The following is a 72,089-nucleotide window of genomic DNA, read 5'->3' as shown; positions in this document are numbered from 1 at the left end:
GAGAAGATTTGTTGCTGGACCAGCTGTTAAGGGCTCAGGTTATTGCCTCCTCAGCTTTGCGTACAGAGGACATTCTGTTAAAAAAATTACCATCTCAGCTTATATGAACCGATAGAGGACTGATGATGATGAATGAGTCTATCACTATCATTTTGACCATCCCCAAGAATCTCTGGGGATCTGCTGCTCATTTCTAGGGATTTTCTTGCTTACTTCCAACAGGTTGCACTTACTTAAAAAAAAAAGCAAATACAGGGCTGGCCCAAAACGTTTTTTAGGGAAAAAATGGTGCCCCCCACTCCCATTCCACATACAGAAGCTGACTGGACTGGCAGTTGAATATTACTTCAACATTCCAACTCTTACTTCAACAATGTCCTTCACTGCACTTGAGGGCAACACGCTAGCTTAGGAGGCACAGGGCAGCCACATGACACACAGTTTTGTTCTCCTACATCTTGTTGTTGCTTGCTCCTTGCCTCCCAGGATCTGATGCCTGAGGTATCCGCCTCATTCAGCCTAATGGTAGGGCTGGCTCTGATTTAGTTTGCCAACAAAAGTCTGTGGGGCTCTTTCATCCAAAGGAAACTAAACTTGGCAGTGCAGCTCACAAAACCTGTCACCTCTCAAAGAAGTGAGGAATGCACAACATCCAAATTATTTTACTGAAAGTCATTGTACATGGGGGCTGCCCTTAAAGCCAGTTCGGAAATGATGCTCAGTACAAAATACAACTGCTAGGTTACTCACAGGGACTGGACATGTGAAATGTATCTCACTCATCTTAAGACAGCTGCACTGGCTCTCAGTCCATTCCTGAGCTCAATTCAAGAAACTGTTTTTGACCTTAATGGCTTGGGACCAGGTTATCTTAAGGACTGCTGCCTTTCATGCAAACCTGCCTGGTTCCTAAGCTCTTCCTCAGAGGACCTCCTTTAGATGTATCCCCCACACATCTTCAGAAGTGAGGGGTAACCTGTAATAGGGTCTTTTCAGCTGTGGTACCCAACTTGGGTGGCACCCAACTCCCTCCCCAGGGAGGTTCTGTAATGCCAAGTTTCATGACTTTTCAGTGCCAGGTTAATAACATTTTATTTGCCCAGGATTTTTAAGATGATGATGATTTAAATTTATGCATTGCTTACCACTGCAAAAAGCAGAATCAAAGCAACTTACACACTCACAATGACAGAAATCCATAATTAACATAAGAAAAAAACAGGTCGATATAAACCATCAGTAACACAATACTACAAATAAGAATAAACACCATAAAACCATAAGTAAAAACAATGCAGTTCTAAAAGCGTTCATCCACAATACACAAATCTCCCCACCACCTCTTCACAGCCTAGAATAAACATCACAAAAGCAGCCCACAACTGTTGGGCCATAACCAATGTCCAAATGACTGGGGCAATAATAAAATGTCTGTTTTGTGGAGTGTCTGCTCTGCATAGAGTCTTGTGTGGCACAGAGTGGTAGGCGGCAGTATTGCAACCGAAACTCTCCCCACAACCTGAGTTCGATCCCAGCAGAAGCCAGGTCTCAGGTAGCCGGCTCAAGTTGACTCAGCCTTCCATCCTTCTGAGGTCAGTAAAATGAGTACCCATCTTGCTGGGGGAACAGTAGTCATGACTGGGAAAGGCGATGGCAAACCACCCTGCTACAGTCTGCCATGAAAACGCCAGCGTAAGCGGAGTCCCTCTAGGGGTCAGTAATGACCCGGTGCTTGCACAGGAGGAACCTTTCTTTCTTTTTTCCTGCTCTGCATACCGCTTAACAGAAATGTGGGCCCCAAGAAAGTAAGAAAGCATAAATGAGTAGGATGGCCATTTATGCATCAACAAAAAAGGCAAGCCAATGTATATGGATAGATGCAAATTTATACATAATTACTGAAATTTCAATCCAAATAGAATACATCTCACCACAGCACAGAAGACTGTGACCTGTGTGTCTACTCTGCCTGCTGTCCCAAGTGCTAACTGTTGACAGACAACTTCAAGGCCCCGCTCTCCCTTCTTATCTTTATCTTTAACTTGAACTGGCCAGCCCTTCAAGTAGAAATCTTCTGTAAAGTAGGACACATTGCCACCCTCAATCAAGAACGGGGTTCTCAGGTGGTACAGCAGCAAACACTTTCCCCCACAAATTGTTTACATTAGGACTCAGCCAAAAGAGGACAATTGTCAGAGGGCACAAGGGTCCATTAAGAGTGAAGACCACACTGCTCTAGAAATCACTGCTGCCCTCACTCTCAAATGGCTTTCTCAAAAAGAAGACTTAAGTTTTAAAGAGATGCTAAAGAAACATTCATCCTCACCCAGACCACTACATTTGTCCCTGAAATCAAAATAGACAAACATTTGGTGGAGCCCTTTTTTTCTCTTCTTTTTTTTTTACAAAGGCACTCCAGTTGGAGAGGAATGAGTAGCACTCAAAAAAATTGTGTTCCTTTGGGTGGATTTGACACTTCTGCCTTAGATGCCAGTGTTGAATTGTCAAATGATAGAGGCCCCTTTCATCATATCCCCCAGCAGTACATGCTACGCTCTGTGCCACTCTGAACTATTTCACTTATGGTACGTATATATACTGCTGGTGGTAACCTTATAGTGTTGCTTTCATTGGTGTGAGAGCTGGGGCAATCTTTCATTGCAGCTAAAATTACAGAAGGAAACTGGTTCAAGTATTAGAAAATGTGGGAACTACCAGGATTGATAACCACATTCTCTATGAACTGCTGAACTATGGCCAGCCCAGATCTAAAGCTCGTGTAACACAGTAGCTAAGAAGAATCTGAACTATGAATCAAGCCATCCCCTAGTTTGACTCTTGTGTCTATCATAAATTGACTAAGTGACTTCAGATAAACAATGCAGCCTTGGTTTCCCATCTGGAATATAAGAATAATGCTGACCTAGTTTACAAGGTTATTGTAAGGCGGAGGCCCTTAAGATTTTGTCAGACTACAACATCCATCATTCTTGACCATTGGCCATGCTGGCTGGGGCTGATGGAAGTTGGAGTCCTACAACATGTAAGGATTATGACAAGATCATCCCCAACCCATAGTTCAGCAATTGGTTTATCAGGGCCAAACAAAATGCCACAAAATATTATGCAAGCTTTTGAGTTCACCAGAATTCTTCCTCAAGCTAGGGGGTAAAAACAAACAAGCCAGGGGATGGGGGAACGACATAAAAGTTGAAAAATTAGGCCAGATGTTGTGGCCATAAGGTTTGCAGGGCCCCATCTACATGGCACCACTTTCACTACCCATTTCAGCTTCGAAGTAGCTTCTGGTGGTATACACTCGCAGTTTACTGCATGCTTCCCTAACAGACTGCTGTGCCCTTTTTTTGCCATTATACTTAAATATGCAGCTGTGCAGTCCCATGAGTGTGGGGGTACAACACTTCAGTGGCTGTTTTGTATTTTAGGGGCTCTGCTGTATCTTTCTGTCCCTCATTAGGTAAAAAGTGAGTGTTTTGTGCTCCTTCATTTCCACACCATCTGTTTGTCAGTTCCCCAGCCTGAGATTCTCACGATGGTTCACACTCACAAGTGTGAGTGGTATGTGCCTACCCATCACTCCAAAACGGTGGCTGGAGCGATGTTGGTCCTCCCCCAAGACCATCCCCCTGGCCCTTGGGCACTGAGTCCAAAAGCAACCATTGCGAAGCTATGAATGTGTGTGATTAAAATGTGTGAAAGTATGATTAAATAAATGAAACTGCCTTTCCATGCCTCTGTAACTGCACAGCTGTGAAGGGACGGGGGGGAGTAAAGGGGCATCACAGCGTGATGCAAGCACTACACACGCCTACAGCATGCCCACCGCAAAATGCGAAGTCAGTTTGGGGAAGGAACAGACAGTTTGCAACCGCGGGAAACTCGCAGCAAACCAAAAACATCACAGCAAAATGCCTCCTTGGAAATCCGCATTTTCCAGGAGAAAACCACGGATGGCTGCGAAGTGGCGACTGTGTCGTCTAATCAAAAGGACCTCGACTCGCACCTGCCCTGGAGTAAAAGGCTCGTGTAGATGTCCCCCAGGTTAAGCCCAGTCTCAAAATGGAGATCGCAGACTGAATGAATTAGTTACTGGTAGATGCTGCAGATCACACCTGGTGTTCTGAGACAAAGAAGCAATGGATCACCCCCATTTCTGAAAACATACAGGCTGGCTGTAACTCAAATCTGTCTATTGCTCTGCAAAACACTTTAAAGTGTGTGTTTGTGTGTATGTGTGTGTGTGTGTGTGTGTATGAGAGAGAGAGAGAGAGAGAGAGAGAGAGAGAGAGAGAGATGGGCTGCAGCTCAATAAAATCAATTTTAATCATATGAGTTATAGTGATTGATGAACCTATCAGTTAAATGTGCATACACTGGCATATGGATAAAAACAATATTTCTGAAGCTGGAAGTATACTGTGACGTTCCTGTCTCCAGGTTATTCTCCCTTCTGTTTCTGCGTGCCGAAAAATAGCCCCAGGATGTCTGCCTCAGTTTGGCCAGTTGTCCTCACTGAATTCCAAAGCTTCAGCCCTTTTAGCTTGTGTCAAGGAGGCACCCACTAGGTTAACTGGTTTCCTTTAACTGATATAGGAGAACTAACAGGAAAACAGATTTTTCTAATTTGGCAGTGTTAACAAATCAAGCTGACACGGGGAATTATATAAATAATAAAACAAATAATATTTTATTATTTACAAGGAAGTTTATAAAGGTTATTATTTAATCATCTTATACATATTCCTAACCCTAACCCTACCCCTCCTAAACCCATCGCCCAAACCAATCTCACTAGACGTACATTAACTGGATGCCTAAATATTATCTGACTGTGCAACTGCCAAGTCTCTCTGTTTTAAACCCTAGAATTCCACTCACTCACAGGGCCCTCCACCTTTCCCTCACACACCAATGTTCTATTAGCCCTAACTTACCTGGATAACATTCTACAACTCAAACGCAGACATTTACATTACCATGCATATGTTTCATATACTTTCTTTGTTCTTAGATGATGTACCCAGCTGTTAACCCAGCCATCATCTTAGAAGAGACTTCCCCTCCTATGGGAAAGGGAAGGGGGGAATGCCTAGTTGAAGATGGTGCTTGCCATCTTAAAGGGAAGGGTCATGGCTCCATGGTTGAGCACATGTCGTTCATGCAGGAGGTCCCAGGTTCAATCCTCAGCATCTCCAGGCAGAGCTAGGAAAGACTCCTGTCTGAAACCCTAGATAGTCGCTGCCTGTCAATGTAGATGATAAGTGTTATAATTAACCTTGGCTCTTGCAGGGGAAAGGAAGACACATAGCTGTTTAGAAAGTGCATGCTCTGTGTGTATGAAGTCCCAGATTCACACCCTAGTTTGATCGAAAGGGTCTCAGAAACCAAGACTGGGAAAGATCCCTACCTGAAGCCCTGGTGTGACACTGTCAATCAAGAGAGATGAGCCACTGAACTCACTCCTTAGAGCTATTTCACACATTACATAGGGTCACCATGTATCCTCTTTTACAGAGGACAGTCCTCTTTTTGAAAGGCTGCCAGAGGACCATCCTGTGTTTGAAGGTGTGCTCTGTTTGAAGAGCTGTCCTGTGTAATACCAGCATAAAGATAAAGAACCATAAGAACTGCTGCCCATCACCTGAACAATACACTGCACAGGCAGATACACAGGTCGCCTGGTCACAGTCTTCCATGCTGTGGTGAAATGTAATGCATTTCTATTTAAATAATAAAATAATAGTAAATGTTTCTACATTTCCATCTAGACTAGGGGTGGGTAACATGCGGCCACTGCAGACCCCCATTGCAGCCCCTGCCAACCCCCAAAATTCAGGAGAACACCCCCATTTTTTTAAATTACAAACAAAATGGAGTCCATAACTGCTACAGAGTACAAAAAGGGTAAAATTAGCTTGTTTATAGGTTAATTTGACCTTTTGGTGCTCCATAGCAGCTCTGGATGCCATTTTGTTTCAATTTTAAAAAAATTACCCCCCCATTTTAGGAACCCTCAAAGGGGCCCCCTGGAGGGTGAAAATGGCCCCTGGACCTCCCAAAGTTGCCCACCCCTTCTACATGCTATATATTAGCATGTACAAATTGCTGCCCTCTTTTGTCATTTTTTGGTGACGCATTTCCTCTTATTTGGTGATTCATAAGTGGCCACCTTCCTAGGTATAGACCCTAAACTTTAAAGTGTGGATGCTATAGGTGTTTGCAAATATACGTACCATAGAGCTTACCGATGATGATGGTGGTGATGATGTATAACTTGGCATTAGTGTACAGCCTTACAGTGTTACACAATTAACATAACATAGGCAGGTCCCTGCTCTCAGGGATCTTACAATATAAAATTGAAAAAGAGAATCAACAGTGGGAAAGAGAAAGAAGCAAGGGCAGGGAAAGATGTGGACAAGTACTGGCTGATTTAATATGAGATATCATGGCAGTGGCCACCGGTGCCCATTGGGGTGGTGGGGCTGAATCCAGGGCAGATGCTCAATATTCTGCTGCAATTGCAGGAGTATCAGAGAGGACCACATGTGGCACTTGGAAGCAATGGACCAAATCTCTGCCACAAGTGGGTGGGGCACAAGCAGGGGGTTATGGCCCCCTTTGCCCCAAATATAGAGCTGTATCTGCATCATGCGCCATTTTGTATACATGGAAATCGCATGCAGGTGGCTGACACTGTATTTTAACAGCAAACAGAAATGGATATTAGTCCAGTGATACCTTGAAAATTAACAAATGTAATGAAAATTAACAAATGAGCTTTGGTCAAGAAAAGCCCCAGTTCATCAGAAGCATTCTAGCCTCAAGTAAAACTGTCATCTCATAATGGAGAAAGAATGGCCACATACTATGTATGATCGAACAATTTCTGTATTCACAAGAGGTTTGTCCAGGATCCAAAGAACCACTTTAGTTTAGACACAAAGGCTTGGGGCCTGTTTCCATGAGTGATTTACTCTGAACTGGCTGCGTATGGAGAGTGTTAGGGATACATGACATCATGGCCATCCAGCAGCCACCTCAGAGCTTATCGTGGAAAAACTGGATTTTCTGAGTCTGCTTAAAGTGGAATTCTTTTCCTTAAGTTGGGTTCTCCCTGGTATAGTTGCTCTGTGCTCCAACCCCCGCATTGACCTTGGGTATCCTAGCCCTGCCCAGGGGTGTGCCTTTCACCATGAACTGGTCAAGGGGTGTTTCCTGTGTGTTTCCCGTCCCTGCACAAACCAATTAGTGTCTACTGAGAAGTGACTCCCATGGTGATAAATGAGGCTTGCCCTCTGAATGCCCACAGAACTTACAGAGATCCCCTTCAGTGAACATGGCACAGTTTAAAGCCCAATACCCTAAGTGCTATAAAGCGCAATCTCGAGGTTCCGATTCTCCTTTGTCTGGTTTATTGCCTTAGGAAGAAACTACTTCCACCCTTTGTTATAGAGATCCTGCTGGTCAAAATGGGGGCTGGTTTCTGTCTTTGTGTTCTTCCCCACCCCCACCCCGTCTTTCCCAGCACAAGCATATGTGGGTCTACTTGGAAGTAACTCCCATTGTACACAATGAGTCTTGCTACTGAAATGCAGGTAAATCTGAACTTTCAGGGGAAAGGAAAAAGGGGGGGAAGCCTCTCTTATTGGTTGAGCAGCCCCTGCCAGTCAGATGATGTTCACTCCAACCCCCACCCCCACCAGGAAGTATGTTCTGTGAAGCAATTTTTACTGCTGTGGAGAACCTGCTTGTGGACCCCTGCAGGGGCCAAAGCATAGCAAAGCTGATTCCTTTTTTAAAAAATCCAATACTCTTCCATTAGCTTCTCCTTCCATTGACATGGAAACACGGCCTGGGGTTTGCCCAGTGGTTTCTGACTTTTATCCCCATTGAATAGTTACTTGTATCATACACACCCACACAGACACAGACACAGACAGATACACGGAAGGAATCTTTATCCTTTATACGCCCTCCATCCCCATAATTATGCTCTTATTCCATAGAGGAACTCACGAGTTTTCTTGATAATCCACTGGAGTCCATGTTCTGTCCATGTCTAGAATGATCAAAGGTTCTGTTTGTTCTTGCTAGTCCATTGGGCTTGGTACATGCTGTACCAGGCTTCAGAACTGTGCCAAGATGAGTCCGTTGAAGGTCACTGTGACCTGCAGTCCCAACTGGTGAAGATCGTATGTCCCTGTTCATAAAAATAGAGGTGTTATTCCAAATTGCCCTGGCCCACTTCCAAGCTTCGCAATTACACATATTCTTCTCTCTACTTAAAACCACCTGGCCACATCCAATGGGTTTGCTTTCTTTCCCACTTCCCCTCCTACAAACAGGGTGTGCAGTGTGGCTGCCAGTTGCTAAACAGCTGCCACGTTTCGCAGCCATGTGAAATGAGATCCCAAGGATCGTTTCAGCATAAGGGCAAGCCAGAGGAGTACAAGGAGCCTTTGGATTGAAACAGAGACTGCAGGCAACATGCAGTCCCTGTGGCATCTTTTTGCAGTTTGCAGATTCTGATTAGGATAAATTTATAACTGAAGAGTTGCCTGGACCACACAGTAAGTCCAAGGAGCTTTGCCGCCAGCCATAGGGCAAGACAATGATCATGGCCCTTTCATACATCCAGATGGATTTTCAACCTATGGTGAGCACAATCAACTATGAATGTCCTAAATTCGCAGTTTTGAGTTTGAGAAACGTTTTGAAAGCCCTGTTATTTACAAAATTCTGTGCAAAACACCATATTGCATGTGTGTGAGGTAGATACACAACATCTTGAAAGATGCCCCGATATTGTTATAGTTCAGTGCCTAACAGAAACTAGACAAGAATGTTCCTACTGGTCAGCATTGTCACTGGACTGAGAAGGGGTAAGGCCTGGTGGCTCACATATGTGGCAGAATGAGGTGAGGGAAATAACATGGCCTCAGGAAGATCTGGCATCAGCTGCCTGGTGGGGTCCAACATTGCTGCCTACCCATGACACTGCTAGGATGGCCGCTTATTCATTGTAGGTATCCTCTTTCATATGCATCCTCTTTCATAGAGGACAGTCCTCTGTTTGAAGGGCTACCAGAGGACCATCCTCTTTTTAAAGGCATCCTGTATTGAAAGGGCTGTCCTGTCCAAGTCCATTTTAAAGATAATGAGCCATGAGAGCTGTCCCTTTTCAGCATGTAACTCGTTTGCTTAAGGAACTGCACTGGCTGCCTATTTGCTACTGGACCAGGTTTAAGGTTTTGCTACTAGTCTGAACAACCTGGGACCAGGATACTTAAGAGAGAGCCTTGTTCCTTATCAACCTGCCCAGTCACTGAGATCATCAGATGGGTTGCTTCTGGTGGTTCAGCGTGAACCTATGCTCTGATTGAAGTCCACCCACAGTAGAGCCTTCAGTGTGATGGCTCCCTTTCTGTGGAACTCCGTGTCTCTGGAGGTTAGGCAGGCTTCAAGATTGTGCTGTTTTGGACACCTGCTGAAGACATCTTTATTTCAAAAAGTGTTCCTTGATTGACCAACCATGATTTTTATTGTATTCTGTTTTTAAAAAAACTTTTAATATGTTGCTTTATTCTTAATGTGCTTTAATACAATGTTTTTATTCTTGTTATGCTTTATTGTTTACCACTCTGGAATCTGTTTAGATGTGCAGTGGTATACAAACATTGTAAATAAATAAATAAATAAATAAATAAATAAATAAATAAATATAAACTTTTGCCCATCAATAGTTAGCACATGAACAGCAGACTGGACAGGTAGGCACAAAGGTCTTCCACACTATGCTGAGATGTCCTGTTGTTGTTGTTCAGTCGTTAAGTCGTGTCCAACTCTTCGTGACCCCATGAACCATGGCACGCCAGGCCTTCCTGTCCTCTGCTCTCTCCCAGAGTGTGCTCAAGTTCATATCCATTGCATCGGTTATGCTATCTAGCCATCTCATCCTCTCCCGTCCCCTTCTCCTGTTGGCTTCAATCTTTCCCAGCATCAGGGTCCATTCCAGTGACTTTTCTCTTTGCATTAGGTGGCCAAAATATTTGAGCTCAGCTTCAGTATCTGTCCTTCCAATGAGCACTAAGGGTTGATTTCCTTTAGGATGGACTGATTTGACCTCCTTGCAGTCCAGGGGACTCATAAGAGTCTTCTCCAGCACCACAGTTCAAAAGCATCAATTCTTCAGCGCTCAGCCTTCCTTATAGTCCAGCTCTCACAGCCATACGTTGCTACTGGGAAAACCATAGGTTTGATTAGACGGACCTTTGTCGGCAAGGTGATGTCTCTGCTTCTTACTATGCTGTCTAGGTTTGCCATAGCTTTCCTCCCAAGGAGCAAGCATCTTTTATTTTCAAGGCTGCAGTCACCATCTGCGGTGATCTTGGAGCCCAAGAAAATAAAATCTGTCACTGCTTCTATTTCTTCCCCTTCTATATGCCAGGAAGTGATGGGGCCAGATGCCATGATCTTCGTTTTTTTAATGTTGAGTTTCAAACCAGCTTTTGCACTCTCCACTTTCACCCTCAACAAAAGGCTCTTTAGATCCTCTTCACTTTCTGCCATTAGGGTGGTATTGTCTGCGTATCTGAGGTTGTTGATAATTCTCCCGGCAATCTTAATTCCGACCTGTGATTCATCCAACCCAGCATTTCTCATGATGTACTCTGCATATAAATTAAATAGGTAGGGCGACAATTTACAGCCTTGTCGTACTCCTTTCCCAATTTTGAACCAATCAGTTGTTCCATGTCCGGTTCTTACTGTTGCTTCTTGACCCTCGTACAGGTTTCTCAGGAGACAGGTAAGGTGGTCTGGTACTCCCATCTCTTTAAGAATTTGCCACAGTTTGTTGTGATCCACACAATCAAGGGCTTTAGCGTAGTCAATGAAGCAGACGTTCTATTTAAATTGTCATAATTATGTTTAAACTTTCATCTATACATATAAATTAGAATATGCAGATGTTATGGAAATCAGTGTCATCTTTTGTCTTCTTGTTGGGGGTGTTGCATATCCTCTTTTGGGGGGGGATACTTAATTGGCCACATATTGCCAAAAAAGTGGACAAAATAAGGCACTAATTTGCATAGAATTTGCATACACACACACACACACACACATAGATATATATATATATATATATTCAAAATTAGAATGTAAATAGAAATACAATACACCTCACCATGGTGGGAGAACGTTTGACTGGGTGATTTGTGTGCTTCTTCAGTCCAGGTGGTGACAGTGGATGAGCAGCTGCAACATCTCTGCTGCTTTTCCTTCTTAGGGTTATTTATCTTGAACAGCGGTGAGCAACTTGTGGCCCTTCAGATGTTTTTGACCTACAACTCCCATCAGCCCTAGCCAGCCTAGCCAATGGGAGGGATGATGAGAGCTCTAGGCCCAAACACCTGATGGACCACAAATTGCTCAGCCAGGATATTAAATTCACTCCAAAGAGCCTTCAGTTTGTCTCCTCTTCTTCCTGGTTAGCTTTACCAGCTCTTTTACTAACTGTAGGAAGCAGGATACTTTGGGGCTGTAAAGGAATCTACCCACCTCAGCCAGCTTGTCTGCACACCAAGGAACTTTTTTGTGGAGCAAATGTACATTTTAAAATACTCAGCATACTGTATCTAAAATATATTAAAATCTACAATGTAGCAGGACATGTTCTTCATATGTAATTCAAAACACCATTTTAAACAAACAGAAATGCCTTGCTGCTTTCTCGTTTCTTTTAAAGGGCTTGCTTGGTCCAGGTTTCACCAAGTGTGCTGGCTGGGACAAAAAGCAAACAGCCTGAAAGACTTACTGATTTATGGCACAATAAAAATCAGGCACCAACAAGGGATGGTAGGAACAGAGGAATGTGACTGTGCGTGTCTCAGGTGCACCATTCTTTTTTGGCATGCCCACTTTTCTTGTCAATGGGACTGAGAGGCTTAAATTCTTTTCTTTTCTTTTGTCCAGGTATGGGGCTTCCAGTAATAAAAGGACCACAGTGAAAGCAAGCGAGACATTAGAGCAGGGGGGGCTGGTGGCTCCGATGTCAGTGGGATGGTAAAATATACTGCGGGTTTCAGTCAAAACCAGTCAGAACTCTAGAGGAGCTATCTGGTTCTGATTGGTTCAGACTGAAACCCAGAGCAGATTCACTGCCCCACTGACATTGGAGCCACAAGCCTCCACTGCACTAGAGTAGCCTTCCTCAAGCTGGTGCCCTCCAGATGTTTTGGACTAGGGCTGTGCACTGCTTCAGCCTGAGGCCTGAAGCCCAAGTCGAAGCGGGCCACTTCAGGCCACTTCCGAGGTGAAGCAGAGGGGACATGACGTGTCCAGAAACAGGTCAGGGGCTCTCCCAGCCACACCGGTGCATACAGCTCCTTGCCTGAGCCATCACAAGGAGGAGTCGCCATCTTCACCACTGCCACCGCCATCACTGCTACCTCTGTCGCCACCATTGCCTCTGGCCGCTGCTGCCACCACCACTGCCTCCACCTCTGCTGTCATGGCCACCGTCATGGCCGCTGCTGCCAGCTCCTGAGCCCTGGACACGCATTGGCTCTTGTTGCAGGGAGTTGCCATTTTTAAAATGGCAACTTCCTGTAAATACAGGAAATTGCCATTTTAAAATTGGTGATTCCCTGCAGCAAGAGCCAGTGCACATTCAGGGATCAGGAGCTGGTGGCAACAGCGGTGACGGCGGTGGCGGTGATGGAGGCAGCGACAGCAACAGTGGCTGTGGCGGCAGCGATGACAACAGCGACTCCTCATGATGGCTGTCGGCGCATGTCCTGAGGGCCCAGGTAAGGGTTTGGGATCTTGCGCAGCACGGCAGGGGTGTCAGGGGGGGCTGAAACAGGATTCTGCCATCCAAATCCTGCTTCAAGTTTGGGGCCGAGGTGGATCGGAGGACCCCAAATCAGCCTGAAGCAAATCGGGCCTGCCCCAGAAGCACTGAAGTGGCTTCCGAGTCAGTTTGGGAGGTCCATGCACAGCCCTGTTTTGGACATCAACTGCCATCATCCCCAGTCAGCATAGCCACTAGTCAGGAGTGTTGGGAGTTGTAGTCCAAAACATCTGTAGTGTACCAGGTTGGGGGAAGCTGCTCTAGAGTTTAACAGTGCAGTCCTATAGATGTCTACACAGACATAAGCACCATTGAGTTCAGTGGGACTTCGTCCCAGATAACTGAGTAGAGAACTGCAGCCTGAGCTGATCTTTGGCATCTCAACTGCGGTATGTTGCAGTCTTAGTGCAACTCAATATTTGACAAGGAAGCAAGAAAGGAAATTACTCTCGGGGTCATCCCTGAGGGAGAACAGCCACTGTGGCTACTACATGACCCCTTTGCCACCGGATCTCCCAGTCCCACCTCAACATTCACACACCAAATAATTACAGCATGCTACCTTATCACCAGCACTGACTGGGTCTGGATTTGCACAGTGTCAATAGCGCTTAGTAGCGTGATGGGTTTCCTTAGAGACCCATCGCATTAGCAAGTGCTAATGACATTGTGCAAGCGTTGGCTTCCACCAGCACAGTGTAAATAGTGCTAGAATAGTTGGATTCTTCCCATAATATTTGAGTGAGTACTGGTTGTATGTTTTGCTTCCAGTGATCCTATGCCAATAACCCAATCTGCCTATCTGATTCTGTACATATTGAACTATCTTTCTTTTAAAGGCAAATCTTCAATTTTCCTCTTTTGCTGTAACCTCCAGTTTCCCCATTTACATCCTCTGGTGTCACCCCATTTACTCCTCCTCTCAAAGTTTATCAAAGATATACTTCAACCTGCAATGAGAGCCTGTGTAGTGTAGTGGTCAGGGCAACTGTCCCAACCTGATGCCCTCCAGACATTTTGGACTTTGATGCCTATCAGTCCCAGCCAGCATGTCTAATGATCAGGAATCTAGGAATTCTAGTCCAAAACTTTTGGAGGGCACCAGGTTGGTGAAGGTTGGATTAGAGTGTTGAACTTGGACTGGGAAGTTCCCATTCAGCCATGAACCTCACTATCAGTAGAAGCTGGTGGCTCCAATGTCAATGGAACAGTGGATCTGCCCTGGGTTTCAGTCAGAACCAGTCAAAACTCTAAAGGAGCAAGCCAAGGTGCTGAACTCATTTTGGGGATAGGGTTCAGCACCTTGGATAGCTCCTTTAGAGCTCTAGCTGAACCCCAGAGCAGATTCGCCGCCCATGACATGTAAGCCAGCCTCCACTGCTTACTAGGTAACCTTGGATCAATTGCTCTGCATGGTTCCAAACAAGCCTGGTGGGCAGGAGTTTCCAGGTACACAATATTTTCCCCAGTGGGGATAAAAACAACTGAGCTGCCCTCATTCTCACCTATCTCACCGACGTGGTGTGTAGATAAAACTGAATGAGGGGGAAAAAATCCTGAGCCCCTTGGAAGCTCATGAGATAAAAATGAGACAGAGAGACATCTTAGCTGCAGACCAACTTTGATGGTTTATGGTGAGGTCTTTTGAAAACTTTCTTGCAAACAAAGAAAAGTCTTATGAATTTCTTTTTTGCAAAAGATTTTGAAAAAGCCTGATCATTAACCATCAAAGTTATGATCTGGAGGTAAGACATCTGCCTATCTCATTTTTATCCCACTCTTCTTCCAAGGAGCTCAGGATTTTCTCACTCCAATTTTTCATCTTTGGTCAATTTAAATCAACTTTGGTCAGCTTACGGTGCAATCCTATACAGTGCAATCCTAGAAGTAAGTGCCACTGAATTCAGTGAGGATTACTCCCAGGTAAGTGGATTAGGTCACAGTCAAAATAGTCTTTAAATTAAGGAAATATCCATGTATTGTACATAGAACAAAGGATTTTCACTTGTATTATTTCCCTGGGGCATTCTGTACTAACTAAAAACCTAAATGCTTTTCACCGCATATTATGTGTTTACTTTTATAGCATACTAACTTTTCATTTTCATGCTGTTTGTCGGTCCTGTTTCACAGATGCAAGATTTATTTACTCTGTTAAGGTAAGACCTCCAATGATCTTGTTATGCCCCCCCCTCTCTCTCTCTCTCTCTCTCTCGCCCCCCCCCCTTTTGTGCTTCTTTTCCACACCCATAGGATGCTGTGCTCTTTAGGACTGCCTGATGGCTGCTGACCTTCTATGTATTTATGATACCAACTCTTGTCTCTAAAATCCTAAATGTGATCATTGAAAAGCACTGAGATAAATAAAACACCCCTCAGATATTATCTGAAGTCATTAGGGCTGTTCTCAGAGTGAAGAAATCAGAACTAAAACAGAATATGTTGTCCAAATTTTTCTGCTTTTATCCCATGCAGGGAAATAAGAGCCCTCTTGAAATATTGATTTCTGATTTGGGAACAAGCGATAGTTCTTGGCGATAATGGGACATCTGTAGTGAAACTGATAAACCTCAGCAAACAGTCATTGGTAGATTTGGCTGGGGCATTTCCTCTTAATCACAGCTGAACATTGTCCATTGCATGGGAAGAACAGCACAATTTTATAAAGCCACCGGGTGCTGCCTTTCCTTGATTTTTTTTTTAATTGATCTTCCATTTCAGAACAAAATATTATTAGATTTTTACTTAAAAGATTGTCCAGCCACATTTTAGTTGAATCAACCAAGACAGAGCAGAAAAATACAGAACCAAAAAAAATGAAAACAATAAATATCAAAGTTCAGTTGAACGACACAAACAATAAAGCAGGAAAAGAAAAAACTAAAGAGCTACAGGTAGGGTCCAACTGTGCCCCAGTGCTAGCACTAATGTTGTTGCAATAGTGTAAACCATCATTTGCACAACTTAACTTACGCTTGCTAGGGCAATGGGGAAACATGGTGATTAGCTGCACAGTTGGTTCTTACCCCAAAGCTTCAATAGAATCAGAGCCACCTGCCAAATGTCTCCTGGGAAAGCATTCCACAACTCGGAAATCACCATGGAAAAGGCCCTGTCTCTGGTCGCCACCCACTGTAGTTCTAAATGTAGTGGCAGCAGGAGCAGGGCCTGTGTGTAGTAGTTAATTAGCTCTCCACCTATCTCTAGCTGCACCCAACTTGGTATGACTGGGCCTAGGGATGTTGGAGAAATCTGCAACGGAACCAAGTGAATTTGGATTTTATGAATCCAACCAGCAGATTCCGCAGCACACCGGCTTTTCCCCTGTGGGGCAGATTCACTGAACATGTGGCCCATTTTTCTAAGTTTCCTGATTTTGCACAAATTTCCTCATAGAAATATATGCAAAAAATATATAAATGGCCCAAAATACGCATTTCCCGACAACTAAAGCATGAAAATGCACATGGGGGGGAATTGCACATTTTTACGCGTGTGAATTTGCACAAATTCAGGAACTAAAAATACTCTGACTCCGTGGCTGGGCGGATGACAGAATGAAAGGTGCCTGACAATCTGTGAAACACAAAGGAATGGATTTTACATAATCCGTACATCCCTGACTAGACCTTCTATCTTCTCTGTCTTAGGGGATACACTCAGCTCCAAGCCTACAACATTGTGACCATTATCTCAGTCCCTAAGTTCTCATCTCATGATATCTAGTAGGACCTCAAGCAATCAGACTTGGCTCCAGACAGTTTTAGATGTGAAGCTGAGAAATGCAAATTGTGCCTCCTCCTGATGGTAAATCATCATAATCAATCAAGAAAAGTTACAGCTTGCCATCCTTCTCTACTACTCGGGGAAACTGCGTCATTCTGCCTAACTGTGTAGCAGAGATGGGGAACCTGTGGCCCTCAAGATGCTGTTGGACCACAACAATCATCAACCCCTGCTGCTACCATGACAAATGTTCAGGCTGGTATGACGGGAGATGTAGTCGAATCCATAACAGATTCCAATGAATTCAGATTTCTGTGAATCCAGCCAGTGGATTCTGCAGCGGACCGGCTTTTTCCAAGTTGTGCAGATTCTGTGGACTTGTGGACCAGTGTTGTTTTTTACTTTGGAGGGATTTGTGCTCTTGCACTAATATGCATTAGTGTTAATGTGCCAATGCACACCTGAGCAAACATGCAGCTACGTGAATGTGCATCAGCATAAATGTGCATGTGTGTGACAAATATCATACATCCCTTAAACAAATCCAGTTCCATCAATCAGCAGATGATGGAACAAAAGATACCTGACAATCCACAAAACACAGACGGAATGGATTTTTTAAAATCCATACATCCGTAGTCACAGATTCCCCACACCTGCTGTATAACGAAATAAGTCTGCCCTGAGTAAGTGTCAGTAAATTTCTACCCACTTGATGTCCCTTGATGTTCAGGGGTATGGGGGCCCTTTCTAGAGAAGCTGTTTGGAAACCCAGTACTTTGTCCCCGGCAAGACCTTGAAATTTCGCACATTCCTCTTCCCATGGTGTAGCAACCACCACCTCTCTACTGGGCTAATTGAGACAACATAAGTGTTCTTTCCTATAGTGTTACCAACTGACCAAAAGTAAAGTGGCCTGATCTGCTCCTTTGCCTTTAACTGCAGCTTAATCTGCAGAAATCAGTAGGTCAAGCTGTTCAGGGCATGGAGATAAACATGATCACCCACAAACATTGACAAATCAAGCTGCTGTTAAGAGGCACAACAGCAGAGTCTGGTTCTAGAGTTGGCAACCCCAAACCTTCCTTTCATCTAGGTTGCTCCTCAGTCTGGAATAAGGAAAGGTGTACTTAACTTTTTTTCTTTCTTTCTTTCTTTTTTTTTTGCCAGTACCATTCTCACCTCCCGTCCTTGGGTTTATGCTCAGGGACAGAGAATGTTTCTCAGAAAGCCCGAAATGGCTGGCTGAGAACTGTAGCATCGCTATTCCCCACCCCAACTATGAATTTTCTGTCTGCTATTTAGCTACACAGCCAGCTCACTGTGAGGAAGGAAAGACAACAATGTGTCCAACATGCTCCTTTCAGGATGGTATTCTGCTGAAGCACCAGAAAGGCTGAAACAGTGTGGAGGTGAAGGGGGAGTGGACAAATATAAATCATCTTTGAGCAGAAAGTGTGGAGCTCACCCCACTCCTCTCCAGCATTGGCATCTATGCTATTTTGGATTCCATTAGGAAAGAGTGGAAAGGTTAAACGTCATTCATTCGACACAGCTGACCAGAACTCAAGTATTTATTTATAGGAACTTGTATCCCAGGAGGAAAAAGGAAAGAGAGGGAGAGACACCTCATGCACTCACAGTATATCATGTTTGCTAGGAGGCAGCAGCAGCAGCAGTAGCAGTGGACAGCATTCATGGTGAATCTGATAAGTGATAAGCATCTAGTTCTGAGCATTTGGTAGACAGAGTATGAAATTGATATGGACACCTCTTTCCTGCTAGCAGGGTGGGTACTGTTTCAAGACATACTTCTCCTATGTACAATAACTGATGCTAACAAAAAAAGATGTTATCAGCCTTGCCCCAAGCTGTGCAGACGAGATGATAGATTTTCAGAAGCTTGGAGGTGTTGCTGTAGAGTTATCACACATGTTGATTTTTGTTCATGGTCTACCATCCTGATATGGTCTACTGTCAATCCAATTTTCCAGATTTTTTTTTTTAAACTAACCTGGGAAAATTGAAACAAGCTCCCAGAAATGTAACGATTGCTGCTGCAATATATATTGGTGAGACAGTTACAGGCACCTGTTGAGTAGTATCGGTGATGGATAGGACTGTTTCTGCTTTTCCTCAATACCTGGGGAATATTTGGAACTGTTTTGAAATATTTTTCTTTATTTTTTGTTTAGTATCTGTAAAAGGAAGTGTCCATCTCCACATATGAAGGCATGTAGCCCTTTAAAAAAAGTGATGGGAGTGTTTACTTTAGAATGGAAATTAACTAAAACACAATGTGCATCTAATCTGGTTTTGTCAATTTCACTATTCCATTTCCTTGTATGGGAGTAGGATGGGGTGGGGAAATCTTTTTTCCCTAAAGGTGAACTGGGTGGGGGTGCGTGCATATCTGCACCATTCTCTCATACACGCACACACTCACACACACCAGTCTCATTCATACAGGCACACACTCCCATGTAGTATTCTCTCTCATACACACACACACACACTCGCATGCACTATTCTCTATCATACACACACATGCTCACTATTCTCTCTCTCACACACACACTCACACACCATTCTCTCTCATACACACACACTCACTCACACACACCATTCTCTCTCATACACACCATTCTCTCTCTCTCTCTCTCTCTGTCACACACACACACACACACACACACCATTCTCTCTCATACACACACTCGCACAAACACCATTTTCTCCCATTCTCACGCACGCACTCCCACACACAATTCTCTTTCATGCACACAAACACTCACATGCACATTCTCTCTCATACACACACAAACATTCTAACATACACACACCTCATTGTCACACAAGTTGTAGACCAAAAATGCTGCAAACTGCCCATGGAGGAGGAGAATCATTTCTTTCTGTATGGGAGGATCACTTGGATCCCTTTCTTGCCACATAGCACAGAAATGTGGCAAGCTCCCCCTCCCCTGCTTCTGTGCTGTAATCTCCCATCAGGTGAGCAGCATGGGGAGAAGGCCTGCAAGAAGGGGATGTTTAAACTCCGCTCCTTCAGGTCCACACATGTAGGACTCAGCTGATCTGAGATTACAGCTCAATGGAGGAGAAAAGGTGGCTGAGGAGAGCAGGTGGCACTTAGAATAGGCTAGCAGGCCAGATGGGAAGGCCCTGAGGACCACATCTGGCCCATGGGCCAGAAGCCCCCCCCCCCCGGACTTGGAGGAGCTTCCAAAATCAGGAAAGCACATCAAACATTGTTTTCCTTCCTGCAATGAAGCTCCCTCCCCTCTAAACAACCAGTGCTGGAACAGGAATTGTGGAATGGTATCAGGACGAATAATATGAAGCTTTTAAATAAATAGCAGCACCTGTGATCCAAACAATGACCAGTAACAAAGCTCTCCTCTTCCACACACGCATTTCTCTTTACTGACATGCCTTTTGCTGAATGAGTGTTCCTCCCCCTTACAAATCAAGTGCAACAGCATTCATCAGAATCTGTGCAACAGCCAGGTACGGCCGCCTCCTCTTCACTTCAGTGGCTGGCATGCTGTGCCTGCCCCCCATTCTGTTCCACCTCCACCAGTGTTTCTAAATGGAAGGACAATAGCAACATGCCTATCTCCTCACCAAAACAGCTGGATTATCTCCCAACAGCAGGAGTGGAATATGCCTAATACAATGAAGCATTTGTGGGAGCATTGTAAATGTTAGCAAAACACTCTTGGGGTATAAACACTTAGCCCCTTCTTTTCACATGTAATTGTTGTGCCGGGAATACAGTCACCCTTCTGTATGAGGACTGCCATTCTGAACTTTCCAAAAATTAATGCTAACCACAGGGAAAGCAAACACAGAATACATTTCTTCATTACCCCATGTCCCTCTCTAACCCATCACTAGCACAGCAGCACCCACAATTCAAGGTTGCCCAGGCAACAGGTTGATCCTGACAGTACTGAGCAAGGGACACATTTTTGTTGGCTGAAGAGGCTTCGCTTTACATTTCAAAATTAGCAAAGACTCCAACGGCCTCTTAAAGGGGCATGAAGCTGACATGCCCCTGATGAAGCAGGGTCTTGCTATGCACGCTCACAGCACAATAGAGTTCCCTCTGGTTCAATCCAGCTTTAAGGATACTGGTTCCCACTGTGAGGACTTCCTCCAATAGATCCAAGAGGCAACCCTAATGAGCAACTTCTAGTTGAGCGACTCATTATTGCGGGTATTGTTGCTGTTTTTAAGAAATCTCACTTTCATTATAAAATGCTTTTTGAGACCCCCACCTCAATAAACCTGAATATTGCTCTAAGGCAGGGGTGTTGAATGTCTTTTAGCCAGAGGGCCGAATTCCATTTTGGAGAGGTTTTGGAGAGAGGGGCACATGCCAATAGTGGGTGTGGCCAAAGGCAAAAGGGGTGGGGCAAAAATGCCAGCATAATTTTAGCTTCAAGCTCTCACTGCCAGTGACTAAGCCTTAGGAGAAGCATTTCAATCTTTTTGATTGGGGAAAAAAACTCCCCAGAAGCTCGGAAACCACCAAATGATACATGGTTGGAGGAAAGGGAATGAGGCATGGGAAAAGTGCATGGCCATTGGAATGCTGAAGGGCCGGACTGGGGCCCCGGACCTGCAATTCTCCACCCCTGTTCTCAGGGAAAACAAGTGGTGCACCACCACCCCTCCTCAGGGTTCAAATTAAATTATTATTATTATCATCATCATCACCATCAGCAGCAGCAGCATCTTCAACTAAAAGCCACCTACTGAGACCGCAGCTCAGATATAAGCAGCTGTGGATAGCAGTAAAGTTTGTTGAAAAGCACTAGTAATTTCACATAAATCTTATTAGTGGCCACAACTCTTCATTGTAGGCAGTGCATGATCCACCAAGAGGGTTGATTCAAGTCAAGTGAAGCACATTAACAGCACAATCAGCTGTTAATGGCACAGGAGCCCTGTCCTCTTTTGCATCTGGCCAGCCACCAATGTATGCACCTCTCTAGCCTGTTTGAATGCACAAATAAAAGGATAAGGTGTGCAGCTGCAAGCTCTGGTTAGTTTAATTGTCATTCTTTTTTTTATTGAGATAGCATCATTGATATACATGGTGTGCTCCAGAGTAAAAGAAGCACCAATGGCCAGAAAGTACAGGTAGCTACCTCTATTAGTCCATCAGGTGGGGGAAGGAAGTCAAATGTAATAGTAGAATAATTCCCTGATTTGGAGGACCAATGAAAACGTCACAAAGAAACTCACTTCATTGGTCCTCCTCTTTGAGGATTATGCTACTATTGGTTAAGCAAACAGGCAGGTTCCTCCCTCAAGGAATGTAGGAGCTAAATTCAGCAGAAGGGGAAACAATATGGGGGAGATGGATGAAAGGCAGATGCAAGTTATACCTGCTTAGGCTGCAATCCTAGATGCTTACCTGGGACTAAGTCCCATAGAACTCAATAGGGCTTACTTCTGAACAGACAAGTATAGTATTGCACTGTTAGGCATGCAGCCCAACCCAGAGCATGTTTTTGTTGTGGTTCAGTCGTTCAGTCGTGTCCGACTCTTCATGACCCCATGGACCACAGCACGCCAGGCCTTCCTGTCCTGCGCTCTCTCCCGGACCGTGCTCAAGTTCATATTCATTGCATTGGTGATGCTATCTAGCCATCTCATCCTCTGCCGTCCCCTTCTCCTTTTGCCTTCAGTCTTTCCCAGCATCAGGGTCTTTTCCAGAGAGTTTTCTCTTCGCATTAGGTGGCCAAAATATTTCAGCTTCAGCTTTGGTATCTGTCCTTCCAATGAGCACTCAGGGTTGATTTCCTTTAGGATGGACTGATTTGACCTCCTTGCAGTCCAGGGGACTTGTAAGAGTCTTCTCCAGCACCACAGTTCAAAAGCATCAATTCTTCGGCGCTCAGCCTTCCTTATAGTCCAGCTCTCACAGCCATACGTTGTTCCTGGGAAAACCATAGCTTTGATTAGACGGACCTTTGTTGGCAAGGTGATGTCTCTGCTTCTTACTATGCTGTCTAGGTTGGCCATAGCTTTCCTCCCAAAGAGCAAGCATCTTTTAATTTCATGGCTACAGTCACCGTCTGCGGTGATCTTGGAGCCCAAGAAAGTAAAATCTGTCACAGCTTCCATTTCTTCCCCTTCTATATGCCAGGAAGTGATGGGGCCAGATGCCATGATCTTCGTTTTTTTAATGTTGAGTTTCAAACCAGCTTTTGCACTCTCCTCTTTCACCCTCAACAAGAGGCTCTTTAGATCCTCTTCGCTTTCTGCCATTAGGGTGGTATCGTCTGCATATCGGAGGTTGTTGATAATTGTCCCAGCAATCTTAATTCTGACCTGTGATTCATCCATCCCGGTGTTTCTCATGATGTACTCTGCATATAAATTAAATAAGCGGGGTGACAATATACAGCCTTGTCGTACTCCTTTCCCAATTTTGAACCGTTCGGTTGTTCCATGTCCGGTTCTTACTGTTGCTTCTTGACCCTCGTACAGGTTTCTCAGGAGACAGGTAAGGTGGTCTGGTACTCCCATCACTTTAAGAATTTGCCACAGTTTGTTGTGATCCACACAATCAAAGGCTTTAGCGTAGTCAATGAAGAGCATGTTTACTATGAAGTAAATTCACAGTATTTGAAGGGCTGTCTATTACAAGTCCCATTTAAATATCAAGAACCATCAGAAGGGAGAGCAGCAGGGGCCTTGAAGTTCCCATCCACAATGAGCCTCTGGACAGCAGGACTGAGCAGGCACATAGGTCACCTGGTCACAGTCTTCTCCACTATGGTCACATGTATTGTACTTCTAGTTAAATTACAGTAATAATGTTTACATTATTGGAAATAATTACAATAATGATTTGCAATAATTATTGGCAAATGCAAAATTTACACAAATCCATGTCCTCTTTTTTGAGGATGTGCAAGTGGCCACCCTGCCAACATGAAATTTAGTTGCACTGTAGCTATATTTCATGTTGTCCATGTAATTCAGAATCCAGCAGTACTGGCATTACTTGTGCAGTGGACAGAAGTCCCAGACCTTGGGAATTAAGGGCCCAATCCTATGCATGCTTAGTCAGAAAAAAAAGTCCTACAACTGGCATGGCTGGCTGGAGAATGCTGGGAATTGTAGGATTTTTTTCTGTCTAAACATGCATAGGATTGGGCCCTAAAACTCTTAAGTTCTACTTATAATTCTAAGGCAATGCCTAAGCGGCCACTCTTTCTGTGAGCTTCCAGAGGCATCTGGCTAGCACAACTGGAAACAGGATGCTGGGCTACATGGACCTTTATCCTGATCCAGCAGAACAGTTATATCCTTATGGAAAGGACTTCTCAGGTGGAAGACTGACTTCCAGTGAGGCTTCAGCACCAACAATTAAACTGAGAAATTAAACACATGTTGAGGGTTGCTTATTTTGTGAAAAGTGATCTTCTAATCATCCCCTTACATCAGAAGTGTTGAACTGCAGGCCCTTCTGCTAAAATAGGATGGCATTGGGGGTATTTTGGTTCTTCCCCCTTTGACCTTTGGCCCTGTCCACCAGTTTCTCCATAACTGAATTTTCTCCACTGCTAAAAGGGGTTCGACAACCCTGCCTTACATGGTCCTTCTCCTGGCACAGGAAATTTGTGTGTTTTTTTAAGTTTATAGGCAGGGGCATCTAAGAGTCAAAGGCCATGTAAAAGGCAACAAAAGGCAACTGTTCATAAACCCTGCTCCTTAACTTGCTAGAAGGGAAGGGAGCCCATCTGTCTAGTTTGCTATGTGCCAAATTATCATTGTGTGCTTTTCACGTATGTATCATGAAGGTGTTAATAGAGCCAACATCCCTTGCCCATCCTGCAGGATGCAAAAGTCATCTAAAAATACATTCAGCTTTGGGGGCCCAGCAAATGGTTGAAGCTAAGCAAGTGGGGCCCTGGTCAGTCTCCCTGCCAAAAGAGAAGTATAATATAAAAAATGAAATAAATAAAACAAAAGCCAGCTTTACATCCCATAATACAAATATTGGTAAGGAGAATTCTTAGTCCTTACATGATACTGAAGGGTTGCCAGTGCATTAAGTTCTCTTCTCACGTATTGAATGCTCATGGGGCTGGAGGGATCCGTTTGAAAAAATTCTGTGTGCTGGGGGCACAATCCACTGAGGACTTCTCCTATGCCAGCCACTGGGAAGATTCCACTATAATATTCTTGTTCGTATGCGCATTGTGGAAATAGCCCAGAGTTATCCTACAATTTGTCATTTGGTTAACTCTGGGTTGTTTAATCCCTAAGCAACCCAGAGTATGCAGGTTCAGACATCACGATAACAACCTACAAACAGGATGATTGCAGGTTGTTAATTGAAAAATGGAAGTGAGGAGCATGCTGGAGGCAGTGCGCTCGCTCACTCACTCCAGGTCATGCCTGGCAACTCATGGGTTAATTAACCCATAATTGCACATAACGTGCAAACCAGGTCACTAAGTGGGCTGTTCTGACACATGAAAGCTTATACCATAATAAATGTGTGTTCTTTAAGGTTCAACTAGATTCCATGTTTTTGCTACAACAGACTAGCACAGGTATTCCTCTGGAAGTTGGGACCTTGTATGTGTATCACAGGTTGATTGATCCCATCCAACTTCCTCCCTCCCTCTCGAAACGAGACTTCCATAACACATCACAAGCTGCTTTTAAAATTCCTCTGATTATTATTGGCGTGGGGGGGGGGGAATGGGCAGGGGAGGCCTGCTGCATGTTTAGAGCTGTTTGCATTTCTCTGGATCTTAGATTTTATCTCTAATAGGTGTTGAAACTCCAGTACATTTAATGCAAGGATGAAGAGGTCAATTGGCTTGGAGTATATAAGCTTGCAACACAAAGGTACACTGGAATGTAAAGACAGGGCTATGTTTGAAGTGCAAACAGTCTTGAGTGCCCAGCTGGTTAAAGAAGAACTTGTCACTTTGGCTCCACCGACCTCAAGTTATCAAAACTTGTGCAAATCTGATTATGCAATCTTCAGGTAGGCTGGTTAAAGCAAATACTGGTTATGTAATAGCTAGTGTCAGACAGAGGGCTGACTATAGGCTACGTGCTACATGTTGAAGAGCGGGTGCATGCTGTGACCCAGTGAACAGCACAGACATCCCAGTAAAGCCCCAGTGAGATCTAAGGAGTGACTAAGCTGTGTAATGAAATTCACTCGCCGTGATGGAGGCTCACACACCAGTCCTGCTTCTTGTTTTGCAGCAAATTCTGTGAGCTGCTTTTAACCAGAACGGTTGAAAACAAGGTTTGCAAGGTTGGAAAAAAAATCTCCCTGGAAAATGCTTGCTTAGATGTTTTTGCACCCCAACACTGATTAAACCCATATTTGCCTGCAGGAGCAGCAAAGGCCAGAGGTCAATCCAAGCAGAAGGGTCAGCAACTGGTGGCCCCTGGCCAAATCTAGCCTCCTGCATAGAACCATTTGACTGACAAAAAGTGTGGGTGATTGACAGAAAGTCATTTTTAGTGGGTGGGACAGAGGTCCTTCATCCTCTGTCAAAGTGGCTCTCCAACAAAGCTCGTTGTTAACAAGAGTTATTCCAACCCCCATCCATGGTATTAGGGATTTCTACGGACACCAGGAGGAGTCACAGAACTCATCCAATCCCAACAGTCTTCACACATGTAGCTCTTCAGTACACTTAAGGCAGAATCCAAGGCTGCCCTTGTGTGTGCGGCCAGCCCTGCCGCTTCTGGTCCGCAAGAGGCCCCTGCCGCTTGTGGGATGGTGATATAACACTTCTGGAGGCAAGCCCCAAAACAAGCGGAAACACTCATTTCCAGAAGGGGGCAGGTCAGCCAAACTCCCATGAGAGAGTTCCACCAGCCTGACCCCTTCTAGAAAAGAGTGTTTCTGCTTGTTTGGGGGCTTGCCTCCGGAAGTGCTAAAATGTTGCTAAATTGACCAGAAGTGGCAGGGCCAGCCGCAGACAGACCAGAATTGGTGGCCAGCTCTGCTAGCAGATGGGCAGCACTGGATTCTGCCCAGCTACCCACCACAGCTACTCAGTGGTGCAGCTAATCTTAGACCCCAGATGTCATGGTCTTACAGGGTGCCGCAGTAGACGGCCACATGTATTATATCATTTGTGAAGCACACAGCTCCCGTTCCTTTTCTCTTCCCCCATCCACCACCATTCCATGCTTTACAGCTGTGTCTACATTCCTGATATGTGAGGACAAAACAAACAAGAAACTGGTTGCCAACCCATATACGTATATATATAAAGAAACACTCTCAGCATGTACAATTTCTCATTTTAAACTAATCAAAATCATAGCACCATCATGACTATGCTACACACATGGCCAAACTACACATTATGCCAAGCACACTTTTTTTAAAAGGGTGTTAAAGCTGGCCACAATTATTTTGAAAGAAACACAGCTGTGTGGGGCCCCAGTTGAGATTGGACTTCCAATCTAGCTGGGGCCCTCATACCAATTTCCTGTCAAAACACATGCCCCCGCCCCTGCCCTCAGCTACTATTTGCCCTTAAGGTGCTGTTTGCAAAATGTTGGTGTGAAAGTAGTGCAGGGCCTCCAAACTGTGATCTAGAATGGGACCCACACGCAATGGGCTTTTCTACATGAGGCATTTATCATGCACCTGTCATTTTCTACTCATGGTTGTCTACAGGTTCTTTAGACAATACCATGACCCTCAAGTTTCACTTCTGTGTCTGAAGAGCACTTTGGGTGAGTTTTTTTTTAGAGCCAGGAAAATGTGGCATTTTATTGTGAAAGCAAAAGAAAGCACAATTTCCTCTTGTGTATGAGCTATTCTGCTATACCACAGTGCCACCTGGAGTTTATCTAGCAGAAAAGCAGGAAAGGACATACTTCTCACATAGCGCTTAGATCTCAATTCTGCAACGAAGCTGGAAGTAGATACAGCAGATTAACAGCTGCGTAGAAAAGCTCTACAGAAAAAGCAACTCAGGAGCGGACAGCTTGTAGGGAATTGGCTTTTGTATATATGGATCATAAAAACTGAGTACACATTAGCAAAGACTTTACCAATCAGAGCACCCTCAATCAAAGCGTAATATCAATGCCAGTGCCTATTACTGGAATAATGTGCTGAGATGCTGCTGTTAAGATGCAGAAGAGTGGCTAAGGCTGAAATCCTATACACACTTACATGGGAGTACAAGTGAGCTCGAGGGGAGTGGGGGCTTACATCTAAGTAGATATGTATAACGCTGCATGGTAAGCCTTAAAAGTCTGCAGAGGTGTAAGTGCTACCGATCTGAGTAAACGTAGACTGCAAGCATGCTCTGAAGATCAGACCATTGAGTGTTCCAAAGTACAGGCATCCTTTAATTTCAGAGACAAAGCTACCACGCACTTCCTGCCCAAAATCCTGACTTATCTGGCCTTTGAAATATTTGTCACATGGGACATCTGGTTCTGAAAGAAAACAGGCAGGCAAAACAAGATACTGTAAGTTATATATACATAATCGTAGAACATTTCAGAACAACACTGTTATTTTGTTTTCCTTGTAAAAAGTGGCAAGTTATGGACTAGTTAGAAACAGCCTGGTGTTTCTCTACCTTGATTTCCTTTCAAGGCAGAGGTCCAGGGCCCCACACAGAAGAATGGGGAGGGGGGTGTCCCCAAATGCAGCAGGGCTGGCTTATCGCATCTTGAAGTATGAAGTAATGCACAGATTTCCATCTAACGAGGAGAGAAGACATAAGACAATTAAAGGCACAACCCTATGCATGTTTAGACAGAAAAAAGTCGTACAGCTCCCAGCATTCCCCAGCCAATGGTGGGAGTTGCAGAACTTTTTTCTTTCTAAACATGAATAGGAATGTGCCCTAAATCCATAATCTAAAATTACTTAACTGAACTGCTGGATGATAGGTGGATCATTTCTTTTGAGCTAAACTATGTAGTCTTTATGGCCCTTCATGTTGAGCAGAATCAGTGGCTAGCCTTTCAAAGCCTTTCTTTCTTTCTTTCTTTCTTTCTTTCATTACATTTATATCTCACCTTTTTATCCACCTGCAAGGAACCCAAGGCAGCTTACATGATCCTCCTCTCCATTTTATCCCCACAACAGCCCTTTGAGGTAGGTTAGGCTGAGAGTCAGTGATTGGCCCAAAGTCACCCCAGGAGCTTCAAGGCAGAGTAGGGACTGGAATTCAGGCCTCCCCAGTCCCAGTCCAACTCTCTAACCACTACACCACCCTGGCGCTCAGTGAACATGGATCGGGGCCATATTTACCTGGGGGAAAGATACAACACTGCTGAGCATAAGGAGCTGGTTATACAGTATCCAGGATCATGGTGTGTGCTTGTATCTTAGCACTGACATTGTACATGAAGGATTGTGCCTAGGGAGGTGCTCTACTCTGTAGCCCTTGTGGTTCACCACACGGAGCAGTTGTTCACAGAGCTGCGGGTTCCTTCTAGCTTCTAGCCCCACTGCAATGTTTTCTTTTACCCCAGGTGAATGAGGAGTTCAACACATTACATATAATGAGATGGTAGAAATCTGGGCTGTTCCACTTTGGAATGCAGGTGTATGGCACTTTTAATACTTTTCCATGTAAAACAAAAGCTCCCTGGATGCTATAAAACTAACACATCAAGAAGAGAGGCTTATGGGGGTTGGACTCAATGGTCTTATAGGCCCCTTCCAACTCTACTATTCTATGTTTCTATGATGGTAGCTATCTCTGTGATGTGCTAGGTTACTATATGTAGGTGGGGTTTTTTTCCAAAAATATGACTCCTGGTCTAACTTCAGAAATGGTGCAATTGATCCAGAATCCTACCACCTCCATCTACCTATTGCTTCGTTCTGTGTAATGTGTAGATTGGCTCTAAATGGCACCCATTTGCTTGTATGGATGAAAGTAAAGAGGTGCACTTGGGGGTCAATTGGAATGGAAGTTAATCATGATCCGGTGGATCCACAGTTGGCTACAGAATCGGACTCAAAGAGTGCTTATCAATGGGACCTTCTCAAACTGGGGAGAGGTAACGAGTGGGGTACCGCAGGGCTCAGTCCTGGGCCCAGTGCTCTTCAACATTTGTATTAATGTCTTGGAGGAGGAGGTGCAGGCAATGCTGATCCAATTTGCAGATGACACAAAATTGGGCGGGATAGCTAATACTTTGAAGACAGAAACAAAAATTCAAAGTGATAGACTGGATAGACTGGAGCACCGGGCAGAAAACAACAGAATGACATTTAATAGGGATAAATGCCAAGTTCTGCACCTAGGAAAAAGAAACCAAATGCACAGTTACAAGATGGGGGTTACGTGGCTCAACAACACTACAAGTGAGAATGATCTTGCAATTGTTGTCGATCACAAGCTGAATATGAGCCAACAATGTGATGTGGCTGCAAAAAAGGCCAATGCCATTTTGGGCTGCATTCATAGAAGCATAGCTTCCAAACTCCAGGAAGTACTAGTTCCCCTCTACTCAGCACTGGTTAGGCCTCATCTGGAGTACTGTGTCCAGTTCTGGGTACCACACTTGAAGGATGCAGACAAACTGGAGAGGGTTCAGAGGAAGGCAACAAAGATGATCAGGGGACTGGAAACAAAGCCCTATGAAGAGAGACTGAAAGAACTGGGCATGATTAGCCTTGAGAAGAGAAGACTGAGGGGAGATATGATAGCACTCTTCAAGTACTTGAAAGGTTGTCACAGAGAGGAAGCCAGGATCTCTTCTCGATCATCCCAGAGTGCAGGACACAGAATAATGGGCTCAAGTGACAGGAAGCCAGATTCTGGCTGAACATCGGGAAAAACTTCCTGACTATTAGAGCAATACGACAATGGAACCAATTACCTAGGGAGGTGGTGGGCTCTCCCACACCAGAAGCATTCAAGAAGAGGCTGGACAGCCATCTGTCAGGGATCCTCTGACTTGGATTCCTGCATTGAGCAGGGGGTTGGACTCGATGGCCTTGTAGGCCCCTTCCAACCCTACTATTCTATGATTCTATGATCCAGTATCTGGGACTGAAGGACTGGTTCCCCCCTTCTCAGCTGTGTTCCAGACTTGTCCCATAGAATTCAATGGTGATCACGGAGAAGCAAGCCAGCTTCTCTCTACCTGCATATCTCCTCCACAAGTTCCATTTCTTGGCATGCTTCTTAAGGCCAAAGTAGATGACAAGGGAAGTCATGTTTGCATTTCACATATCTGTTGTTTTTTAAGCAGCAGGGTGGGGTGGGGGGTTCAGAGGGAATCATGCAGGGACAGGGGAGTTAACCCTTACCTCCCACACTGTTGTCCCAATGAAAAGAAACTTCAGTTAATAGCTAATAGCAGCTCGAGGTTGGGGGGGATTTGTGTCTGAGCTCTGGCATGGGAGGAAAGGGTTAATCCCTCCTCTTTGTTTGTCATGACCTCAGTCCTGGTTGGATCCATCCATGATTACTATTTCTTAGGGTGGAAAACACAGAACAGATACATGAGATGTAATCACACTTTTCACATACCGTCTAGTTTGGCCCTTAGAGTGTGAAGGAAACCTGTGATCTTACTTTCACATACACACATGCACGAATGGAAGCCGATGGTCTGAAAGCAATCTTTTTAAAAAGATCCCCTTAAACAACCTTTGCAAAAGTATGGAGGGAGGGCAGAACCACCTCTAAGATTTTTTTCCCCCTTACTTGATTAAAGCCTGGTTTTGTTTCTGCTGGAAAGCTGAGTTACATAGGAGGCTTTGCAAGGGGGAAGCAGGATTAATGAGACATCCCTGACTGTGCTGAAAGGCTGACACCATTTGTACTATTATTACAAGCCTTATTAAAGTTCAGCATTCAACCAACATTCCACTGTTCAGTACTTCAGCTGGGAAAAGAGAAACAATTATATATTCTGCCTGGGCTGGACTAGAATGGACATTGTTTTCTCAGGCTTCTGAGTTCTGTACTGTTTAGATCAAACTGCCCACCATGCTCTTTCATATTCTTAGGTATTACCCAATTACCATCAAGTTATTGACGAGATCTGCCAGAGAGCACTGTTGTTGAACTGCCTGACGTTCAACAACAACCTCTCCATTCGTATATTTTTAAGATGGCTTATCCTATTTAGGAATCATAATAAAATAAGTTAGGAAGGTAATAAGCAAACACACACATGGCCAGATTTATCCCAGGTAGTTATGGGTGTGAAAGACTGATATCATTATCAGGGGTCCTTTGATGGCAACCCTTTCCCTAGCAAAAGGTGACTGCAGATCGCCATTTTCCATAATACGCATGGAACCACTTAGATGTGCATGTAATCCACAGGCTGCATGTGCCCCCCGCCCAGTGTTCCCTACTGCCACCAATGAATTTGCCATGGCAGCAGCAAAAATTGCACCAATTTCATAGTGAAACGATGCGCGGTTCTGAGTGTTACATTTGCATTTGGTAGCTGTTCATTGGAACTCCCAATATGAGGTCCAAAGAGGTGTCCATGCAAGTGAAGGAAGCCATCATTAGGCTGAGGAAACAAAATAAACCCATCAGAGAGATCACAGTGGGAGTGGCCAACACAACAGTTTGGAACATCCTGAAAAAGAAGAAATTAACTGGCAAGCTCAGCAACAGCAAAAGGCCTGGCAGACCACAGAAGAGAATGAAAGTGGATGACCACAGAATTCTGCTCATGGTGAAGAGGAACCCTTTCACAACATCTAGCCAGGTCAAGAACGCTCTTGCAGACGTAGGCATGTCATTGTCAACATCTACAGTCAAGAGACAGCTTTATGAATGTAAATACAGAGGCTTCACAACAAGGTGCAAACCTTGGTAACGCTTAAGAACAGACAGGCCAGATTAGCCTTTGCCAGCAAACACCTAAAAAAGCCTGCCCAGTTCTGGAATAAGATTCTTTGGACTCATGAAACCAAGATTAACTTGTACCAGAATGATGGGAAGAGAAAAGTATGGAGAAGGAAAGGAACAGCTCATGATCCAAAACATACAACATCATCTGTCAAACATGGTGGAGGCAGTGTTATGGCATGGGCATCTATGGCTGCCAATGGAACTGAGTCACTGGTGTTTATTGATAACCTGACTGCTGATAAAAGCAGCAGGATGAATTCTGAAGTGTATTGGGCTATACTTTCTGCTCAGATTCAGCCGAATGCTGCCAAACTGATAGGACGCCGCTTCATCTTGCAGATGGGTAATGAGCCAAAACATACAGCAAAAGCTACCCAAGAGTTTCTGCAGGCAAAGAAGTGGGATGTTCTTCAATGGCCAAGTCAGTCACCTGATCTCACCGCAATAGAGCATGCTTTTCACTTCCTGAAGACAAGACTGAAGGCAGAAAGACCCACAAACAAGCAGCAGCTGAAGGCAGCTGCAGGAAAGGCCTGGCAAAGCATCTTGAGTGAGGAAACTCAGCATTTGGTCATGTCCATGGCTTCCAGACTTCAGGCAGTCATTGACTGCAAAGGATTTTCATCCACATATTAAAGGCGATCCTTAAGTTTGAAATGATGTTGGTTTGTTCCATTACTTATCAGCCACCAACGATCAGGGTGTGTGTATGCCACTGGTTGTCCTTCCTGAATGGTTAGTGCCCCACTTTTGTCAAACCCCTTGAATTACAGCTGAAAGTCCTGACTTCACTCCCATCTGGGTGTGTTTCCTTTCAACTTCAATGTGGTAGTGTACAGAGGCCCAATGCCAAAACAGTTATCCTTGTTCCAATATTTCTGGCCCCGACTGTATTTCAAAATGTGCATCCAAATATATACATTAGCATATGTACATTGTATGCAAAACTGTGTGCTCCTTTGTCCTCTTTTTTGGTGATGCACTTCCTCTTTTCTGGCAATTTTTGTGGCCACTTCCTGAACCAGGGGTGTGCACTTATATGTTTTTGCTCCAATCTGTTTTCCCCATAGATTGTGTCATTCTGTTCCCCACCTCTTTTCCTGTCAGTCCTCATTTGTTTTAGTTTGTTCCCACTTCTTGTCTGTCTGTCATCCACATGACCACCCTTGGGATTTTATTTTATTTTTTTACTGTAATCTGTTGATGGTTTTCCAGTAGAATGGCGGCAGTATCATCTGTTTCCAAGATCCTCACTCACCCCATTGTATTGTGCTGGTTTCAGGAGATGCCAGGATTGGGCCCAGGCTCTCTGGTTTGGTTTCTGACTCTGATTCAGATTCAGAGACTGAGCTAGAAGAAACCTAGCCAAGACAGTGAGGGAGGAAATTCCCCAAGACTCTCCAGATGTCAGCAAAGAACCTTCCCAGGGGCTTATCGAGCTCAGAGACTGTCTTCCCCACTCCCTGTGGGAACCCAGCCTCTGCCAAAGAGGGAGGGAGCACAGGAATTGACAGATGCCAGAGCCCGCCGCTGAGTTAAGCAGGTGGAGCTGAGAGGAGGTGGGAGGAGCCGCCAGAGCAGCAGCCCATCAGAAGTTGGGTCAGGAGTCTCCTCCCTGAAGGGAGGGGTCCAGAAAACGTCTGTTGAGTGTGGTGGGAAACCCGTCCATTAGTTAAAAGGCTACTGCTTTGCTTTTAGTCGCTCTTCTAATGAAAGCCTTATTTAGCTAATTAGGCCTAGAAGGCAGCTCTTAGCTTTTGTGGGTGCTATAGGTGTGAAGAGGCATTATTAACTGAATAAAAGAGTCTGTGGAACGTACAGTGAGTTTTTGTTGCCTCATTACTCAGCAGGAGGGCTTAGAAGCCCTGACAGGGGCAGCGGCAAGGGTGGGCATGGTTGAGCTCCTGCCAAGGGCCCACATCTCAACAGGGTCCCACTGACAAGAGATCCCTGGATTTGCTCCACCTTTTCACCATTGCAGCCTACTTGCTCACCTGCCTCTTGCTCTGGCTGAGACAGCAGTGATGGCGGTGGTGAGAAGGGGGAGCAGTAGACGCCGCTTCCCCCTTGCGCCCTGGCTCTCTGCCTGTCAAGCAAGCGAATGGTTGCAATGAGGAGGAGGAAGAGCAAGAGCAGCTGGTCACAATGGCAGTGAGAAGGTGGACTCATCATAGGAGGGGGCCCACTGAGGGCGTCTTGCCCAAGGGCCCTCAAAGACCTGGAGTCCCCACTGGTTGGTTTATAAACCAGCTCTTTCATATGACTTCCATGATTTGTATATGAACTGGCATAGAATAGATAGGTAGATTCTTTTAAAAATGCACATACCCCAAAAGTGCTCACACACCATAGTAATGCACATTGTTACAGCATGATGCCAAGTTCAGAAAACATATTTCACAGGATAGGATCACTATGGCAACCATCTCCCAGCTCAGTACTGAAAAGCAGCTGGGATAGTGATCAAAGGTGCATGTTTTCTAGCTAGATTGGTTGCAGACTGTGATTCACCTTGTGTTTCACATCTTGACACTGCAATGAGATCGAAATGAAGAAAATCTTGAACATGTTGTCAGACAAGATGACGGCTAATGCAATATCCAAGGAGCACTACGCCATACAAACATATAAACAAAGAAAAGCCTGGAATGCTTTCTTTCCTGAGACATGGTAATAATAAAGAGCACAATCAAGCCACAGACTCGAGCACTTTCACATCCAATCGAACTATATCAAACAGGAGGGTTACAAATGGAAGGCAATGTCCTCTTGGCTCCCTTGTAAAATTCTGTGAAGAAGGCAGGTTGGTTGCACAATAAAAGCCTTGTCTGCAAGCACCCTCTGCTTCTGCCAGTGCAACCTAAGATTGCATTAACTTTTTAGCATTGGCTGGGCCAGACACACAGGCTAGATCTACACTACTGCTTTATAGCATTGCTGAAGTGCACTGATAACTGCTGGGACACATTACACATTCGATATATCGCTATTGTAGTGTTATTTCCTGCTTTTTATTCTACAGTATCCAAAATACCACAGCAAATGTCATTGTGTGTCCTACGAGGTATAAATGTGCAGGAGGGAAATAGTGTTACCATGATGGGATCATAATGGTATTACACAAGGTGTAGATCTGGCCCCAGTCTGTGGAACAAAACAAGTCATGTCTAACCTTCCTTCATTCAAGGAAAAGGGCCCAAGTATTGTTGTTGTTGTTTCCCCCAGCAGGCTTAATCCCAAGGAAATCAGTGCAGATACATTTGGCTTCACACAACCCGTGCATTTCCCACATGAAGCTTGTTGTTCTCATTAGTTTCACAAGTGCTTTGATAGCATCCTTAGAGTGAGGAGCAGCCTACAGACTCCTCCACCAACGCACCTCAACCTAATGGAGGCAGTGCCATGGTTTCCTCTCCCCATTGCAGAGTCTTGTGCAGAGGTAGCTGCCAGACGAACATTAATCCATCAGGCTAATGAGGCACAAACAAATCTTTTACATTCTCCTGGAGCTGTTCCAGTCAACAATCAAAGTGGCTCGAAGAGAAGTTTTAATTAACGAACCGCTGAACTGACTGGTAAAGGGAGCTCTTTGAAAGAGGGAAAACGACACAAAACACGGAGCCTCGTCTTGCTACTTAAACTTTCAGAAATAATTACTACTTCCTCGTTTCAACTCCATAATCAGAGGTGGATTTGATTTGTGAGTTACCAGGCGATCTCTTAGTGAGCCAGATGCTTGAGGTCTGCCCGATGCAGGGCTTAATTAAAGCTGCCTGGACACTTGCCTACTGGTAATTATTACACACAAGCACAGCCTTTCCCCAACTTGGGGCATTCCAGATGTGTTGGACTGCAACTCCCATCATTCCCAGCCAGCATAGTCATTGGCCGTGTTGGCTGGGAATGATGGGAATTGTCGTGCAATACATCTGGAGGGCGCCAGGCTGGGGAAAGCTGCACTAGCACATGCCTCCTTCCTCCCCTAATTCTCCTCTCTGCTCTGGACAATCTCACCTGCTACCAGCCTCTCCTGCTCCTGCCTCTAGTTGTTCCACCATTTGGCAGGAGGAAAACCCCGTCTTGCTCTGCTCAAGCCATCTCACCACCTTCTTTCCTGCCTCATCAAAACATGGAGAACTGCCTTGTCCCAAATTGGACTATTATGTGGTGTAGCGGTAAATTTTGAACTGCAGGAGCTCATCATGACAGCCCCCAAAGTCACGCCCCCCAAGGAGAATCCATAGCCATGCCCCCAGAGGAGCTAACACTCTGGTCAAAAACTGTTTAACAGGGGTGGGCAACTTGTGGTCCTCCAGATCTTGTTGCACTGCAACTCTCATCAGCCCTAGCCAGCATATCCAATGATGATGGATTATGGGAGTTGTAGTCCAACAACATCTGGAGGACCACAAGTTGCCCACTTTTGCTCTATAATAAAACACAGAGTTCCAAAAAAACAAAAAAAACAAATCACAAATAAAATCTCACAATTACGTTTACAGGACAGGACAGGACTGCATTCCTATGCATAGTTATCTGGCACTCAGCTCCACGGAACTCAACGGCGCTTACTTCTGGCTGCATAGGTTCAGCTTGTAAAAAACACATGGGGCCGGAAATGGCTCATACGCTCACTCATCCCAGGCAACCCCTGGGCTAAATGACCCAGGAATTGCCACCATATCATTCAAACCAGGTCTGTCTCTTTTCCCCCCAGCCATGTTCCCAACAATAATTTCCTCTCCAAAGCTGCTGTTTGTATTTCAAAGGAAGCCCTCACAGGTGTCAATGGAGGGATCCCTTGAAATGCAAATAGCAGCTTTGGGGGGGGGAGGTTTTTGTCAGGATCATGGCAGGGAGAAAGAGTTAAATTTGCCCTCCCATAAGTTGGTTGCCAGTGGTGGTCTGGAACCAGAGCTCAAAGTGATGCAGCACCAGCACTTTTTTATTAGTCATCTGCCACCACACACACACACAAACACACACACACAGACCGCAATTCCCTGTTCTCTCTGAGCTTAGCTGGGCTCCTCAGAGTAGCTGGGGGGAAATGATGTTTCCCAGCAACAGTATATTGTTCCCTATTGTAATGCGAAGTATTTTGGGGTGGCCTGGTCTTGAATGGGTAATTAAGGCCCACTAGCTTTACAAAAGACCTGCTTCTGGTAGAGATAAAAATGGCTAGAACTGGTTTCTTGATATGGATCAACACAGCTGCCTAAATTGTGGACCTTAGGAGTGTGGCTCTGAGGACTGTCATGATGCCTGCACTTCAAAATCTACCAGTACACCAGCTCACCACCCGGGGCCCCACGTCTGCTCAGGCTTCCCCGTAGCTATTACTTATGTAAGAACAAAAAGCATTGGAGGCTGGTGGCTCCAATGCCAGTGGGGTGGTGAATCCTCTCCGAGTTTCAATCTGAACAAGTCAGAACTGTAAAGAAGCTGTCCAAGGGGCCTTGGAGAGCTCCTTTGGAGTTCTGATTGGTTCTGCCTGAAACCCGGAGCAGATTCACCACCCCACTGACATCAGAGCCACCAGCCCCCACTGACAAAAAGTACACGTTCATTGCATTCACACAGTTAACTCCGAAATGTTTCCACACAAGTTCCAGAAGCATATGCGCGTTGGCACGCCATGGTTCTTTCTACACTGTCGGTCTGGCTTGCGTGGGTCAGCCCAAGATCAATTATTTGGGATGGCATCCAAAACAGGTGACTACTTCTACCATACCAGTTCAAGCACTGGCATAATAGCAAGATAGTTGCTACCTTTATTTTCCTTCTGGTAGCCTAGGCACTTATGCTTTCACTGCAGCATGAAACCAGTAATTGAGCAAATGCAGCGTTCTGCATCGCTACATCACCTCCCCAGGAAATACACTGATCATGGAAGGGAGGGAGGACTTCACTGTTAATTTTCTACCTAACCCACATCTGTTAAAAACTACAGGAGCCTGGCTAAGAAAGTATCAAGCCTAGGCCAGGTCTACACCTTGTGTCATGTCGATACAATCCCATCATGTTGACGCTATATCCTTCTTGCACATTTATACCTCGTAGCACACACACTGACATCTGTTGCGGTATTTTGGATAATATGGAATAATAAGCAGGAAATAACACTAGAAAAGCAGTATATGGAGTGCATAATGCGCCCCAACAGTTATCAGTGCACTTCAATCCCAACAAAAAGTACTAGTGTAGATCCAGCCCTAGTCTGTTACAGCAAGCAAACAAACATACAAACATAAGACTTGCAGCAGTTAGGAACATAGGAAGCTGCCATACACCAGAGCAGACCATTGGTCCATCTAGCCCAGTATTGTGACTGGCAGTTTCTCCCCAGAGTTTCAGGCAGGAGTTTTTCCAGCCCTACCTGGAGATGCCAAGGGTCGAACCTGGGGACTTCTGCACACGGAGCAGGTGTTCCACCACTGAGCTACACCCCCTTCCCCAAGCTACACATGGGGCCAAACTACACTTGGCTCACTTCACTTGCAAGCATGTCAGGTGTGGGTGTGTGCATCTGCATGCGTGTGTGTGTGCATGTGTTTTAATGTATTTAATAGTAGGCACAGGAGGGGGGATTTTCATTGGCACTGCAGAGTGCAGGAACGGGAGATTTACCCCTCCCCAGCTGCAATCCCAATGAAAATCTCCCCCTATACCTTAAGCCCCATTAGCACCAATAAATGGTCTTTTAGGCCCTAAGCCTAAAAGTTTGGTGGGCTGGTGGGAGCCCAGTTCTGCTGGAAACAGCCCATGCAAAGGTTCACCCCCCCATGCGCCTCCCTTCCCAGCAGGATCACTGGGATGGCGGGGGCAGCTTTGACTCCCCCTCCTTTGGCAGTCTACCCAACATTGCCGGATGGAGGCAAAGCTAAAGACTCCCCCACCTCAGCAATCGTGTGCATGTGTGCATGTGTGTGTGTGTGTGTGAAAGAAAGAGAGAGAGAGAGAGGGAGGGAGAGGGAGAGGGAGAGGGAGAGAGCGAGCACGCATACTCAGCTCCTGGCCACCAACCCAACAACACATGTGGCCCTCTGGGAAGTACAAGTTTCCCACCAGCCTTCCAGAACCTGAAGTCCTCCAGCTGTTTGGGCCTAGAACTCCCAGCATTCCTGGCTGGGATGGGGCTGATGGGAGTTGAAGCCCAAAGCATCTGGAGGACACTAGGTAAAGAAGGCTGATCTAGACCAAAACTCCGAAGTTAGAAATGCCATTTGGATTTGGGTAAGGTGCCAGTTTTATGAGCCAGCTCTACCAGAGGGTGCTGTTGCACTCATGTCCTGCCTTGGGTTCCCGGTCGACAGCTGGTTGGCCACTGTGTGAACAGAAAGCTGGACTAGATGGACCCTTGGTCTGATCCAGCGGGACTCTTCTTAGGTTCTTACCAGACAGATAGCAGCCTGAACTCTGGCTAGAACAGACCCAGGGTCTGCAGAAGAAAGGGGCTCTCTTAGCACCAAACAAAAATTCTCCTGCACATCTGCTTTTCCTGAGCAGATGCATTTTTTCCCATTACTCCCTAAACACGGAAGCAGGTTCAAACGTGCATTCGAGACAGTTGTCCTGAGCAAGCCTGGCAACAGATCTAGAGTACAGCACCTTTGTATTACACGGAGCACTCTTCATTCACTAGTTTTCATTATCAATCCCTGTTTTTATTGTACGGAGTTGCCCTTTTCCTAAAACACAGTTGCAATGAAATGCTACATTCCTCCGTATTAACTCGTTCCCGGATAACCATTTTTAGTGGGTGGGCAGGGGAGGGTGAGAGTTTACACGCCCCTCTTTCCCTCTCTCTCTCTCTCTCTCTCTCTCCAGATTACAGTCAGAAGTGGGCGCAGTGAACAGGAGAACCTTCCCCGCGGGGTCGTGACCAGCAATTCGGACACGCGCGCGGACGACGCGCTGGGCAGAAAAGATCAAACACCCGCAAGGGGAGACAGTCGAAACGCTCCCGCAGAGCCTCCTGCGGACAACCGGGCAACACCAGAAAGTCAAATCTCGGCAGAGATGCAGCGGAGGCTGGGGGCTCCGACGTCCGTGGGGCAGCGAATCCGCTCTGGGTTTCAGTCAGAACCGGCCCGAACTCTACAGGGGCTCTCCAAGGTGCTGAACCTACTTTGGGGGATAGGGCTCGGCACCTTGAAAAGCTCCTTTAGACTTCGGACCGGTCCTGACTGAAACCCAGAGCGGGTCTACCGCCCCATGACATCGGAGCCGCCAGCCTCCGCTGGAGCGACGATCCGCGGTGTGCGTGCGCGCGCGCGCGCGCGTGAGAAAAAGAGAGTGACACGAGTCAGGTGACCTGTGTTTCCCTTCTCCCAGCCTCCTATCCTTGGACTCGCTGACATGCCGGCTGACCAATCACCAGCACGCCCCCCCCCCGCCCGCCCCCTTCCACGGACGCCTCTTGTTTCACATGGGTGAACTGAGCGGGGGCTGTTTGCTCCTCTTCGTCCCGCACGCAACAGCCCTCCTCGAAGGAGCAGCCAATGAGACGGGAGACTATTTGCGAAGCATAACGCTGCCCCCAGGACCCAGGGCAGGCGGTGGGGGTAAGATAGAAGGGGGTGGGGACGGCTACACATATATAAGTTGTCGTTGTAGTAAAGGAGAGGGCAGGCTCGGTGGTGGGACAGGGGAGGGGCGGTGGACGCCTGCAGTTGGTCTGGATTTTTTTTTTACTCTCTATTTAAAGTGTGTTTTCCAATGAAACTGAAGCCCCTTTTCTAGCAAGCTCATGCACTTTACACTTTTAGCAGGTAAGATGAGTTATTGTCTTGGAAGTGGAGTTCTGCTGCAGTCTCCTGTACACACTGACCCACTGACATTAAACTCAGTGGGGCTTCCTTCTGAGTAGACATGCTTAGGATTGCACCATAAATGTAGTATTATCATAACTACCTATTTATTATTGTTTGTTTTCAGCCTGCCTGTAAGTTATTTTTGCTTTTCAGTCAGAAGAAATTCTCTAGGAGTTGTAGCTTTAGGAAAAAAAAAAACTTTAACAGTTCATTGTGATTTCACTTAGAAGTATGTATGTTTCCCTTAAGCTGGTAATGGACTATAATTGACTCATGGGCGGTAGTCCTATACCCACTTAGCTGAGAGGAAGGCTCGCTGAAGTCAATGAGACCTGCTTCTGACTAGTCATGTATAAGGTTGAGCTGATAGACCTGTGGCCATGTTAACTCTTCCCTGTTGTCCTTTTCCCATTGGAACTTTATATTATGTGTTCTGCTGCTGTCTGCCTTCTAGTGGTCTAGCAATAAACCATATTTGCTTTCTTGCAGTACACCAAGAAAGGTATATTGACTTTTGTCGGCGTGGACAGTTCTTCAGAATGGTTGCAACCGGCAGCTTAAACAATAAAAACTCTACATGTATCTCCAAACTGATACAGCACCATTTTCAACATGCAGCTGCAACTGGTGAGTGGGTTATGATTATAGTGGTTATTGTCACTTGCTAACTGAAAGTAATCCAGGGTCCATTGGTAGCAACCTCCCTTTGGGCTAGATACTCTCCGCATTTTAATTTTAGTTATTATTTTGTAAGCAACACGCCTCCCCTTTTCCTTGTGTTAAAAGTTCTCTGCAGAATTTCCTGCAGTTCTTTGGCAGTACACATTTTCAAAGAACTGCCTTAAAATAAAATTTTGTAACTGGTTGGAGTAAGATGTGGCACCCCCAAATGTTGCTGGGCTGCTATTCCCATCATCCTTCACCATGGGCTATGCTGGCTAGGGCTGATAGGAGTTGTGTTCCCGCTACATCTGGAGGGCCACAAGTTGTGCACTGCTGCTGTAATTGTTCAGGGTGATAGCTTTCACCCTTTTTTCCCAGGAGGTTCAAAATGGTGGGAAGAGATCCACAATATATTGAAATAATATGCAGGTGCATGATGGAAAAGATGCAGCATAGACAGTGCAAAATGTGTATAAGGTGTGCGGAATACATTTTTGTTTTTCTGATTTCACTTAAGGAAAAAATTGCGCCTACAGTCTTTTGACTGCACATTATACATCAAACGTTTCCCTATTTAGCCTGCTATCAGAAACTTTGCTACAATCAGACAATGCATTGCTGGAGTATAATTTTTAAGGCAGCCTTCCCCATTCTGGTGTCCACCAGATGTTTTAGACTACAACTCCCAGCATTCCTTACCATTGGCCATGCTGGCTAGGCCTGATGGCAGCTGAAGTCCAAAACATCTGAAGGGTGTTTGGGTGAACATCTGAAGGGCATGAGATTGCTAGGGCAAAACCTTATCTGCCCCCATCCTTTGCTACCAGCAACAACACTCATGCACATGCTCCATTTTCACTCATATGTGAAGCAGTTGGAGAGTCAATGCATGGACTTTCAGAATCGTTTCTTTAGGGTACAAGCCTATTCATGTAGGACTCTTTTTTCCTTTTTTTTTTGTCTAAACTGCCAACATGCCCTAGCCAGCATGGCTAGCTGGGGTACACTGGGAGTTGTAGGACTTCTTTCTGTCTAAACATGCATAGGATTGCACCCTTAATGATTGTATATAAATTGTATATAAATAGTAGTGGTGTGTTAATATAAAATTGCCAGCAAAACTGAAGGTTTCTTATAGATGAGGAAAAAATAACTTTAATAGTAGCAAGATGTAAGCATATTTGCATACAATTAAAAATCACTGAGTTCAGTGGGATTTACTACCCGGGACAAATGCTTAGGGTTGTCACCTTGCTCATAATTCCCTTTGGCATGTAAAAGGTGTGAAGACAGCTTAATGTTTCCCCATCAATTTACTTTTGTTGTAGGTACATACCCATGGCTTCTTCAATGTAGTAAACCAGTTGCTTCTCATCTTGCTTCTCGTCTGTTTTTGACAGCCTGCCAAAATGTAATCACTAGAAAAACATGGGTGGGTCACCTACTTCTTAGGAGTCTACTGTGTCATCTTTTGTGTGGGTGTTGTTGTTTTTGTTCTGCTGTTCCTATTTTTGCAAATAATCAAAGGTCGCTGTTGGCCAAAAAGACCCTACTCCTGGTGCCCTCCAGAAGTTTTGAACTATACATCCCATAATCCCTGACCATGGCTGTGCTGGCTAGGGCTGATGGGAGTTTAGTCCAAAACATCTGGAGGACTCCAGCTATTCCAGTCAAAATACAATTCATTAAATTATCTTGCAACCAGTTTTATCAGGGGAAAAGACAATGTAATAAACTTTATTTCTGCATGAATTCGAAGAGGGCTACTTGTTGGCAGCAGATACAGTATACTTGACTGCACTTTGACATTAACCTGATGAGCCCCTATGAAAAAGTCTATTGCTGAATTTTTGGTGTAATGTAATTCAGTATTACAGGTGATAGCTGGCTGGCTTCTTGCCAGTTATTCAGAATCTCTTTCTTCTCCCCTCCCTTACAGACTTTGACTACTGGGATTATGTAGTGCCTGAACCCAACTTTAATGAGATGGTGTTTGAGGAACGGACATGTCAGAATTTAGTCAGAATGCTAGAGAGCTGTTTGTCTAAATCAAAGCAGACAAGACTGCATTGCTCAAGAGTTCTAGTCCCTGAGAAACTGACCAGGAGGATAGCCCAAGATATCTTGCGTCTCTCTTCTACCGAGCCTTGTGGTTTAAGGGGCTGCGTTATTCATGTCAACTTGGAAACCGGAAATGTATGTAAAAAGCTGGATAAGATTGCCTATGACCCCACTGTTGTTCCTACTTTTGAACTGACGCTGGTGTTCAAGCAAGACAGTTGTTCATGGCCTAGTTTCAGGGATTTCTTCCCCAGAGCTTGCTTTGCTTCTGGCAGCAAACGTACCCTGATCCTGAGTCCTGGGTTTCGCCTCATTAAGAAAAAATTATACTCCTTGATTGGGACAGTTGTTGAAGAATGCTAAAAGGTTTCCTGTAAAAAAAAAAAAAGACAACAACACCCAGTTTTAATAACTGAGCCTAAAGCCCTTAGAAACATGACTGAATTTTTTAAGATGACACTGACTTTTTGTACAACATCCATCCATCTCCCTAGTCTGGCAAAATCTCAGTGCTGCTAGCTGGTACTAGGTAGAATAAGGAGGAGATACTTGACACATTCCTTGATTAGCATCAGCTTGACAAGTCACTAAACTGCCTGATGGCTGCTCATTGCTAGCAGCTGTCCTAAATGTTACCTGTAGCCCTTACCGTTTGGCATGAGGGGGGGGGTTAAGAGAAGTACTCTAAATTTGACTTCTTCTAATCTTCTCTAAGAAGAACTAAGGGAGGATAACCCTAAGCATTCAAGGAACAAACAGCTGACAAAGTATCCTTTTGACTACATTTGCCAAAGTTACAGGAATGATGCTTCCAGAAGTTCTTGTAGCATCAAATACAGAGGGAAAGGATGTCTCCTTGGAAGGAGATACTAACTAATGTGAGGGTTTGAAGCTGCTATTTGCAACCCAAGCTAATCCTGCTAGACTTTCTAGACTACCAACAATTGGCATAGTTCAAGCTTCCCTAATGTGGTGCATTCCAGATGTGTTGGACTACAACTCCCATAATTCCCTGGCTGGAAATTATGGGAGCTGCAGTCCACAACATCTGAAGGGCACCAGACTGGGGAAGCATGGCATAGGTCCTGTGTGAAGTGCAGGTGCTTACACACTGATCCGGTTGTCTTCCAGATGAAGGATTTGCCTTAGACTGGTTTGCCCAAAATGTTATTAATGACTGTGCTATGGTTCAACTGCATGGCCTCTTTAGCTTCTGGAAATGATTTGAAGTCTACAGAATGCTTAACGTGGTTTTGGGCACTCAGTGTTGAGTTATTTTGTATTCAGTTTAGTAGAACAAGTATTGGTTGTAGTCACAGAAATGCCTGACCTGCCTGAAGTCCACTTTGGAAAGTAAGAATCTTGCTCTATTATGGCTTGCCTCTCATTTTGGTCAAATGAACAATACATACAATTGCTTTTCTTGGACTTCTTTTCAATGCTGGTGGTCTCTCAAGTGATTGCAGATGAATCAGTTGTCTGGAAACTGCAGATCCAGTTGATTTAATGCAGTCTTGCAAATGGTGCAGGAGACACTGGTTATTCAGACAGCTGGTTCGCCACAGGCTCTGAGAAACACTTTGGGAGGGGACTCTTTTTAAATCGGCTCCTGGAAAGAGAAGTCAAATCCACTTAGTATTTCTTGGTTGAGCAATGGGAAATCTTCACAGCCAGAGGGCAAGAGAGGTCAGCTGAACATCCAAAACTTTGCTGGCTTTTCCTCCATCCACCCATCTGTACTGTAGACATAGACCTGTAGGCATGCAACGTATTCCATAATCCAAGGAGCAGAGTCTTTGTGTAGTTCTTGGTACCATCTTACCCATATTTTTTAAGGGGCACTTCCAGGCATTTCAGCAGGATTGGGAGAAGGTTCCTTGTTAATACACCCTATGAAAGGCTTCTTCTCCTTCAAAACATGAGGATGGAGGTCCCTCTTTCAGTTTAGTCACTTCAGATCTTCATCTGGCTTCTCTACGTGGACATCAGTCCTCCTATTTGGTTGCCCACTGTTACCATTTTAGAACAGTTTTCAACATGGGTGGGGGCCTAAACCCCTAGCAAGTGGACAAGGGTACCAGCGTCCAAACAAGGTGTTATGTTGAATGTCTTTTTAACTTTTTCTTGGCTCTAGGATTCTGTACTTTACAGCACTCAGATCTAAGCTTTATGTGTTGGTAGGTACAGATGAGATAACAAAGGTCTCTTCTGAAATAACAGAAATTGCAGTAAGTGTCCTTTCTCCAGAAGAGCATCTCATAGGGGACCAGTTCCTAAACTATACATAATAGTGGAGATATGAGGACACAGTGAAGTGACTGCTGTAATAAGGCCTGTCTTGCCTAATGGCACAGGCTTTGTGTTTTATCCATATGCATCTTGCCCTGTATGCAAAAACCAAAGGGGGAGGGGAGAGTGGGACTCCCCGAAGTTTCTGCAGGTGACACTCCTGATTTCATTCAGATATCTTTATTTGCAGTAAACTGGTATGTACATGGAAGATACTTCAGGTCTCTCGATCTTATTGCAATTGCTTGGGTTACTCTGGTATAATATATATGGGACAAGGAAAATAGCACAGAGCATCCCAAAACAAAGGAATGGATGAAATCACATAGAGGAGGGTGTCTATGTTACCTATTAAGTTGCAGAAGACAATTATATGGCTGACATTAGAATACAAATGGACAAACATATCTGTGCCCCACAACTGAACCTCTGTCTGGTTCGTTGGTATAGGACCATTGTAAACTTATTGGGTTGTATCCAGTGTTAGTCCTGCAAAGAGTAGATCCATTTAAATGAGTGGATCTCATTTAGACTAACATTGTCAGTCTAACTTCAGTTAGGCTAACATTGGATACAACCTAATGCTTTTAAACTTCTGATCTTAAATGATCACCTTTGTAGGGTGGTGTGGGGGGAGGGTTGGATTTGCACTGACAAGACTCCTTTACTGTTTTGGAGTTCTGAAATGTTTCTTGCATTACCATGTTGCTATCTTAGCATTGTTCTTAAATGTGATTCTTATGTAAGTCTGTCTATAAATAAAGGTATATTTTTAATTCTCAGGTCTCGAGTTGTTATTGTGAGAAGTTATAGAGACACGTTACCTGTCAGTTATTTGCACCTTTTAGAAAAGCAGCATGGTGGTAGGAAAGATGCACTTCAAATATCCCATTCAGTTCTTAGTAAGGGGAAGTGAAACCTGAATCTGAATGCAATAAATTGGATGGCTGAAAGACACCTCACTAGCCAGTAGATTACTAGGTACATTGCAATGATATACATATAAATATATACACAAATTTTGGTTAGCCATGTATTCTTTTGCACCTAATTTATTCTTTTGCACTTCAAAAACTGTGGGTTATACTGAAGACATTAAGCTTCTTCTATGCAAGTAAGTACATACTGCTATTAAATTCTTCACCCTCCACCACCAAAAAAGTATTGCTGGGATCTGGAAAAACCATGCCGCTAGTTCTACATTTTATTTACTTATAGCATTTTTTATCCCTCCCTTCAGCCAAAAAGGCACCCAGAGAAGCATACAAAAGTATTAAATGGGACAGTCCCTGCCCGCAGGCTTACAGTCTACAAGATATGACACAAAAAGAAAGGGGATTGGGAGGGAGGGAAGAGGAATCCCTATGTGCCCAAGTGGTCTTTGGTGTTCTGTACCTTGAACAGGACTGTCACATGACACACTGTTTTGGGGACTGAAAGTGCAATGCATGGCTACTCAGGTGTAAATCCCATTGAATTCAATGGGGACTACTCCAGGTAAGGGTGTAGGGTTCTCCAACAGTTTGTGACATGGCACTGAGGAGAGAGTTCGTTGCTGAAAAGGGGGAAACACAAAATTCCTACTAGATGTTAGTCTGTAGAATAACTGCTATGGAATTCCTTAATGACTAGCAATATAAAAAGATAGTTAAACAAGATTATACACTGTTACTGCAAGTATGTCAGCAGCCATTTTAGTATAATGTGGATAAAGTCTATATCTCTTTCAACCTGTGACTAATTGCTGGTGCTCTGCCAATAATACTTGCACTTAAAATTGGCTTAAACTTCCATGGTTCTTTGGAACGACACTGTTTTAAAAGCAATTTGGGGAAAGATTGCATACTCATGAGTACAAAATACTGTGGCTTGAATAATGGGAACATAGAGCATTGCTGTAATGGAAACACCAGGGGGGAAGATGGAAGGATCATGAGTAACAGTTGAACTTCAGTTTCTTAGAGGTTGAATTCAGAAAGCCTAAATTGCTCATCCCAATTTTTCATGCAGAGAGATTTCAAGGGTACAACAGCACTTTCCCTGGATTTGGTTTCTTTGGAATGAGGGCATAGGAGGCTTCTGGCATGCTGTAATATATTTGTTTTATTTAGAAATGGACAGATTGAGATAGGTGGATGTCCGCAGCTTCGCACTCCAAAGGTCACTGCTCCCAACTGGATTTCTAGGGGAGCCACCAGCAGTGGGAGAGCCCCACACATCCTAGATCTCTCTCAGACTCTTCCCCGCTGGGGTTCCCACTTCAGGCTGTTTACATTTATGCCACACACACACAGCAAGAAGGCATCATTCCCAGAGGAGGGAGGCAGAGAAGGTGGAGGAAGAAAGAAAGAGCCCCCCCCCCCTGAAACATCTCTGGCCATTTCCTTGGCCATGCAAAGGCCACCAAGGCCAATCTTCCTAACGAAAGATCTGCCAAGCTAAATCCATCCAACCAATTTGGCGCACTTCAGCAGTTCTTGATCCTATCAAGGCCGTCATCAAGGGTAGGCATGGTCGGGCACCTGCTGAGGGCCCACACCTCAGCAAGGGCCCACTGAAAAGAACTAGCAAGTGGGAAAGGCACTAATTATGTCAAAAAACAGAAGAGAAAATGTTCTCAAGTGCCAGCAAAAAACCTGAATAAGTCTGATGCGTTTCAGAAAGATATTTCTATTCTCGGGCCTCTCGCCTTTCTCCACATGTATCTTGGAAAATCTTGCTAATGCCTCCTCTGTTTCAAACAACTCGAAATATCTTTCCAAAATGCATTGGGCTTATTAAAGTTTTTTCCTGGCGCTTGAGCCCACTGACAAGAGCCCTCTGGCATTGTTCCTCCTCTTCACCATTGCAACCTGCTTGTTCACCTGCCTCCTTCTCTAGCGCAGGCAATGGTGGTGGCAAGAAGGGGGAGTTGCGGATGCCATGGCCTACTTGCTCAATGCATGTCAACCAAGTAAGTGATAGCAATGATGAGAAAGGGGATGAGGAGCGATAGCAGCTTGTGTGAAAGTACCCTCATTGAGGGAGGGGACCCATTGAGGGTGTCTTGCTCCAGGGCCCTCAAAAACCTGGAGCCGGCACTGGTTATAATCACAGGGTTGGGAGGGTCCCTGAGAGGTCATTTAGACCCAATCCCATAACAAATTATTGCACTTAAATGCACTTGGCTAAACAAGTTCCTTAGGCCAGGAAGAGAATGGGAAGCAGTAGCTCTGTAATGAAAGCTACATTGAATAAGGAGCACAACTTGAGGATGTACATCAAGTCCTGAACGAGGAGCTCTCTGTTTTGTCAAAGCAGGCTTGAACATTCTGTCCGCTTGTTTGCACAGAATGCACGCTGGCCTTTTCCAAAATAAGCATTTGAATTCTTAATAGACTTTCAGCTACCCGATGCGTTCTGTGTGCGTGCTGGGGATGGGAGGGGGAGCTTCTTTCTTTTCTTTTTGTATTGGCTTCAGAAGATGATTGCAGGGCAGGGTGTGGGGATTGGCTGCAGAAACCATACTTTCCTCGCTAAGAATGAAGTCCACATCTAACTGAAATCACTCAGCAGAAGAACTCCCCATTGACGGCTTCACTGCTTTTATGTTTATAGAACACAATGGGGTGTATCAAATGTCAGTCCTACTTAGAATAGACCCACTGAAAAGAATGGGGCCTATGTTAGACTAACTTTGGATACAATACCATCTTCACAGAGCACTGTGAAAGGCTGCACGGTTGTAGAAGATGCTGATGCAAGCAACTGTTACTCGGGACTTAAATTTATTTAAAAAGTGAAGGGGTGTTGCTTCCCTTCTTGCCAGGCTCCTGTGCAGTCAAGGTGCCACAGAGACTCATCACACATTCTTTACTTGCCTATGTTGCCACAAGATGGCAATGAATCCATCCCTACTCATGGTAATCCTTAACAGATACATTTCTCTGAAATCCAGGAAACCTGACATCTATTCAGAGACACGCACACACATGGCCAATCTCATAAAAAGAGGTTTTATGAAATTTAGGGATGAAAGCAGTTTTGTAGGTGAATTCAAAGTTATATGCCTTTAATAGTTGCATAAAAGAGGGGATTTTGCAGGTGAAGCCTGCATGACAAGCTCTACTCGCTGAAATTTCCTCTTTTATGCAACTATTAAAAGTGCAGGAGTCCTGCCCTCATTTGCATCTGGGCACCCTAGAGAGATGCCAGCTTCCCACATCTTGGGTCACACTGAAAATTGCATGGCAGAAGCTACGTTTTAATAGTTTCTTTTGCTAGTTTCCCTTTTCCCAAACTGTGGTGTGTGTTTTTTTCTCTCTCCAATCTTTAGTAAAATGTATTCCATGGCTTGCTACAGAGGAACTGCATGGTGGATTCCAACAACATGCAGCAGAAAAATCAAGCCATTAACAAAATGCACAAGTAGGTATAATGGGAATGCTAAAGTGCCTGGAACAGGGCTAAACAAGGCATTAACACTGGAGCTGTATGTAACATTAGCCCCATGGCCATTTCCCCCTTGCAAAGAGAGGATGATTTGGAAGGGATTGGGTCCTTAGCACTTTCCTTTCCAAGCTGTTTTCCCATGAAACTCCTCGCTCTCCGTTACTGAGGGTTTTAGAGTCACTTGGTGGGGAGGAGTTTCAAGGGAAATTGGGGCGGCGGGGAAGCCGTTAAGCAGCCCCCTCCCCTCCCAAACCATCTCCACTTATAAATGACCCTCCCTTGAGGTCACTTTGCAAAACAGAAGCATCTGTAGAGTTGAAATTACATGTAGCTCCCGTGTGAGGTTTAGCATACTGTATATTCCTAAACACTTTCAACTAGTGTTTGGTATTCAGAACTATCCCTCTCTCTCTCTCTTTCTTTCTTTCTTTCTTTCTTTCTTTCTTTCTTTTACATTACATTAAAATAGGCTTACCTGTTTTGCAAAATAGCCTTGCTATATCGTACTGTCATACCTCTGCAACAGTGTGATGTTTCCCGCACTTCACGCAGGATTCCGTTTCCTTAGAAGGAGATCACTGGAGATGTACGGTATTTCTGTGATATAAGGTTTATTTACACATGTATACAGGCTACGCACAAGATGAGGATTCATGGCATTATTACACCAACAGATTCCTCCTTGCCATCAGATGTCCAGGGGAACCAACATTGCCATATGATTTCCTGCAGAGAGCCAGGCCAGCTGTCTGCCTCCTTTTCAGATCCTGGTGCAGCAGATTGACTTCCATCTCCTACACACACAGACCTCAGTCATGCCATCCCTTTGTCTGCAGTGGGAGGAGAAAAGAGGAGTCATTTCCTCCTGTCACCTATGCCTTCTTGGCCCATCCTGGCTTCTGTTGAAACACACTGGGCCAGTTTGCACAACACAGAAGCCCATTAGGGCTTATTTAACCAATGAGCCGTAGCGCACCGGCCACCATTTTTAATATGCAACCCCTGATCAGGGGTGTCATCTGAACCCAGTCATCGGGGGTTATGCAATTGTTAAACAACCCTCAGCTTGTGATAGGATTATTTAACCATCACAGAACCCCCGATGGCTGGGTTTGCATGACACAACAACCCCCGACTGGGCGATGCGTATTCAAATCATGCCCGGCATGTGCTGCACCATGGCTCAAATAACCCACAGTGAGCCCCGTCAAGTCGTGTAGACCAGATCACTATCAGAATGTTACTGGATATCCACTGAGTTGTTGCCTTGGGGCACCACCCTGGTAACTATACTTACTTAAATCTTAGAGTCAAGTATTAGAGGAGTTGGAAAGAGACCTGTAGGGTCATCTTGACCAACCCCTAAAAATACATTGCAGTTGAATTTCCCCCAAATTCAGACCTGGATGCAACTCGAAGTACTTTGGCCCTTTTAGCATCATTTCCTATAATAAATCTGCATTTGTACTTCTGCAAACCTTGGCATTCTCCCAAGCCTGCTAATACTGCCCTCTTTTGAGTAGGTGGTGCTGTTTTGGCTACATAAGCAACAGCACTCCCTGGCTGATCTTCGGAAATAGAAGACATGATATGCAGGTATTTGTTGGAGGGAAAACAACATCTCAGTTTTTCTAGGACTATTTATAACTCTTTAAATGCCCTATTTGCTTGGCTTGTGACCACAAAATGATGTTTAATAAGTCTTGGTTCATCATCAATGTTGTGTTTGCTTAACAGAAATAAATCTGTTTCAGATTTTCATCCAAAAATACATAAAGGTTACAGTAAAGCAAGCAGAGTTTGAGCTTCTTTCTTTCTTCTTCTGTGCGTTCTGGGATTAAGCCAAATTCTCCCAAAATGCTGGCAAAAAAACTACTCTGTATCTCCTTTGAGTCCAAAGAGGAAAGTAGTAAACAATCCCATTTATCATTCAGTGCTGTGGAGTGCTGAGAGGTGTGAGATTCAGCAACTGGTATGTGATAAATTGTCACAGCCCCTCATGTTTCTTCACTACCAAAAAAAAATGTCCAGGCAGAGACTCTCATTGCACTGTGTAACTTCATGGAAGATCTGTAGCAGAGATCAAGACTACACATTAGGTGTAGCTCCATGCCTCTTCTTGGTTGTTTGTTTTTTTGTCCTTTTTCTCTTTTACACAGATAGCTGGCCTGGGGTGCGGTGGGGTTTCTTCACCTTTTCTCCTTCTGCCATTTTTCTGCTAAAAAAATCTCCAGCTGATTTCTCCCCTCTGGATAAAAGTTTAAGAAATACATATATTTTTCCCTAGTATGGGTAAATACTGCAGTCTTTCAGGGCTCAATCCTAAGCATGTTTAGATAGGAAAATTTCCTATAACTTTTTTCTGTCTAAACATGCATAAGACTGTACCCGCAATTTCAAATGGCGGCTTGAGCATTAATTGTACATTAAAAAAGGAACTCCAAAAAATTATCATGGAATTCCAAGTAATTCACTGTTCCTCCCAGGGAATCGTGCTAAATGAGATGATTTTCTGTGTTCTATAATTTTTAAACAGGAATTGTGCAATATGATATTGTTCTGGCAAAACCCTTCAAGATAATTCTTAAACATGCATATAGTTTCTCATTAGATTTTGTTTGTTTGTTTGTTTAACAGATTTCTAGACCAGCTTTTAAGGCTATGCCCTCACAAGGTAGGCCTCCACTATATTAAACATAATACATCACAGAAGGCAAAAACAAATCAAGATACCTGAAAACACTGTAAGTGTAGAGTCTGGCAACAATAACATTATCAATAACAACCCAGAATATGGAATATTGCAATGTTATTAAAATCAACATATTATAGAAGGTTTATTGGAAAATAGAGTTTATTTGAAATGTTCTGGAATAGCAAATATCAGGACAATATTCAACCATTTCTTCTCTTATTTTTTCTCTAATGTATTTTCTTCTCTTTATTGTAGAGTGTTTGTTATTGTGTGTGTGTGTAAAATGTAATTTTTATACAGTATGTAACAAAACATGATACATTTATAAGAAAATAAAAGTTAAAAAATATATCAGTAAAAACCCACGCAGCATAATAAACTTAAAATAGTTAAAACTAGTTTCAAACAATGTAAAACCAATTTAAAAGAACTGTGTCCGAAGTGACTTGATTTGTGTAACATGGATGAATATAAACCCATATAACCAACTAAACTGCTAGAGCAGTTTTTATTCTGTTACTAGAATTATCGGTGAGATCTGCCAGCTTTTCTGGACAAACAGAAGAAGGAAGAATGGCCAACCACAAGGCAGAGTCTATATTTCCAAAGAACAGATCTTGAAATGAGAGATGCTTGAGGGTTCTCCCCCCGTTTTGTAGAACATGATTAAACATTCAGAGCAAACTGTATAAACAGAGAGAATGGATCTTGCAGCTAATTGCCCTGCAACCTAACATGGCAATCAGAAGGTGACATGCTGGAAGTTTTCTAAGTGCTGCGTGCTGTGCTTAAGAATAAATCTGTTGTATTATTCGTGTGGCATTTCTCGGTAGATCATTAAAAGAATTCCCAGAGTAATTAGAGTGCGGGGCATTGACAGATTTTGGACACTTAGTCAATATTTTGTTCATTAGCATCTCCCGCAACTTCAGAAGACTTCTGACACAGGCAGTCATTGTTCTGCATTAACTTTGCAGAGAAGGTGAGGAGAGTATTTATTATGTTGGCTTGCAGGCTTTGTGCGCCAATCTTGCTCCCACTGGAGTCAGCAAACAAAAAGAATCATGCTGGTATATTATTCAGTTCAGGCATGATCCATCCAAAGGTAAGCACTTTTAGGCTGCCATCCTATACCTGCTTACCTTGGAGTAAGCCCTATCAATCGGATTTACTTCGGAGTAGGCATTTATAAGCAGGGCCGCGGTGGCTTAGTGGTTAAGATGCTGAACTGCAAACTGGAAGGTCGGCAGGACAGCAGTTCGAGACCCGAGTGCCGCGTGACGGAGTGAGCTCCCGTCTTCAGTCCCAGCTCCTGCCAACCTAGCAGTTCGAAAGCAAGAAATTGCAACTAGATAAATAGGCACCGCTTCGGCGGGAAAGGTAACAGCGTTCCGTGCACCTCGGTGTTCAGTCATGCTGGCCACATGACCACGGAAGCATCTTTGGACAGCGCTGGCTCTTCAGCTTAGAAATGGAGATGAGCACCACACCCTAGAGTCAGACACGACTGGTTGGGGACACCTTTACCTTTAGGCATTTATAAGCATACACTGTTACATACATCCCACTGATTTCAACAGGAGGGATTTGAGCATGTGGTTAACCCTCCCATTGAACTCAATGGGATTTTCAAGGGGCTGGGTCATGCCCTTGTTACTTATTGTTTGCATTTTTATTTGATTCTTTAACCGCAAAACCAACATGAAAGGTTTTCTTGGGAATATTAAGAAGTCCCCTTCAAGCAATCTGCTAGGGTAGTGTAGTGGCCAGTGGAGGCTGGTGGGCAGTGAATCCACTCTGGGTTTCAATCAGAACCAGTCAGAACTCTAAATGAACTATCCATAGTGCTGAACCCCATCCTCAAAATGGGTTCAGCACCTTGGATTGCTCCTTTAGAGTTCTGACAGAAACCCAGAGCAGATTGGCCGCCCCACTGATATAGGAACTGCCAACCCCCAGGGGTAGTGTCTGAGAGAGTGTGTTGTGAATTAAAGTCTATTGTTCAAATCTTACCTTGGACTATAAAGTGACTAGGCTGGGTGGCCACTTATGCATCACCAAAGAAGAGACCAAACGAAGATGTGCATAAAATGTACATGTGCTGATATATATGTTGTTACAAAGTAGCTTCTTTTGAGTGAACAGTACTGACTCCGTTTTGAGACACAGCCAAAAAGCCAGACAACTTCATCCCCAGCCTCAGCAAAGGTGGGAGAAAGGCACAGGAATGGGGTTGAGGGAAATCAGGCAATTCAGTTTCAAATAGACTTCCTAAAATGCATTCCCCAAAGTCAAAGGTGGGGATAAAAAATGAGCAAAACATGAATGGGCTGGATAACTAGAGTGATAACAAGTAAGATACCTGGTCAACTACCTGTAATATCTTCCTATTGTTGAACTCCACCCTTTAAGACAGTCATTAAGATCACCTTTTGTAAAAAAAAAAAAAAAAGGACAATCTGTTTGAAGGGCTTCCAAATGATCATGACTGTCCTTTATTTTACAGTGCCCTCCATTGGAAGGGCTCTCCGGTCCAAGTCCAGTTTAAAGATAAAGACCCATCAGAAGGAAGAGCTGGGCCTAGAAGTTGCCCATCAGTAGCACCTGGGCAGCAGACTGACCTAGGCACACAAGCCACCTGGACTTGCACACTACGGTGAAATGTACTGCATTTCTCTTTAAATTATAATTATTTCTAAATTTGCATCTATATATAGAAATGAGCACATGCAAATTTTATGCAAATTGGTATCCTCTTTTTGGTTGATGCATTTCCTCTTTTTTTTGCTGATTCTTTTTTAAATATATTTTTATTGTGAAATTTCAACAAGAGAAAAAAAGGAAAAAGAAAGAAGAAAAGGAAAAAGAAAAAGAAAAAGAAAAAAAATATTTTACATACATAGATTTGTATATATCCATATCAATGAATACATATGAAATGCATATACATATACATACATACATATATATATATATATATATATATATATGAAAATACAGCTTTCTAGCAATTATACATGAGTCAAAACAAGAGTGGACCAGATATCTAAATAAGTATCCATACAATGGTGGCATCTATATTAGGGCTGTACAGGGACTCACAGATTGATGGGGGAGGGGCTGATTCAGAGCCGAAGTGGGATTTGGATGTCCAAATCCCTCCTCTCCCCCCTGCCCTGCCGAATGCCCCCAATGCACTGCCCAAGGCCCCAGCTCCTTACCTGGGCCCTCAGGGTGCGCACTGGCAGCCATCTTCTTCCAGGGAGTTGCCATTTTTAAAATGGTGACTTCCTGTATTTCCGGAAATAGATCCTGCACAAATGGCAGCCATCAAGTACGTTATATTAATGTTGAGTACTTGACAGCTTGATGGCTGCCATTTGCTGGGGGCTGGGTGGCAGCGGCACAGCTGGGCTTTCATATTGCTCCGAAGCACACTGAAGTCAGAGTGACCCAACCCACTTCGTGCCACTTCGTGCCACTTCATGCCCCCTCCACCTCCACCCCACCTCAGAAGCAGCATGAAGTTCGGAATTCAGACTTTGGGCTGAAGGGGTGCACAGCCCTAGTCTATATGCCACCTATTCGAATACTGGAAGTGTTGTAAGGTCCCCAATCCATTGCATTATAAGAAGTGAGTGTTTATTCTTCCAATGTTGTAATATTAGTCTTTTAGCTGTAGAAAGGGCACGGAGAATCCATTTCTGCTAACTATTCATTAATTTCCATACACATTGACTGGGTTCGCACAACATGCTAACCCACACTCAGTGGTTGAGTGTGGGTTGTTGTTGAACCGTGGGTTAGCATGTTGTCTGAACCAAGGACATTTCCCACAGGGTGGATTGCTCACCATGCAGTGTGGCTTATTTTTCTTGAAGGAGTCACCTTCAGAACCCATGGTTTGTTTTTGGTTTGTTGTTCAGGGTTGTTAACAAGTCACACTGCATAATTAACAAGCCACCCTGTGGAAAATGTCCTGGGTTCAGACAACATGCTAACCCATGGTTCAACAAACAACAGTTCAACCATTGAATGCGGGTTAGGGTGTTGTGTGAATGGCCCAGTGATTCCCACTACCAGTGGTGCCACTAGGTAATTTTAAACCCTGGACTTGATGGTCTTACACACGCACCCTTTAGACTGCCATATGTATCACTTCAGTTGTGAACATCCAACTAGCATTTCTCTTCTCCCCCAGCCCCATCCTTGCACTGCCATTCCGTGCTTTACATCTGTTTCTACATTCCTGATAGGGCTGTGCAAGAAGAGTCGCCGCACGTCCAGGCCTCAGGAGATGGCAGCACCGGCAGTGGCAGCAAAAGCGAGAGTAGCCCGCCGCCGCCCGCCGCTGCCACCATCTCCTGAGGCCTAGACATGCGAATTTCCAGGAGGTTGCCATTTTAAAAATGGTGACTTCCTGGAAGAAGAGTCGCTGTGCCTCCAGGCCTCAGGAGACGGCAGCGATGGTGGTAGCAGAGGCAGCGAAGGTGACGGCGGCAAAGGCAGTGCAACAGAGAAGGCGGTGGCAGCAGCAAAGGAGGAGGCGGCCCAGATAAGGAGCTGGGGGTTGTGTGAGGGCGTCAGGGGGGGACCTGCTTCGGGTTCGGGGCCAAGGTGGGTCGGGGGGGCCCCGAATCTGCCCGAGCCAGATCGGGCCCACCTCAGAAGCTGCAAAGCGGCATCTGAGTCGGATTGAGGGGTCCCTGCACAGCCCTAATTCCCGCTACATTAGAGCAAAAAGAGAAAAAGAACATTTGCTAACCCAGACTAAAAAAAATGGTAACGATACTCTGAGTGTGCACAGTTTCACATTTTAAGCTCTCTTAAACCATAGCACCATAAATAAAATGAATTTTGCTTGTTCTACGCTGATGCTAAAAACATTTACTTGAGGGATAAGCAACATTTTGTTGGAGAAATGTTACACATATATACAGAGAGAGAGAGAGAGAAAGAGAGAGAGAGATGTAAAGCAGCACAAATATATGTTTGTGTATATATGTGTGTGTGTGTGTGTGTGTATGTATATATATGTATGTATGTATATATATATATGTAAAAATTGCAAAATGATCACTTGTTACCATGTACCCATGTACAATCATATACATGAAACCATGAACAACAATGTACCATCCACCGTCCTGACTATAAAATGTCTATAAAATTAAGAAGAAATAAAGGATACTGCAGTGAACAGCTTTAACCCCAGTGGACCCAGCATGCCAACTGCTGATGCCAGGCCTGTTTGCCACTGCCCCAACATCTCCCGCTCCCTGAGAGGTCACTTCACAGGGGGCTTGGCTGCAGGGCTCTGGACTTTGACCCCAAGGTCTAGCCCTGGCTATACCATTACCCCTCACACCGCCAGCTCCAGGTTACTGAGTGACCTTGGACATGCGACCCTCAATGGGCCACCTCCCTCACCACCTTCTCACCACCACAGTCACCTCTCTCTCATCATTGTTATTGCTTGCTTGCTTGCTTGCTTGCTTGACAGGCAGAGACCCAGTGAGCAAGTAGGCCATAGCAAGAGTCAGGTGAACAAGCAGGTTGCAATGGTGAAGAGGAGGAGCAAGTCCAGGGGGCTCTTGTCAACAGGCCCCTGCTGTGGTGTGGGCCCTCAGCGGGTGCCCAGCCATGCCTACCCTTGACGTTGACCCTGGCCCTCCACAATTCTCGTGCTCTGATGTACTAGCTAGCTGGTATCAGTGCTAGGACTGTCACAGCTGTTGTGCAGCTTGCAAGTATCAGCTGCTCTGGGTCAGCATATTGAGGCACCAAGGAAGCCCCTATATGTGTGTGCTTGATATGTTTTCTGTGTACACTTGCCAGTGGCGTTTTTTCCAGACAGCATCATATGAATGCCAAATGTTACAAAGGCATTGGGCCTTGTAAAACAAGCTCACCTGTTTTCATCTGACAAATGTTCTGAAGTATCTAGGCAGCCCTGTTTGCAACCTTAAGGCCAAACTCAATTCTCTTTCACTAGTTTGCCATTACTTTAATTTGTCTTCCTGGCTTCCTTACTACTTTCTAAGCCTGAAGAGCACTCAAAGGCATCAAAGAAATATAAATTCAGCTCACTGTTCTTTGGTGTATTTGACAGTGATAACTGCTTCATACAACAGGCCGAGCAGGCCTAGACACCAGAGGCAACAAGCCTCTTTCTGCTTGAGGGCCAAATTTAGTTTTGGAGAAGCTCTCGGAGGGCTGCATTCCAATGATGGACAGGGCTGAAGGTAAAAGGGGCTAAGGCCGAAGACTAAGAGTAGGGCCAAAAAAGTATCAGCATATTTTAGCTTTAGTGTGCATTGCAATTCTGGCTGGGGAACGCTGGGAATTGTAGGACTTTTTTCTGTCCAAACATGCATGAAGCTCTTACTGCCAGTAGGAAACCTTAGGAGAGGCATTTCAACCTTTCAGAATGGAAAGAATAGCAACATAGGAAGCTGTCTTATACAGAGTCAGATCACTGGTCCATCTAGCCCAGTACTGTCGACATCAGATGCAACTCTTGGGGGTTTCAGGCAGGATTCTTTCTTTGCCCTACCTGGAGAACCCAGGGATCAAACCTGGGACCTCCTGCATGCAAAGCAGGTGCTCTATCACACTGAGCTATGGCCCCTCCCTAGTATGAATCCGTGCAAAAGCTGGGAGACCAACAAATGACTGGCCATCAGAGGAAAGAGGGTGGGGACAGGGAAAGGGGGTGTGGTCTTTGGGGGACCTAGCCGGGTCAGATTTGGCCCACAGACCGAAAGTTCAGCACCCCTGCTATATATACCAATGATACTCAAGGCAGATATATGCTGCTGCTATACCGGTAAACAGCTACCATATCTTATACTTGCTTAGCTCTGGAGGAGGAAACACATGATGCAGAAACTCTAAAAGCAACACAAAAACAGCAGTGTTTCTGCAAACACAACCAAAGCCTATCAATCAGAGACTGTGCCAGTGGTGACACCCATAAGTTGCCACCCACACAGAGGGAGCGAATGAACTCATGATGATGAGAAAATACCCCAATCTATCAGCCCAAGTGGCATAGCAAGGAACAACCCTGCTACAGCCAGACATACCCCACGTACAGCCAGATGTACCATTTGTTCAGCCAGATGCTACTATAAGACGTAGTGATGGCCACCAATTTGGATGGCTTTTAAAGGGGGGTTGACAAACTCATGGAGGAGAAGGCTATCAGTGGCTACTAGTCCTGATGGCTATATGTTACCTCCAGTCTCAGAGGCACTATGCCTGTGTACAGCAGTTGCTGGGGAACATGGGTGTGAGGGTGCTGTTGCACACATGTCCTGCTTGTGGGTTTCCCATGGGCAGATGGTTAGCCAGTGTGTGAACACAATGCTGGACCAGCATAAGGCTCTCCTTATGTTCTTATGTTCAATCTCCAGGCATCTCTCTAGGCATCCCCTTATGTGGATCACAAGCATGATTTTCAGAGGGGTAGTGGTGTTACTCTGTTGCAGCACACACAAAAACCAAAGAGTCTTGTGGCACCTTAAAGACTGACAGATTTATTCCAGCATATGCTTTTGTGGTCATTGTCCACTTCATCAGATGCATGAATTGGTAACCTCAAATTGGCAAATATATAAGTGTGTGTGTGTGTGTGTGTGTGTGTTTGCTCACGTGCACACATGTGCTGCAGGAGGAAGATGTAAACAGTGGGGGCAAAGGGAACTGAAATACAGAAAGTGCACACAGTGATAATTACCTTAACAGCTGCCATTTGTGATTTTCAATGTGATGTATGCCATCATTTGCCAGCAATGCCCTACTGCGTTGTACATAAGACAAACAGGCCAGTCTCTATGCAGAAGAATAAATACACACAAATCTAACATTAACAGTGGCAATATTGAAAATCCAGTAGGGGAACATTTTAACTTCCCAGACACTCTGCCAATGACCTTAAGGTGACCGTTCTTGAACAGAGGAATTCCAGAGACAGATATCAATGTGAAATAGCTGAAGTACAATCCATCAACTCTATTTCTTGTAGTTTGAATGAGGACAAAAGTTTTGGGTGTGTTTTTTTTTTATCACACCGCATATATTAATCTGCTCACCATTGCAATGATGCCTGTGTTAGAGACCAACAGTGTTTTGTGAATGGCAATTGTTAAGGTAATTATCACTGTACCTTTCCATTTCAGCGCCCTCTGACCTCACTGCCTTCAATAAACGTGCCAATTTGAGGTTAATACTTTGTGCATGTGATGAAGTGAACAGTGTCCACAAAAGCTTAGGCCAGAATGCATTTGCTAGTCTTTAAGGTGCCACAATTGCCAGTCCTAAAGTACATAATAATCATGTGCTGACACATATCAGTGTGGATGTACATGTTATCTAGGCTAGTGGAAGCAGCCAATCTGGTGGTACTAACATTGGTCTTCCTCTGGGTGGTGGGTGGGGGTTGAGTCTGATCGCTCACGCCCTGCATAAGCTCCATCTCAATGAACTTTGTAACAGGCAATGCTAGTGCATGCAGAATTTTTGCTAGATTTGAAGTGCTGGGAAAATTTGCCTCATAATTACACGTGTTGGAATCCCCATCTGATGCTGAGATTGTGGCCTTAATTGAAGCAATTGTATAATTAGTCATATAAGATGTAATTAGAAGGCATAACTGAGGCTTGCCAACTTTATTTTAAAACTCCACCAAATAAACCAATTTGGAATAATATTTATGGGTCAGATTCTAATGGTGGTGCAAATTAACCTAAGTCTATTAGCTGCTATAGCGTTATAGCCATTTACAGCAGTTGAATATCTAACTCACCAAAAAAGCCTTTGCAAAGCATATTAAGCCAGCAGGGTTTCTTGTGCTACGATCATCTTTGGGATCATGGGATTTAGAAATGGAGCCGTTTCTGATACAGTCTGAAGAAAACTGTTTGTCCTTTGAAATGCGTTGATATTCTGATAGGAGCTCCTTTTTTGTTCATTTGCCTTTTGATGCATTTCATTTCTTAGTTTCTACAGCACTTTCTGTATTCAAAGCCTTTGCTACCTTGTGAGGTAGGTGGTTCCTATCCCTATTTCTACCTGTCACAGCTTTGCCCAACCTGGTGCCCTCCAGATGGGTTGGACAACAACTCCCAGCATCTCCCCAGCCAACACAGCTGGTTGGGTGTGCTTGGAGTTGTAATCCAACACATCTGGAGGACACCAGGTTGGGGAAGGCTGACCTATGGCGATTTGAAGCTCAGAGAAATATAGCGACTTGCCCAGGATCTTCCACCACCAGCAGTGAGGTGAATCACAGCTTCTATGTCCTACTCCAGGAGAGGCTCAGAAGCCCATGGAAGTCACCCCACACACACATCTGTCTATGCTTCCATTTTCACCTTTTGCTTGCTCCCACCATGTGTGGCACAATGCAAGATAGACTCATGTATCTTTTAACCTTACGTTAAAACCCCTCAGAAAAATTAGAAACCATTGCATTTTCCCCCATCCGCTCTTGGGATCACTTATGGCAGACTGGGCTTCCGGGACAGGACTGGGCAGGGGAGCGGGGGAGGGGATAAAGAAGGAAAGAGGAAGGCTGCCTGGGTGAGGATCAAAGTGAAAAGAAAGGTTACTTTACATTACTCAGTTGGTTTACGTCAAGGAGACTCAGTGATGGAGGCTCACAAGGGCCTTGAGAATCCAGGAACTGATCTTGACCTTGACAGTTTCCAGCAAAAAGGAAAACAAAAATGCCATTTGTGTGTTGGGGAAATGCAGCATTGGCATCTCAGCAATGGCTATGCAGTGGCACTGCCTTTAGACAAGACAGTGTGTGCACTCCTGCTGGTAGATGAAGTAGAAATGCCCTTGCAAATGTACCATACACAAGACAGCTACCCACCACCCAGTAAAGTTTGCTTATCAGCTTACGATTCCTCCCCCATCACCCTTTTCCACAGTAGCCTGTTCATACAGTCAGGTTATACCTCAAAACATGGGGAGCTGTAATTCATTTGTTGCTCTGGATCCAACATCTTGCCTCATGTTCATTGTGAGGATCAGGGCCAGCTCCAGGTTTTTGAGGTCCCTTGGGCAAGACCCTCAATGGCTGCCCTCCCTGAGTGAGTCTACCTTTTCAGCACCATTGTCATCAGCTGCTATTGCTCCTCTTCTTCCTCCTCTTCCTCATTGCTACCATTTGGTTGCTTGACAGGTAAAGAACCAGTGAGAAAGCAGGCCGTGGCATCTGCTGCTCCTCCTTCTTGCCCCCACTGTTGTCTGGGCCAGAACAAGAGGCAAGTGAACAAGCAGGTTGAAATGATGAAGTGGACAGGCAACTCCAGGGGGCTCTTATCATTGGGCCCCTGCTAGGGTGTGGGCCCTTGGCAGGTGCCCAATCATGCTTACCCTAAACACTGGCCCTGGCAAGGATGCTGTTTTTCCTACCCTTCCCCAGCCTTGTGCCCTCTAGATGTTTTGGACCCATCATTCCTCACCATTAGGGTGGTGGAGACTGCATTATATTTCTATTTAAATTACAACAATGATTTCTAACTTTGCCTTTGAACATGTACATTAACACAAGCAAACGTTATGCAAATCAGTGCCCTCTTTCATCCTTTTTTATCTTATAACCAAAGAGTGACAATTGCACATTTACTGTGTGGGAGGCTGGAGGAGCCATGATGTGGTAAGGTCCTTATTCAGGGGCAGATCCCTCATTTCCAGGGGGAGGGGGGTGAGAATATAGAGGTTTTAGAAAATTAGCATTTAAGTTGCAAGATGTGAAAGAAGGCAAGTGTGTGTGTGGGGGGGGGTTATGGTTAAAAAATAAAGCCCCACATGCTAACATTTTCTACTAACCTCAAATCTGTTTGGGATTCACATTTGGCTCCAGTTTTTACTTAAATTAATGGCATCAGTTGCTGATTGGTATTAGGAATTCAGCCAAAGTGTTGGCCTCTTTGTACTGCTTCATCCTCCTGGACCAATCCAGTACAATACACTTTTAATTGTTCTACTCAGTAACCCTGGGAGGACAGGAAAGGCAGTCACTGAGACCTGGAAGAGTCAAGAGCCTGTTCCTTCCAGAGTTATTTAACTTGTTTTATGTGACCTAGGCAGAAAATACCCAGGGGACTGATCTCATTAACTCACAATTTCTCCAACCTTGGACTCGATATAGTTGTATTTTTCCAAGCCAAGATGCTGTCATGATGAGGAGACTGAGGCTGCAATCCTATACCCATTTACCTGGGAGTAAGTGTCACTGATTGCATTTGGACTTACGCCTGAGTAGACATGTATAGGATTGTGCCAACTGGGAGTCCGTGCAAGTGGGAGATGGTGCAGCCACTTTTTAATCATGATAGAGGCTTATTCTTGGTGCTTTTTAGAGCAAGCTGTTAAGTGCTCTGACTTACACAAAGGGCTCACAGATTACATCTGAACTGATTTTTGTCAGGGCTGTGAACGGGTGAAGAGCGCAATCCTATCCATGCTTAGACAGAAAAAAAAAAGTCCTACAACTCCCAGCATTCCTTAGCTAGCCATGCTGGCTGGGGAATGCTGAGAGTTGTAGGATTTTTTTTCTGTCTAAGCATGCATAAGATTGCACCCTAAATTACAAACTACTAACTGGAAAATAGAGCTTTGGTCATCTCATTCCCCTCCCCCTTTCTGCCGCTTAGAGGAGCTGCTGTAGGGAAAAAAAGAAAACAGCTCAGAGGGGTACACTTAGATCTCTGGGCTGGTGGAGAAGGGAATTCCCACACCCCCTGAAACTGTCAACTGCTGCCAGGTTTTTCTGATGACCATTTCAAGGGGGAAAGCTATTGGAGGTGGACACCAGATGAGATCGGTTAGACATGTCTGGAGGAGCTGTCAGTAAGAGGTAGTAAGAATTAGGGCATTTCTACATGCGGCTTTTATCCAGCACCTTTACCGGGGCTTCTGTTTCTGGACTGTTTGTGGGATTAAGATCTGCTCCTTTACACATGTTTTTTTTCTGGGGGGTTTCTTTCTCTGCTTTTCTATATGTTTCAGTACACAGCACTAGATGGTCCTGTGGTATAGTGGAATTGCACAATTACACAGAGAGTTTCATGGTGCCATTCAGGATATACCAGACTTTCCCTATTAAGAAAAAAACAGTAATGGTCGCAAAGCATGGGAGAGGCCCTGAAGGATGACGATGTCATATAAAGGGCCCACAAACTACCGTGAGTGAGCAATCACAAGCACACAATAAAAGCCTTGTGTGGAAATGCTCTAAATGTTACTCTTTAATACTGTCTTCCCCAACCTGGTGCCCTCCAATTGTGTTGGACCCCAACTTCCAGCATTCCCAGCCAGCAATGATCATTCTGGCTGGGAATTATGGGAACTGTAGTCCAACATATCTGGACGGCACCAGGTTGGGGAAGTCTGCTTCAGTGACTTGTTGTGAACTGTCTTGGAGACCAATATTGGAGATTTGTGGAAGAAGTTCTGTAGCTCAATGGGAGAGCATCTGCTATGCAAATAGAAGATCTCAGTTTCGACCCCTGGCAGCTCCAGTGGGGGAAAAGAAGATCAGATAGCAGATGATGTGAAGACCCTTTTCTGCCTGAGACCCCAGAGAGCTGCCTCTAGTCACAGCAGACAAAACTGGGCTTCGATGGACAAATAGTCTGACTGGGTTTGTTAGTGGAAGTGGATGGAAAGATGGGATACAAACATTTCAAATAAATAAATTGTAGGTGATGAGTCAAACTTCTCTTCAACTGCTTTGTTAGTTAAATTGAAAGAAACATACATATATGGAAAATGGAGGGCTGTAACTCAGTGCGATAGAGCGCCTGCTTTGCATGCAAAAGGCCCAAAGTTCAATCCCTGGCATCTCCAGGTAGTCTCCAGAAGAAAACAAGCCTGCAGTGAATGTAATGGATCTGAATATGGATTCCATTTAAATAGCCAAGGGACTGGCATCAGTGCCTGACACCGCTTGGCAGTTGCCAGGGTCCCAGCAAGGCCCACTGCTACTGGCACTTGCATAGTGTCACTCCAGTGCATTATGGGAAATTAAAGTGCCCACCCACTACCAGTTAACCCTGCTGCTGGGGGAACAACCCCAACATAAGCTGGCAGGCCTCAAACCTGGAGCCAGTCATGCCAATAGTAAATCTGTTTCGTTGGAGAACCCCTATGCATCTACATGAGAAGCACTGTGGGGCAGGAGTGGAGGTTCTCCTCTGTGTCACAATGTTAATATCAGCCTTCCCCAAACAGGTACACTCCATATGTGTTGAAGTACAACTCCCAGCATCCCCTGTGGGGCTGGGAGTTGCAGTCCAACACATCTGGAGGGCACCAGGCTAGGGTTGCTTATTCGTTATTTTTGCATGGGAAGAAGGTTGGTTACAGTATTTGGCATGTATATACTGTTCTGCTCTACAGCAAGAATTTCCCCTCCAAAAAGTTCAGGCAGTACACTGGAGACTCCTAGTGTTCGCTACATGGAAAGACACACCTTTCTTAGGACCAACTAAAGGGTCACAAAGAAGTGAGCAAGCTTTTGAGTTACCTTACTGTTATTTTTAGATTTCCTCCCTCTTCTAATAGCTACAGGCAATTTTTGACTGCTTTGAAGAACCCTTAAACCAGTGTACATTAAATTAAATTACATCATTTACAGGAGTTCTGCAATATATAATATATAATGATACCCCCCATTAGGTATCATTCTCACACAAGCAAAAAAAAAAAAGTTAACTTGGATTTTAGGGGTTTTACTTGAATATTAGGAGTTTATTTGGATTTTAGGAGTTCTCAAACAACATTCAAACTTGTGTGTCACATGATTGCAGACAAGTGAAAGGAAAAAGCTCCAGGAGTCAGCCTTTCATAAGTTAGGCTGTGTTTTATATAGCTCTGATTAAAAGCTGCTATAAAATGGCAGCTCTTTGTAACTGGAATCTACTATATGCCTCAGCCCTTGTGATCCTGTTCCTATTCCAAGGCGCTCTTGGGAAATGCAAAGCTTCTCTAGCAACATCCATCCAGAGCATCCTTGTAAAAGGCCTCCTTGCTGTACAGTAAATAATGTTACTGAGTAGTCATGCCAAATATATGAGACAGAGCACAGACTGAAATGTCTCATGAAACAAGCATTTATTACCCACAGAAATTACATATATCTAGGACTAGGAATTGTGCCTTCTGTTCAATATAATTATTCCCTTGGTAGCTTGAAAATGGGGATACTTGCAACCATGGAGGCAGCCTCTGTTCAATGTAATTAGTTTCTCCTGAAATGTGTATTGTGAAAGTGCAGCTGTTAAGCCATAGTGAATGCTAAATGAAGGTAATTTCCATTATAGATTGCATGGTAAAGATACGCCATGTTTACTTCTGTCACAGCCAACTATTGCAATGCATAAATAACTTCTATTGCTCAAACAGTAGTCTTAAATCCTAAGCCAATGAGGAGGTCTGTCTTTAATACCCATGTTTGGTACATCATGTTGTCGTGAATGGAGATATGGCTGGATATAATTGTGTTCCTTCCTGCACCATATGGTAAATCATGCCAATTAACTCTAAGTATAAGGCAGAAATAGTGTTTCCAAACCCAAGTAACAGAAATACAGCAAAACAAAAGCAAGCAAATATACTTGGAAGCCATGCCCCCTCCATAGCCCTGGTCTCTCAAGGTAGGTGTCTGTTCCTGATGTTCTCCAGGAGATTCTGGGCTTCTTGGAGCCCATGACCAGCAGCCACATCCAGGAGTTTTTCCACATCCCTGGAAGATATGCAACCATCATCAGATGCATAGGCAGAAAAAAATGAGAACACATGGCAGGCGGAAAGGGCACTTTCATCTTTACATACCTTCTTTACTATCCATACTTTTGTAATGGCATCCATCCATGTGTCATCTGTGCACAGTTAACTCTGAATACTGGAACCAACTACTGGCTTATTCCTTCCCCATTCGCTTATCAAGCTGCTCCCCTCACATCTCCTGATTATACTGAACTACAGTATTTTGAGATGTATCATTTCACATTCAGAGAAAAAGGGCAGTAGTGTGAATCATCAAGAGATGGGTAACTACTTGACATTTTTAGCATCTTTATCCATGAGGCGTAGCGCCACATTGCACAGTGTTACATATATATTCAATTTTAGCTAAATTTATTTATTAATAATATTTATATACCACTTCTCATTTGAATAAATCCAGAAGCGATTTTTAAGCATACACCTTTAAAGATATGTAAAGTGTGAATGGGACAAGTATGTGTTTGCAAAATGCATCATACAGGGCCAGCCCTACTGTTAGGCAGAATGAGGAGGTCACCTCGGCAGCAGATGCTGGGAGCGGGGAGCCCCAAGATGTTGGAGGACTGAGCTCTCTTAAGTAGCCTCCTGACCTCAGGTGCAGTAAAACGATGCTGTCCTGTTACCAGTGTTGAAGTGAGATTCCTTTGCCAGTCCAGTCAGCTTAGGTACATGGAATTGGGGTGAGGGTGCCATCTTGTAATGTCTTGGGCTAGGCCTGGCATCATATGTGACTGGCTGCCACTCCATGTTGTCAGGGCTGGCCCAAGACATTTTGCTGCCTGAGGAAAAGGATAAGACGGCACTCTGTCCTCCATTTCACATACAGAAGCTGACTGGACTGCCAACTGAATCTTTCTTAAATACTGGTGATGGGATAGTATCCTCCATCAGGCGTTTAGGGAGTGCAGGTCAGGCCATGGTAGCATGCACATTTCTGTCTTCCAACAGAGGGGCATGGCTGGTAGGCTCAGAAGAAACAGCCAGATGGCTGCCACTGCTGCCCCCTAGCATCTGCCACCTGAGGCAGTCGCCTTACTCTGCCTAATAGTAGGGCCAGCCCTGCATGTTGTGTACACACTCAGGTGGCAAACCAAGGTCTGCCTGTACTTAAGGGGTCAAAACTGACTTTGAGCCTCTCATGCTATTAAGTAAAACATCTGTTCATTGTTGATGCAGAAGTGAAGCATTAAGAGGTGCAAGTGAGCATTCTAGAGAATGTAAGTTTTACACTGGTATTACAAGCCAAGTGGAGAAGGACTGCAGTAAGCCCCATGTGAATACATCTTTGCAACATGGGCAAGGCAGGGGAAAGGTGCTTGTATTGCTTTCCCAAATTCTGTAAACCCCTTTAAGCCACAGCAGGCCCTGGGACAGCTGGTAGAAACCTGATCACAAGCAACATCCATAGCTCAGGGAACAGGGGAGAGCAAAACAATATCATTCCCCGGTGGTGCCCAAAGAAGTAACTTCTTGGCAGTTCGTAGAACTTTTGCAGCTTTTGCTTCCCATGCTCTCCACATTTTTAAATGGCCACACTTGGATGATCAAACCTTGGTTCAGAATGCTGGAGAATTCTCCCCCTCCCCCCAAGGAATGTGCAGCAAAATGCTCCCCTCTCCAACTTCGCCTTTTGGGGAGGCCATTTTCTCTCAGTCCTAAGCAGGCCATGTATTAGAGCAGGAGTGAGGAACCTCTTTCAGCCCAAGGGCCAAATTCAATTTTGGGGGCCACATTCCAGTAGTGGGTGGGGCCTAAGGGAAAGGGGGTGGAGCTAAAATACAAAAGATATTGTAGCTTAAAGCTCTTACTGCCAGTAAGAGTACTTCAGGGGAGGCATTTCAGCCTTTTAGGTTGGGGTGGGGTGCGAACTGCACCAAAGCCAGGAAACCACCAAATGACTGGTGGCTGGCGAAAGCGGTGAGCCGGTGGGGGCCATGGAAAGGGGACGTGACCATCTGGGGTACCTTGGTGGACCAGCTTGGAACCCTAAGAAGGCCAGATTTGGTCCCTGAGCCTGAAGTTCCCCACTCCTGTGTCAGAGAAACACTGAGACCATTTCTCATTTATCACATTTGAACCCCATTCTTCTTTGAAGCATCTCAAGGCAGTGCACATATGGGGTTATCACAACATAACCTCACAATAACCTTACTAATTGGCTTCCAGTGAGCCAGTGCAGTTCACAGCTCAGCAGGAAGTTGACATTCTGGTCCAGCTCCACTACTCTAGACTAGGGCTGCACACTGCTTCAGCCCAAAGCCTGAAGTCCGAGCCAAAGAAAGGCACTTCAGGCCTGTCCGTGCTGCTTCTGAGGCGAGGCAGAGAGGGGGCACAAAGCAGCACAAAGAAGGTCGGGTTGCTCTGAAGCACTTCGGTGGCACTTCAGAGCAATCCAGAAGCTCAGCTGCGCTGCCGCTGCCTCCCAGCCCCCAGCTCTTTACCTCGGCCCTCAGGATGTACGCCAGCAGCGGTCTTCCTGTTCCAAGGAGTCACCATTAAAAAAAATAATAAATGGTGACTCCCTAGAACAGGAAGATGGCCTCTGGCATGCATCCCGATAGCCCAGGACCTGGCAGCGGCAGTGGTGGCAATGCTGACTCCCTGGAACAGGAAGATGGCTGCCGGCGTGCATCCCAAGGGCCCAGGTAAGGAGCTGAGGGCTTGCGTGGGGGGGGGGAGCAAAGCAGGATTCAGCCATCTGAATCCTGCTTCAGCTCTGGAAGCTGAAGTGGGTCAGGGGGGCCCTGTAGTAGCCTGAAGCGAATCAGTCCCACCTCGGAAGCCCTGAAGTGGCCTCCAGCATGGATCATGTTGCTGCACATCCCTACTCTAGACCTTACACCATACTTTGGCTATCTGTTTCTGACAGGAGAGCTACCATAGGAGCAGAAAGAAGGAAACATTTACCCTTCTTCAAGCATAGCTGTCATATTCTTCAGTTTTCCCACAGCTAAGTTGAAAGAGGAGTGCGGGTGGCCTTTCTCTGCTGCTTGTCTGAAAGAGAGAAAGAAGATGAAAGAAAAGCCCTGTGCAGACCTTCTACAGTCCCCCAAATCAAGGCAAGCAGGGGATGAGCATGTTAGCTCTCTCCACATACACCGCACCACCACCCCATCATCCTCAAAGTCTTAGAAGGTGACCATCTGCAGCAGGGAAGACTACCCCACTTGCCTAAAAAGAGGATACCAATTTGCATAAAATTTCCATAAGCTACTTTATATGTCTAGATGCAAATTTAGAAATACAAGATGCTGCCACAGTCCTCTATTTGAAGGCATCCTCTGCTTGAGGATGCAAGACCATTTTAAAGAGAAAGACCCACAAGAAGGGAGAGCAGCAGGGACCTTAAAGTTGCCCATCATTCATTAGCACTTCAGCAGCAGATGGGACAAGCACACAAGGTCACCTGGTCACAGCTTTCCTCGCTATAGTGAGATGTATCATATTTTTACTGAAATTATAGTCATTATTTTTAACAGTGGAGTCTGGTGGAGCTATCCAAGGTGCTGAACCTTATCCCCACAAATAGGTTCAGCTCCTTTAAAGTTCTGGCTGGTTTGGACCGAAACCCAGAATGGATTCACAGCCCCATGAAGTTGATTAGCATGTGCAGTTTTTATTAAAATCTGTTTCCCCTTTTGTCCTTTTGGGGGGAGGGGTTGCCGATGCGTAAGTGGTCTTCCTACATGAAGCTCATTGGAATGACCACCAAGAGTCAGTCTAATCTACCTCACAGGGTTATTGAGAAGATAAAATGGGAGGTGTAGAAACTTGTTCACATCCTTTGCTTTTTGGAGGAAGGGTGGGATAAAAATATAATTGATAATAAA

At 44.7% G+C, this 72,089-nt stretch overlaps 2 protein-coding genes across 3 annotated transcripts in view; one reads left to right on the top strand and one right to left on the bottom strand.

The window, feature by feature from the left end:
* Nucleotides 1-40,920: 40,920 nt before the first annotated feature.
* On the top strand, nucleotides 40,921-47,106 carry DDIT4L (DNA damage inducible transcript 4 like). Of its 2 annotated transcripts, none has more exons than XM_084860235.1 (3): nucleotides 40,921-41,063; nucleotides 41,802-41,939; nucleotides 43,915-47,106. In XM_084860235.1, the coding sequence occupies exons 1-3, from the start codon at nucleotides 40,928-40,930 to the stop codon at nucleotides 44,397-44,399; spliced, it is 759 nt and encodes a 252-aa protein (XP_084716361.1). In that variant the 5' UTR covers nucleotides 40,921-40,927; the 3' UTR covers nucleotides 44,400-47,106. The 2 variants fall into 2 exon arrangements, with proteins under 2 accessions (XP_084716361.1, XP_084716362.1); XM_084860236.1 differs by lacking the exon at nucleotides 40,921-41,063 and adding an exon at nucleotides 41,129-41,270.
* Nucleotides 47,107-67,561: 20,455 nt separating this feature from the next.
* LOC146343752 (uncharacterized) overlaps nucleotides 67,562-72,089 on the bottom strand; it is a 17,517-nt gene continuing 12,989 nt past the window's right edge. Inside the window, exons 4-5 of the mRNA XM_084860234.1 lie at nucleotides 71,167-71,253; nucleotides 67,562-68,215 (exon numbers count right to left, since the gene is read on the bottom strand). Of these exons, the coding sequence (XP_084716360.1) occupies nucleotides 68,122-68,215; nucleotides 71,167-71,253 (181 nt within the window). The 3' untranslated portion in view covers nucleotides 67,562-68,121. The remainder of the gene's footprint in view (nucleotides 68,216-71,166; nucleotides 71,254-72,089) is intronic.

Source organism: Heloderma suspectum, chromosome 5 (assembly GCF_057233095.1).
Source record: "Heloderma suspectum isolate Gila_16-S chromosome 5, 16-S_ref, whole genome shotgun sequence".
In the NCBI taxonomy this organism is placed as follows: Eukaryota; Metazoa; Chordata; class Lepidosauria; order Squamata; family Helodermatidae; genus Heloderma; species Heloderma suspectum.
Note: the sequence above shows the minus strand (reverse complement) of the source record. Positions and strands in the feature narration are given on the sequence as shown.

Coding starts and splice junctions, on each gene's coding strand:
- DDIT4L (XM_084860235.1), top strand. CDS start 40,928: ATGGGTGAACTGAGCGGGGGCTGTTTGCTCCTCTTCGTCCCGCACGCA. Junction 41,064..41,801: donor ACCCAGGGCAGGCGGTGGGG/GTAAGATAGAAG, acceptor GCTTTCTTGCAG/TACACCAAGAAAGGTATATT. Junction 41,940..43,914: donor TCAACATGCAGCTGCAACTG/GTGAGTGGGTTA, acceptor CCTCCCTTACAG/ACTTTGACTACTGGGATTAT.